General features: G+C 37.1%; 3 protein-coding genes across 3 annotated transcripts; 2 read left to right on the top strand and 1 right to left on the bottom strand.

Moving 5' to 3' along the window:
• The first annotated feature begins 11290 nt into the window (after positions 1-11290).
• Positions 11291-13077, top strand: LOC113295797. Its single transcript, XM_026544123.1, has 3 exons — positions 11291-11473; positions 11581-11665; positions 11717-13077. The coding sequence occupies exons 1-3, from the start codon at positions 11291-11293 to the stop codon at positions 13075-13077; spliced, it is 1629 nt and encodes a 542-aa protein (XP_026399908.1).
• Positions 13078-13878: 801 nt separating this feature from the next.
• LOC113295798 lies at positions 13879-16483 on the top strand. Its single transcript, XM_026544125.1, has 3 exons — positions 13879-13979; positions 14108-15682; positions 15871-16483. The coding sequence occupies exons 1-3, from the start codon at positions 13879-13881 to the stop codon at positions 16481-16483; spliced, it is 2289 nt and encodes a 762-aa protein (XP_026399910.1).
• A 20977-nt stretch (positions 16484-37460) lies between these two features.
• On the bottom strand, positions 37461-42317 carry LOC113299364 (coatomer subunit beta-1). Its single transcript, XM_026548382.1, has 5 exons — positions 42120-42317; positions 39747-41795; positions 38658-39167; positions 38200-38285; positions 37461-38041 (listed from the first exon to the last, which is right to left on the bottom strand). The coding sequence occupies exons 2-5, from the start codon at positions 41793-41795 to the stop codon at positions 37834-37836; spliced, it is 2853 nt and encodes a 950-aa protein (XP_026404167.1). The 5' UTR covers positions 42120-42317; the 3' UTR covers positions 37461-37833.
• Positions 42318-72089: the final 29772 nt, after the last annotated feature.

Consider the following 72089-nt stretch of genomic DNA (forward strand, 5'->3'; position numbering starts at 1 on the left):
ATTAAGTTGAGAGAACAACCTGTGGCTGAATCTGGAGTTGAGTTAGAAGGAGTGGAACATAATGATCAAGAATAGGTCGGAGTCGAAACTAACCGTGAAGGCAACGAAAATGAAATTGTGGAGGAAGAAACTAATAATGATGAAGATGAAGAAGAATCTAAAGAAACCGATGATGATGGAGGGGAGGAAGAGGAAGCAAATGATGAAGAGGAGGAAGATGAAGAAAATGATGAAGAGGAGGCCGATGAAGAAAATGATGAAGAAAAGGAAGATGAAGAAAATAAAAAGGAAGAAAATGATGAAGAGGTAGAAAATGATGAAGAGGTAGAAAATAGCAAGGGAAAAGAGGTAGTTGTAGCTGCACCTCCAAGGCAAAAGAAAGAAAAGAAGCTGAGAAAGGAGCTCGCACTATTTGTTGTTGCCACTGAAGAAGAATAAAATACCTTGGGGCGAGGCCCCAGATAAGTCTTCAATCTTATTTGGTTATACCGGTTCCTGGTCCGCAAAAGTTTGTCAGACAAGGGTATGTATTTTGTTAATTTTCTTAAAACATTCATTATTTTGATACATTTTGTTTATTTATTTCAGTTCACCATAATATGCTTATATTTTTGTATATTTGTTTTCTTAGGACCACGCAAGATGCGATAAATTGCTCAAGCGTCAAAGGGGTAAATATTGGCCATTAAGTAAAGAATGTGCTTCGGTTCGCAATCTAGTGGTTAGTACAGGACTAGGGTTTGGAATTCTTCATTTGCAATCGGAGTATGATAGTGTTGTGGTCTCTGCCTTCAGGGAACGATATTGGATTGAAACCGATATGTTTCATCTTCCATTTGGAGAGATGACAATAACACCGGACGATGTGAAGCAAATTACTGACCTTGAAGTTGAAGGACAATCTGTGTTTGAAGGTTTCGACAACAACATGTCTTGGACTGACCTTTGTATCCTTGTTCAAGAAACACTTGGGTGGGGGAAATATGAAACTGAGATGGAGTTTCAGTTGGCTGGTGGTTATGACCTTGTTGAACCACATAAACCCAAAATCTTCAAAAAGATATTGTTGAAGAATCTGAGGACCAAGTTTGAAGGAACAACAGCAAAGGAAAGGGCAGGTCAGGTGATGGATGAAACAACAGTTAGGCGTACAGCCACAGCGTATTTGTTGTATTTTCTTGGGACCGTATTCTTTCCCGATAACTCGGGAAATAGGGTCAATATTCATTATCTACAATTGTTGAAGAATTTGGACAACATCAAAAACTATTCGTGGGCCACTGCAATCCTTGCATATTTACTTGACAGCCTAAGAAAAGCCTCTAGGGTTGGAGCTACTGAAATTGCCGGGAATGTTGTATTCTAATGGTAAGTTTGGTTACATTTTTCTTCGTTTGTTATATTTTTAGTCATGTGTAAATTGTTTATACTTAATTTATTTTTTAGGCATGGGTTTATGACCACTTTCCGAGCCTGAGACCTCCTACTGAGTGGGAAGAACATGATTATGGCCATACAGGAAAGAAGTTCAAGTTCACTGGCAGACAACTAAGAAACTGTTTAGACCATATAATTATAAAATGGGATTGATAGGATCTGCAGCCCATTAGACTGAAGCAGGAATATTGGATCATGGGCAGGAGCCTAGATCCATTAGGGTTCAAAAACCCAATCTGATAACCTTATTAAAGGTGACTATATTCATTGAACCTAAAAAGGTGGATGAATTTGTTAAGGGTAAGACCATGCATTAATTCAAACCAAGAAGTTAGAATTAATCTGGACTTGTATTTAGTCCAAGTACATTAATTGACCTGGTCATCCTAAAAGAAAGGAATGAATAAAGGTTAGCTATTGGACCAGGTTCATTTTCAAATGTCTAGATACATAATTCTGATTCTAGTAGTGATGAACCTGGACGACATTTGGTCCAGGTACATCATCACAATGAATGCGGACAGGTAATTGACTGGATACATACCCTCTATTACCTATAAATAGAGGAGGGATTTCAACAGTAGATGTACACAATTCTAATCATTTTCTCTCCACTAAAACCTGTTTAGAGCTCCTTACTCATTGAGGCATCGGAGTGTCCTTGCAGGTACCCCACTCTTTTCTTCAAGAATATTAAGAAGCCAAGAGCATTGAAGAGCTGAGCAGGAATTCTTTCATCAACAAGCACGAATCACGAGGAAATCTATGGATCATCTCAACGGTCTACAAAACATCCATCAAGTATTAATCTTACGCCATCCAACGGATAAGACTACATCATTTCCGTACAAATCTCGAGGATTGTTGTAGGAACATTTTTGTTACAACATCTTTTGGCGCCCACAGAGGGGCAGAGAAGGATTTATTCAAAAAAAAACATCAAGATCCATGGCAGCATCACAAGCAAATCAAAATGATGGGAATGACAACATCGACGCCAGAGTCCAAGGGAATCACGGCGACGTCGATCATCCATTTCAAGAAGGAGTTGAAACGTCACCAGCAACAATAACATCAAGGTGTCCTTCTGCAAGAACTTATCCCCAGGGGATAAGTAGAGGAAATCTATGGGTACGTATCCCAACTACACCTTTAAGTGATACTGTCAATATTAATGTATCTCTAAGAGGTGGTAACCAACCACAAACAAATATGCTAAAAGCACGTCCGAACTCCCTTGCCAATAGGGGGCGTCGTCTGGCCTCGTGTATTTTTCAAGTGGATAGGACAGAGGCAACACAAGTGGACTTGACTCTGCGAGAAAGATTGCAAAAGTTAGAAAAGGAAAACCGACTACTGAAAGCGTCTCTAGAAAAGAGACCGCAAACTGGTAGTACCTGATGGGTTTTATAAACAACCTACAAATTGACCTGCAAGTATACAGGGTCAATTGTAGCTAGAATGGGAAGAAAGGGAAAGTCCACAGGGACAAGGGGGAGCAAATGTTGTTTTCTAGCTTCTCTAGCTGCTTCCTAAGATAACATGGAGCTGAATGGACTGATGTATGAGAGCTGAATGGGGGCAGTAAACAGTAAGTGAAACAAGTAAAGATTGTGGTGCTAAGACACCACTGTGAGCATGAGGGGAAGACAAACAGTGAGCAATGAAGGTAAAAAAAATGAAAGAAAACAGAAAACAAGCAAAACAGTTGAAGATGGAAGTGTATGAAGATGGATGAGAATTCTCCTTCACCTAGCTAGTTCACCTTGGTTACATCACTGTCATGTGGCTAGTTAACTACCTAAAGTCCTTGGATAACCCCTAGCATTGCCTATCTGATTAAAGCATAGGCAATCACAGGTCATTTAGGGTTTAGGTCTCTAACTAATATGGCTTTGTGAATCCCTTAGATTATCACTAACTCCTAGCATTAATGGTCTGTTTAAAGCACCACTAATCACAAGCCGGTGAACCTTTGGAATGTTACTAACCTAAATGTTTTGAGCTCAACAGGGTCTAACCCAAATGGCTAACCAACAAAGTTCAGTTGTCTTCTCACCCTAGTGGTGAATTAGAACATAACAAACATGGTGATTTACATGAACATTAACATACACAAGAACATGAACATAACATCATAACAGAGTTTAACAGTGAAGAACAAGTACTGACAGTATAATTGAAATTGAAATTTAACATGAAATTGAAATTGAAATTAAACATGAAATTGAAATTAAAATTAACCCAATTAGGGGGTATCTCGGCTAACCCAAGAACACTTTAAACATTCTACATCAGTTTCTATTTATAGCTTACATCAAATCCCTAATTTCTAAACCCTAAAATTTGGGGATTTTCAATTTCTCTCACCCATTTGCGAATTCAGCTCGACCCATGCTTTATCTTCTCTTCCTCCTGCTCCTGCTACGTTTCTAGCTTGATTTGTGTCATCAACTGCACACTCTAGGGTTCAGAGAGGAAGAGTGTGATATTGATGGAACAACTCGGCTAGGAGGATAGGGGCTAGGTGGTAATGATGGTTTGGGGTATGGTGAGATAGGATGGTTGTGGCAGAGCAGTTGGGAGAGCAGGTGGAGGAGCAGGTGGTGGAGATGGTGGTGGTATGGCGTCTGTAGAGGAATGGAGAAGATGGAGTCGATGGTTTTGGGAAGAAAGGTGCGTTTGGTTGGGTTAATAGATTTGGGTTCTTGAGTGTTGAGCGGGTTTAGCAATTGTTGATGCACAGCGAGGATGAGACGTTGGATGCGAAGATGATGGATCGATCTAACGGCGAGATGGAAGGAAGCGGGGAGCGACCGTTGGATGCCCGATACAACGAAACTGACGGCTCAAGATGGAGTTAGGTGCTGTAGTGTTAGACAGAAGCTTCAGACTTTGATGTACTGGCGATGCTGCGACCATAGGATGCTGAGATGATCCAATCTGACGGCTAGAAAGGGAAACGGGTATGGATATAGGAAATGGATTTGGATGAGGGTTTTGGGACTTGGGTATGCCAAGCCCATATCTTCTTTAAGAACAATTCTTCCTCTTCAAGCCCACTTCTAGCCTTTTGGTCTTGTGCACAACATTCTTCGCGGCTTCCTTGTGTGATTCCTCTTGGCTTCCACCACTTTTCTGCTCTTTTTGCTCCGTAATTCATCCAAGCTTTATTTAGTACCTAAAAATACAAAATTAATTAATAAAAATATTTATTCTTGAAAACAATGAAAATACAGAATATGGGATAAAATGTAGAATTAATGCACAAAAGATGAGTTAAATGCCAAGAAAAATATATAGAAATATGCACTTTTTAGCACTCATCAAATACCCCCAAACCTGAATTTTACTTGTCCTCAAGTAAAACAAAACTAAGGAAATCCTACATATACCACTGTCGCTGGTTTCTCGAATTCATTTAGCGTATGCACTAAGCCTTTTAAACCACTAAGTGTCCCTAGTGGACGAGTAAAGTCTCGTGAAGGTTTGCTTAGAACGTACCTACAAAGTTCTAGGTCAAAATATAAGCTCAGATTCCATCAAATGTGACATGTGCAAGCCAGTTTAAGCTCACAGCAAAATGGAGATGTCAATCTAGCTATCAAAGGCACAATCCTAGCACTGATAACAAATAAAGACATGTGATAAGAGTGTAAAGTGTATCTACACATGTGTAAAGAAAGATCGGATGTTATGACTACTAATAACCAAGAGATAGTTTCTCAGGCTAAGAACCAAGGTCGAAATCTAGCTAGCTGTCCGGACTTTACGAGAATTGTGAATGAGTTGGAGGTATTTCACAATTACTCGCGTTGTACATCAATGGGATACACCCTCCTTGCTTATTACAATGAAACAACAAAATGACTCTTTACATGACTCTTATTTACATTGACTACTCTCTTTTATTTTTGGAACAAGAGAGGATGGAATTGATAAATACTTGATTTTTTTGTATTTTTCTGATATTTTTTCTGAATATATACATCGTTTTTTTTTGTTTTTAACACTTTTGATACATAAGGAAAAAGAAACAAAAAACTACATGACACTTTGCAAGAGGTAGCCCTTTTTGATGCACCCAGTTAAATTCGATGGTTGTTTTTCTTAATGTAACCTCCACCTTCTATCCCAACCAACCAAAGAACAAGCTAGTCAAGTTTCGTTCAGTATTCTAAAGTGATTGGCAACTAAAACTTCCGATAGAACACCTCAAGGATGAGGCTATACATGTATTGGTAGATCGTGCGCGTGCAAGTTTCTTATCACTATGTGAATTGTGCTAGAATCAGGGTGCCTAAATATCTAGACTAAGACTCCTAATAAAAATACATATTTGCACAAGAGTCAACATTTCAAGGTAAATGAGCTCCATTTTTATGATTTTTTTTAATTTTTTTTTTTGGAATTTTTAAATTTTTTCAAAAAGAAGGAGTTCTGCTTTTTTTTTTTTTTTTTTCAATTATGGCATATTATCAAAGTATCTACTTTTCACCCCCAAACCTAAACTAAACATTGTCCTCAATGTTTCAAAATATGAACAATATTATAATACAACATATGAAGAGGATCATGCTGAGTAGAGAAAAAGGAAAGAGAATACCCGATTTCGGCGAAAGCAAGATTAGAACTCCGTTATTCAAGGCAAGAATCCAACATATGTCAGCCGAGATCATATTGGATTAGCAAAATATATACAAAAGGAACAAAAGGTTTTTTTTTTTTTTTTTTTTCTTTTAAAAAAAAATTATCTACTGGATTATGTACAAAAAATTCACCATACACCAATAATCTAAAGAGTTGAGGATCAACCCAAAAGACAAAGTGTAGAGGTTTCAACAGCTTCACACAAATATAACAGGAAAAAAACTCAAGTGAAACTGTGAAACAAAATGAGCTACCCCCAAACCTGGATTTTTCAACGGACAAAATTTTGGAAACAAAATCTCGCAGTTTTGGGGGTTCATCATGCACAAGGTCTAGCTCGAAATGAACTGTGCTAGGGATGGGCAAACATGCTAATTCCAACTGTGGCTCCTCAAAGATATTATACTTAGATGCAAAATAGTCCAAAAGGACTTGGGAAGCACACAGTTCCAAACCTAGGTTGGGCATTCTCAGAAAAATTGGTTTGACAATATGGGTAAAAACCAAATCTAGGTTGGGTGGAAGGCCATCAGATTGTGACTTATGTAGGACGATAGGCACATCATTACTAATCACATCAACATCTCCTAAGTCTTCTACACGTGTCACAACATTCTCACAATCATCAAACAAATTGGCAAGATCACAATCAGAGTCATCAACATCATCAACAGATTTATTCTCATGCATCGGCAAATCAGGAGAAATATCACAATGTGACCTAGGTAGAGAATCAGACACATCAAATATATTTTCATGCATATTAACATTAGTGTCTACAGAAGATTCAACTATTCCTATGTCATGCTCATCTTCACAGAATAATTGTACGAATCCCATGTCAATATCAAAATCATATGAATTACAATGAGTATTAGAAAGAACAACATTCATGAAGGTCGAGGGCGAGAAGCCATATGTTTTTGAACCAACAGGTTCCACAATATTTTCATGTTCTTCTAACATATCATCATAATCATCATCATGGTAGCATGCATATTGGTCCTCATTAACAGTGGTGGTGTCATTAGTCGATTCATGTTCCTCTAAATTAGGTTCATATTCAATATCATTTACAAGAATGGGACTAGACACTTCATTAGGGACAACATACATTTCCTCATGAATTTCCTCCTTTTGTAGGTGAAGCAAAATCTGATCTAAACATGCCTGAATTCGTGATGTAGATCTATCAAAGTTTTGCTCACTGAGTCTGAAAGCTTCTGTGGTGGAGTCTAAATTCATGGGAGTACAAAATTTTTCATGTTCAAATTGTGGTGAATGGTACATGTGTGCATGGTCATTAGGGTTTACAAAATATTGATCGCAACCCTCAAAGGATTGATTATGGTCCCAATGACTACCATTCTCACAATTTATGGGCATTTCATACCTTGGATTTTCTCTAGATTGCCTAAAATTATGCAAAATATGACAATTCTCAACAGGGTGGTCTAAACTACCACATGCGGGACATGCATAGATTTCAGGTTGCCTAAGAAAATTAGATGTGACAGATTCCTCATGTGATTGCATTTCTAAAGCTGCGATTCGAGCTTCTAATTGATCGATCAGTGATGATTGTGTGAGTGAGGCACTAGCAAAATGTTCATTTTCACGTTGTGATGAATGATGCATGTATGAATAGTTATTAGGGTTCATGGATTGAGGCTCGGGACTTTGAAAATGTCCATAATAATTCCTATAACTATTGACATCATGGTCTATGGGAGGTTCATAACGTGGAGTATGTCCATACGCAAGTTCTCTAAGGGATTTGTTGTATTCCCCAACTGTATACCAAGATCTAGACATGATTTGGCTCAAAAGCTAAGTAACTATGTTACGAAGCCCAAAATTTGGTTTTTAATGGGTTTGGATTTTTGGGAAAAATTTGGTTTTTTTAATTGGGAGAAAAAATTTTGGTTTTAGTATTGGGAGCAAGCCCACATTGGTGGGAGAAATTGCTTTGCCAAGGGAAGGTGAACAAGCCCACAATGTGTATGCAAACTGAAGCCCAATGTAGCTTTTGAGATAGCCCAATTGTTGCTTGTTTGGTCTGCGGCCCAGTTGGGCTTTTAAAAGTTCAGTTTTTCTAATTTAAAACTACAGGCCCAAATCAATCTAACACCACAATCCCACAAGCAATTAAACAAACAAGCCCACAAGAAATTAATTACAAACCCAACAGAAAAATGGAAAAAATTGTTACAAGCCCACAAATTAAAAATGGAAGCCCACAGGTTGGGTTCTCTTAATGGGTTTAGGCTTACCTGTGAAGCACAGCCCAGCTGTTCAGTTTGGTTGCAAAAGCCCAGTTGGGCTTTGGATCATCCTAAGATTTTGTCTTTGTTGAGGCCCAGTTGGGCTTGGCTCAACTTGTTAAGCTTGGCAGCAACTTCAGCAGGCCCAGTTGGGCTTGTGATTTTCTCCTCAGCAGCACAGTCCTGTTGGGCTTGGTCTTCAGCAGGCTCACCAGCTCAGGGCTTTGCAGCAGGAGCAGATCAACAGCAACAGGTGCAGAAGGCAGCAGCAGGCATCAACAGGGAGAGCAACAGCCTCAGTTCCACCAGTTCACCAGCAACATCAGAGGCAGTGCAAATGGGCTAAGCAGTTCACAGCAGTGCACTAATGCAACAGGCAAGAAGATGCTCTGATGTTGTGCAAGAACAGCAAGCCAACAACTAGATGAAGATATAAACAGCAAGAATGCCCTGTAAACAGCAAATGATGCAAGTGCAGCTGCAAGTTAAGAGCAGCAGCAAGCAAATGAGCAAGGAAAGAAAAACAACATATGCGCCGCAACCGAGTCCCCGGCAGCGGCGCCAAAAACTTGATGGGTTTTATAAACAACCTATAAATTGACCTGCAAGTATACAGGGTCAATTGTAGCTAGAATGGGAAGAAAGGGAAAGTCCACAGGGACAAGGGGGAGCAAATGTTGTTTTCTAGCTTCTCTAGCTGCTTCCTAAGCTAACATGGAGCTGAATGGACTGATGTATGAGAGCTGAATGGGGGCAGTAAACAGTGAGTGAAACAAGTAAAGATTGTGGTGCTAAGACACCACTGTGAGCATGAGGGGAAGACAAACAGTGAGCAATGAAGGTAAAAAAATGAAAGAAAACAGAAAACAAGCAAAACAGTTGAAGATGGAAGTGTATGAAGATGGATGAGAATTCTCCTTCACCTAGCTAGTTCACCTTGGTTACATCCCTGTCATGTGGCTAGTTAACTACCTAAAGTCCTTGGATAACCCCTAGCATTTCCTATCTGATTAAAGCATAGGCAATCACAGTTCATTTAGGGTCTAGGTCTCTAACTAATATGGCTTTGTGAATCCCTTAGATTATCACTAACTCCTAGCATTAATGGTCTGTTTAAAGCACCACTAATCACAAGCCAGTGAACCTTTGGAATGTTACTAACCTAAATGTTTTGAGCTCAACAGGGTCTAACCCAAATGGCTAACCAACAAAGTTCAGTTGTCTTCTCACCCTAGTGGTGAATTAGAACATAACAAACATGGTGATTTACATGAACATTAACATACACAAGAACATGAACATAACATCATAACAGAGTTTAACAGTGAAGAACAAGTACTGACAGTATAATTGAAATTGAAATTTAACATGAAATTGAAATTGAAATTAAACATGAAATTGAAATTAAAATTAACCCAATTAGGGGGTATCTCGGCTAACCCAAGAACATTTTAAACATTCTACATCAGTTTCTATTTATAGCTTACATCAAATCCCTAATTTCTAAACCCTAAAATTTGGGGATTTTCAATTTCTCTCACCCATTTGCGAATTCAGCTCGACCCATGCTTTATCTTCTCTTCCTCCTGCTCCTGCTACGTTTCTAGCTTGATTTGTGTCATCAAATGCACACTCTAGGGTTCAGAGAGGAAGAGTGTGAGATTGATGGAACAACTCGGCTAGGAGGATAGGGGCTAGGTGGTAATGATGGTTTGGGGTATGGTGAGATAGGATGGTTGTGGCAGAGCAGTTGGGAGAGCAGGTGGAGGAGCAGGTGGTGGAGATGGTGGTGGTATGGCGTCTGTAGAGGAATGGAGAAGATGGAGTCGATGGTTTTGGGAAGAAAGGTGCGTTTGGTTGGGTTAATAGATTTGGGTTCTTGGGTGTTGAGCGGGTTTATCAATTGTTGATGCACAGCGAGGATGAGACGTTGGATGCGAAGATGATGGATCGATCTAACGGCGAGATGGAAAGAAGCGGGGAGCGACCGTTGGATGCCCGATACAACGAAACTGACGGCTCAAGATGGAGTTAGGTGCTGTAGTGTTAGACAGAAGCTTCAGACTTTGATGTACTGGCGATGCTGCGACCGTAGGATGCTGAGATGATCCAATCTTACGGCTAGAAAGGGAAACGGGTATGGATATAGGAAATAGATTTGGATGAGGCTTTTGGGACTTGGGTATGCCAAGCCCATATCTTCTTTAAGAACAATTCTTCCTCTTCAAGCCCACTTCTAGCCTTTTGGTCTTGTGCACAACATTCTTCGCGGCTTCCTTGTGTGGTTCCTCTTGGCTTCCACCACTTTTCTGCTCTTTTTGCTCCGTAATTCATCCAAGCTTTATTTAGTACCTAAAAATACAAAATTAATTAATAAAAATATTTATTCTTGAAAACAATGAAAATACAGAATATGGATAAAATGTAGAATTAATGCACAAAAGATGAGTTAAATGCCAAGAAAAATATATAGAAATATGCACTTTTTAGCACTCATCAGTACCCAGCATTCGGAAAGTGTCACTCCGCACCGACATGCAGGACCTTCATACGAGGGTTGGCGAGCACGTCAGGGGCGGAATGATCGTGACGTGAGACATAGATCACCCGAAAGACAAGCTACTAAGGACCGTGATCCGAATCACCGCTACGAAAGTAATCGCTTCATCGAAGAAGCCGAGCGATAATCTGGACCAAGCAATTGGCAGAACAACAGGCGCGAAAGGGAGCAGTACCTCAACGATCGAAGAAGAAAGGGGTATCTCGACGGGCGAAAAAGAAAAGAGAATTATGACGAAAACCGCCGCTCGACGAAACATAGACATGAGAAAATAAAATCAAGGCGGAACAAGGAGTTAGTCAGAAATGAACGAATCCGTCGAGAAACTGAAGGACATCCATCACAAATTGAGGAACTCAACAAAAGAAAGCTAAGCGAAATGATCGAGCAGGTGCTAGCTCAGAAACAATCCAGAGAAGAAAGGCTACAAGTTTTAGCGATGAAAAGGTCAATGGACTCACCTTTCGTCGAAGAAATAAGGCAGTTCCGCCCACCAGCAAACTTTGTGCAGCCCCAGTTCAAGGAATTATTCGACGGAAAAAGCGACGATCCAGTAGAACATGTACAACATTTCCAAGCTTCAATGAGTCTGTGGGGATATAGCGATGAGTTGTTGTGCAGAACTTTCCTGTGACACTGACAGGTAAAGCGTTAACTTGGTTCTCACAGTTGGAATCAAATTCAATTTCGAACTTTGGGATGCTTTCAGACGCGTTTTTCGAGCAGGATAAGATCAATCTGGGAAGCAAAAAAGGTAGCAGTCATTTATTTGGATAACGTCAAGAAACGAATGAAAGTCTGGTAGCTTTCAACCAACGGTTTCGCCAAGAGGTTGGAGAAGTCGGCGTGGTTGATGCTGGGATCATCATTGAAGCGTACAAGAATGCCTTTCCTTATGATGAGTTCAGGATATTCAATTCCTTAATCGTGCAACCGGTGGGAAACCTCAAAGAACTATATGCAAGGGAAGATAGCTACGCAAGGGCAGAAAAAGAGAAAAGAGAAAAACTATCACAGACGAAAGGGGCAGCAGAAATGCCATCCAAAGTGAGATGCCACCCAGAGGAAGACTCCAAGAAGAAGAATCGTGAAAGCTCGAAAATCCGAAATGAAGAAACAAGCGAGTCTAAAATAGGGCAAAGGAAAGATGGAGTGAAGTTTCCAAGCCTTAACATTGGGCTAGGAGAACTCCACAAGAAGATCAGAGATTCGCTCCCTATCCCAATACCGCTATTCGAAGATACTAAAGGCAAAAGAGATAAAAGCAAATTTTGTGCTTATCATAACGACCATGGGCATACCACAGACACTTGCCGAACGCTAGCGTCTGAGGTCCAGAAACTGGTCGACGAAGGAAAACTCCAACAGTACGTGAAGAAAGACCCATCACGTATCAATGCACTAAATTTGCAAGAAATATTCGTGAGCCATGCAAAAATCGATTCTGCTTCAAGAAAAGCTCATGAAAATGCGACGCGCCTGAAGATACGGCAAATACAGGATTGGAGAATTTTGAACAAGGTGGATTATGTCAATCTGATAGGCACCGAAACTCTGGAAGAAGGGAAGACAGAGATATCATTTATAAATGCCGATTTTGACGGAGTTTATCGTCCACATAATGATACGATTGTTATTCTAACCCTCATCGGAATGTACAAGGTACGACGTGTCTTGATTGATACTGGGAGCTCGATAAGCGTCATCTTTTCTGGAGCATACTCCTCAATGAATCTCAACGAAGGACAGGTTGAAGCAGACGACAATCCGATTGTCGGGTTCAGTGGCGAAACGGTGAGTGCAGTTGGGAGAGTCAATTTACCTACCACTGTAGGAGGAAATACAGTCATGCAATATTTCTCACTACTTGATTGTCGTGCACCTTACAATGCTATACTCGGTCTTGATTGGATCAATTCCATGGAGGTAATAACTTCTACAGTCCATCAGTGTCTAAAATTTGTCACACCAACAGGGGTAGTGAAAGTCAGAAGCGATCAAGTGGAATCACACAAATGTCATGAAAGCGCAATGGAGGAATACCGAAAGTCAGAAGTGAAGGCCGTGAGATACTCCAAGTTGAGAAGAAGTTATATCAACCACAGTATTTCCCTCTCACCTATTATGAGAAAGGGAAATAAGGGCCACCGTCGATCGAAAGGTTGATATAGGTACAAATTGGAGATCAAGAAAAACACACTACCTACATCGAAGCAGAGTTGCCGGAAGAGGAACGTGAAAGTATGATTTCCCTTTTAAAAGAGAACAAAGATGTACGCTTGGAGCTTGAAAGACATGCCAAGAATCGACCCAATGATTGCCTGTCATCGACTAGATATCCGAGAGAATTACAAACCAGTGAGGCAAAAACCACGCAAGATGGCTCCGGAACGCAAAGCGAAGGTGGCGGAGGAGATAGAAAGGATGCGAGAAGCAGGCATCATCATACCAGTGCGGTACCCGAAATGGCTGGAAAATATTGTTTCTGTACCAAAGAAGAACGGTAAAATAAGAGTGTGTATTGATTTCATGAATTTGAATAAAGTATGCCCAAGTGATCCTTATCCGTTGCCCAGAATCCCAGATTTGGTCGATGCCACATCTGGATATGAACGGTTGTCTTTTATGGATAGGTATTCTGGTTATAATCAAATACCATTACATAAGGATGATCAAGAACACACTGCATTCATTACAGATAAAGGAGTTTATTGCTATGTTGTCGTGCCGTTTGGTCTAAAGAACGCCGGAGAAACCTATCAGCGTCTGGTGAACGAAATGTTCAAAGATATGATAGGCAAGACTATAGAAGTATACATCGATGATATGGTGGTAAAGTCTGAACAAAAGTTGTCTCATCTCATAGACCTCAAGAAAACATTCGAACGTTTGAGGCAATATGGAATGAAGTTGAACCCAACTAAGTGATCATTTGGGCTCACATCTGGGAAGTTTCTTGGTTACATGATGACGCAGAGAGCAATTGAAGCAAACCCAACGCATATCAGGGCAATACTCGATATGCCATCACCAAAAAACAAGAAAGAAGTGCAAAATCTTACCGGAAGGTTGGCTGCTCCAATCGATTCATATCCCAAGCTTCATATAAGTTCAAGCCATTTTTCCAGATCTTAAAGAAGGCGAAAAGTTTCGGATGGAAAGAAGATTGTGAGCGCGCTTTTAATGAAATCAAAAGGTATTTAACTTCACCTCCAGTCCTTTCAAGTCCAAGAACGGGTCAAACCATTTATATATATCTTGTTGCAAGCGATTACGCAGTAAGTGCAGTTTTATTCGTACGAGAACCTTATGAGAAACCTGTCTACTTCGTTAGTAAATCCCTAACGGAGGCGGAGACAAGGTACTCAAAGATTGAGAAGATAGCACTAGCACTGGTGCACGCGGCAAAGCGACTGAAACCCTATTTCGGAGGACGACATATTGTGGTATACACAGAATACACACTAAGAAAAGTGCTCGCTGAAGCAGATGATTCAAGCAGGCTTGCTACGTGGGAAACCTATCTCAGCGCTTACGGGATTACCTACGAGCCAAGAACATCCGAGAAAGGACATGCACTGGCATCATTGATGGAAGATTTTCCTGTATATGATATTCCATTATCAGAATCAATCATCGATGATGAAATCCTACAAGAATTAGAAGGAAATCTGATTCCTCTACCATGGGAGTATTCTAAAACAGTCAAAACATTCTCGAGCGAGAGAGATGTACCGACTAATTTCGTGAATCCATCGGAGTTACCAGAAGATGGAGAAATATTATGGAAGTTATACACCGACGGGTCCGCAAACACTAATGGAGCTGGCGTTGGATGTTTATTGGTCTCTCCAGACGGGTTTCATATGGAAAAGTCTATCCGGCTAGGATTCCCAGCCTCCAACAATCAAGCCGAGTACGAAGCAGCAATATCCGGCCTAAAAACTGCATTACACCTGGGGGCGCGGAGAGTGAAACTGACAACCGTCTCAATGATAGTGGCACATCAATTTACTGGGTCATATAAGGCGAAGAATGAAAAATTAGCATCTTATCTCGAATGTATAACTGAATTTGCAAAGAAGTTCGACGTTTTCAGCATCGAGAAAAAACCGAGGGTGGAGAATAGACATGCAGATTCACTTGCATACCTGTCATCAGCTGTGGAGTCTGATACCCCAAGGTATATCGTCGTCGAATTCCAAGAATTCTCAAGCATTCAGAAGGATTCTTTTGAAACAAATCTTATATGCAACAATGAAGTTGGTGAATCTATGCAAGATAATTCACCGGAAGAAGAAGAGAATGATCCCATGGATATCGAAGATTGGAGATTACCATATATTCGTTACCTACAAGCTCAAGAACTTCCGGAAGATAAATATCAAGCTGGAAAAATATCAAAAAATGCATGGAGGTACGTATTGATCGAAGGCGAACTCTACAAAAAACCAATTGCAATGGAGCCATATTTGCGTTGTGTGACTCCAGATATAGGGAAACAATTAATGGTAGAAGCACATGAGGGATGTTGCGGAAATCATTCAAGTGGAAGGAGATTAGCACACAAACTCTTATCTCAGGGATATTTTTGGCCTTACATGCAAAGAGACGCAAAGGAATACGCCAAGAAATGCGTGTCATGTCAATTACACGGACCCCTTCTAAAAAGGCCAGCAAATGAGTTGCACCCTGTTATGAGCCCTTGGCCCTTCAGTATGTGGGGATTGGACATCGTAGGTCCATTTCCTACTGCACCTGGGGGCGTCAAGTATTTACTAGTAGCAAATGAACATTTTACCAAATAGGTAGAAGCGGTAGCCTTGGTACGAACTGAAGCAGTTCATATCCGAAAATTTATTTGGGAGAACATAGTATGCAGGTTCGGCGTACCATCTACTATCATATCTGACAACAGAAAGCAGTTTGACTCACAAACGATCAAGTCCCTCTGTGAAGGATTACACATCAAGCACAATTTTTCCACCCCTATTATGTACAGAGTAACGGGCAAGCTGAAGCAACCAATCGAGTGATCCTGGACAACCTTAAAAGAACTCTCGACAAAGCTAAAGGAAGATGGACGGAGTTCTTACTCGGAGTCTTATGGGCATACAGAACAACACCAAGGAGGTCAACAGGGTTTGCACCATTTACATTAGATTACGGAGTAGAAGCTGTAGCTCCAGTAGAATTGCTTGTCCCAACAACAAAAACACTAGCCGAACGTTCAGGCCAAAACTCAGAGATCCTAGCAAGGGATAAAGAACTCCTAGAAGATGTTCGAGAAGAAGCATCTAGAAGGTTGGTCATTTATCAACAGTCCATGAAGTTTCAATACAACAAGAAAGTTCGGGAACGAGTATTTCAACCAGGAGAGCAGGTGTTGCGCAAGACCAGGCCTAGCACACTTGATCCCAACAGTGGAAAGTTGAATGCTAATTGGGAGGGTCCTTACTTCATTGATAGGCCTGCTGGCAGCGGAGCATACTGGCTAAAGAAATTCAATGGCCACGTAGAGCCAAAACCATGGAATTCTTTCAATTTGAAAAAAATTCTATCATTAATGTAATAATCATTTCCCTATAATAAATGATTTTTATCTACGCTTAAAAGATCAAACTAATATGGATGGATACCCATGACGAGAAGGTCAGAGTACGACAATGACAATACGGTATTCATATTCTCTAATTAGGAGAGGCATATCTCATGAGGTAAACCTAAACGATTGCTTAATTTATTTTCAATATTCATAAACAAATGTATGATACACACTTCGGTACTAGCCAGAGTCGTTTAGTAATAACACTCGTATAGCTAAGATCGGACATAAACTTCGGACATACTAGCCAGATCTGTTAGACAATAACTCTCGCGCAGCTAGCACCGATCCCAACTTGGCTTTGATTAGAGGAAATATATTCCTTGCGCGGTCTTAGTCAATACTTGCACAAATTTGCGAGCAAGCTAAACCGGTTTAGCGCAGGCTCAAGAATAGCAAGGACCTTGTTCCATGGGCAATGGAACCCTATCTCAGGGCAGTGAGAACTAAACAAATTGTCTTTGATTAGAGGGAATATATATATATATATATAACCTTCGCACAATCTTAGTCAATCTTGCGTGAATTTATAAACAAGCTAACTAATATTAGAGCAGGCTTAAAATGAGCAAGGACCTCGTTTCATGGGTAATGGAACCCCATTCCAGGATAAGGAAAATTCAAAATTGGAGAGGTTGCAAAACCAAGCACACACAAAAAATAAAATAATAAAATGATGATTTTATTTCAATAAAGATTCCAAAGGAACACACAAAAAATAAAATAAATACTAATGTCTTGGAAATGAAATAAAGATATTTATGCTTTTCCTAGCGATATTCCTCTAAGTCATCATTGAGATCTTTAATCTCCATATCCTTAAAAGCTATCTCGGAACGGAGGCGTTTGATTTACTGGTCTCTGTTAGCAAGGACGGGTTGAATCACGTAATCCCGCTCAGCTGTAGAAGATTTCAATATTTGATTCGCACGATCAATCGAAGATAAGAGGCGATGCATGTTCATGTTACAGATGCCAAATATTTCAGCCAGATCGGTGATTTGGGCATAAGCCTGTCGATCTTTGGGTAGAAGGCAGCCATTTGCCAAGCCTTTGGCAACAGTGGGATCAAAAATGGCAGAGTCCTCTTCGGTGATTCGAACACCATTCGTCTTGACAGGGACTGCAAAAAAATCTGTAGTAATATCAGCGGGATCTGTTTCATCAAATAATTCATTTAAGGACTTCTTGTAGGGTGACGTCGGAGTGTATGTCGGGGAAGCCTGATTCATTATAGAAGAAGACTCAATCGTGTCAGTAGAAATATTAATGACTTTATCCGGGGATGGAAAAAGTCTCAGCCGCACATCCTTCACCTTCATCCTGGGAGTTCTCGTTAGAACCAGCTTCCTGTTGGCTTTGGGAGCATCTTCATAAACCAGAACACCTTTTTTCTTTTGTCATCTACAAAAGATTTGGAGAGGAATGATTAATTCATTTCTTTAAAAAAAATATATATATATCAGCTGATGTGATCGTGCAAAAGTAATACAGTATGCAAGATGAACAGTCAAAGACATACTCAATCAATTGCGAAGAACAGGTTGGAAAATATGTATTCATACGGATACTACATTTAACAGTAAAGGAAAAAGATTCCCTCTGTGTTGGTGTCATCAGGCTACAAAGTTATGACTAACTTTTTAGTAAAAACAAAGAAGAGATATAGAGAGAAGGTTCAAGTGGGGCAATAATACTTCTTTCAGTGGTATTTATAAAAAAAAAAAAGTCTTAAGTTGCAAATACGGAGTCAGAGACTCAGAAGGGAATTTGTTGGAGATTTTTCGAAGGCCGCGTAAGTCATTTTTGAAAATGTTCAACAGATATTATTCAGGGCGCTGTTGAAATACGTCATTATCCACGTGCAAAGAAAGAAGCAGTCAATTCACTACTTTATAGTATGCTGAAAAGACCCATTCGTATACAGTTGGAGCAGTAAGGAAGTACGTCACCCTGCTATACCTGCAGTTGGAACCGACGTACAAATTAAAACAAGGGCTTTTTAATAAAGTGATCACCTTTTTGAATTATATTTAAGAAAGTGGCCGTTATTTTGATTTTTTATATAAAGGCCGATATTGACTTTTTTCATCTCGTTTTTTTCAAAAAACGGGTAACGGCAGTTATTGCCTATGTGTCAGTCATCCAGCCCATTCAAAAGACACTTAAGTCCCTCAAATCGTATCACTTGGTCGAGTTATCAAGTTCATCTTCTTCCCGTCTGATTCAGTTCCTAAGATTACAGTGATTCATTAACAAATTTATATGAAAACAAGTATATATTCATGATGATACACAAGCACTGAAACCACCACATTAAGAAACTGAAATTTCATAAGCTCTGTGGTATCTTCTTCATCGCTGTAATTTCATATTTCGTCGACAACCGACAAAATTGATGATACACAAACATTGAAACCACCACATTAAGAAACTGAAACAATCCTTTGTTAATTGACGTAATGTACTCAGCTCTGCAACCCATTCAGCCTATTCACTGCAGCAATTACACCCTTACCTGCATATTTCAGCTGCAATAACAACTCATCTTATTACCTCTTCTCATTTTCACGACATTTAAGCCTAATTCCTTCCTCTGCATCGATAGCAACAAACACAAACTCATAGGTCATTCAGTATTCAACCTTCTCCATACTCAGCAACACTAGTGTACCTGCAACATCACCTCTTCAATAGCAGCTGCAATAAGTCCTCACCTCCAATATCTTCATAAACCGTAGATACCATACCCCATGTTGACATCAAATGCTCATCTGTAGCTGAACCCATACAACTGAGTCTCTTCATCTCTTCCTTGTTTAGTTCAACAGACCTATCTGATATCAGTTGCTCATCTAACCATCAAACTAACAATTGCAAAATGATCTAACAACTGCAGTCACTTCTCATTTTCTCCCTGTAACAACCACCAATTACAATTGCACCTGCAATTTCATTTCAGCTGCAAAATGATCTAACAACAACACCATTTGAGCCATCATCTCAGATCAAAATCACCTATAACTTTAGCTCAAGTCAAGCAACTTATCATAGACTGGTTATTTCTTGGTTAGCAACTATCCATTTTATATCCTTGCCAGTGACTACCAACACCTTCTCATCATTATCTAAAGCTACAACAACAACATTACAGTATCCGCTAGCAACTTCACCACCAGAACCTTAACCATTATACAGCTGCACACACCTGAAATCCAACTCCAACATTTAATTCCTCACCAACTCCATTCCTGCAACTTAAGATTGTCTCCTCCAACATAGCACGTCCATTGAACCTAACAATTACATATATGCATCATAAGAAGAATTCAACTTCATCTATACTATGAACCCTAATTCCCTGTGAAATCAAAATTTAACCTCATGCAACCATTTTCACTCCAATCAGAACCAAACCCAATCATTAATTGTGATTCAATTAGCTCAATTTCATATAAAACAACAAATCAATTACAAAACCCCGAATTTAACTTACCTAGTTTTATGAGTTGAATCAATACTCGAATAAATACCATCACCAATTTCCTTTTCTAATTCTATTCAGAATTCTTTAGGAAACCCTAACTTTTGTTTTCCTCTGAATTAAACCCGCTTTGTACCTCATCTCCACAAAATCAAAACCCCTCTCTAAAACCCTAATATTCACTAGATATCTTCTTTAACATATATGTATTGAATCAGTCCAGTTTCATCATCTTCTTTAATATTCAGCTGCAATCAATTTTCAGCAGAAAAGAAGGATGAAGGAGAAGAACGGAGAAAAAAATCGAGAGAGAAAAAGAGACAGGAAGAAATGGGAGAAGATAACACCAACCTGTCTCTTATTTGGGTAAGGCTATGGTGGTAATTTTATAGGGCGAGTTGGACTTTTTCAAAACCTTTGACTAAATTGGTGGGTCCAAGTGTTATACTTAACAGAAATGTCAGTTTATAAAAGATTTAATTTGTGTGGCCGGTTTATTAAATATATGGTTTGAAGCAGGACACTTTATTAATTTGCCCTTAAAACAAAAATTTGAAAAAAGCTAACGAAACGGCGAAGTTGGGCCTTGGCAATATTACTCAAGTTAGAAATGGAAGCATTCAAGCATCTTATTTCACGGTAAAAAAAAAAATGAAATGAAATAAATTAGCAGCAGGGACCAACGGCGCAAGACTCATTTTCAAATGTCAAGCTTTACTCCAGCTACAAATAATCGGGCGCATAGTTTCGACACTAGCATGGGGGCGACAAAAGTACGACTGCGAAACAACCGGTCCATGACACTTTTCTTAATCCACCGATAAATTGAGAATTAAAAGGAGGCGATGTTTGGACCATATAATTATAAAATGGGCTTGATAGGATCTGCATCCCATTAGACTTAAGCAGAAATATTGGGTCATGGACATAAGCCTAGATCCATTAGGGTTCAAAAACCCAATCTGATAACCTTATTAAAGGTGACTATAATCATTGAACCTAAAAAGGTGGATGAATTTGTTAAGCTTAAGATCAAACATTAATTCAAACCAGGAAGTTAGAATTAATCTGGATTTGTATTTAGTCCAAGCACATTAATTGACCTGGTCATCCTAAAAGAAGGGAATGAATAAAGGTTAGCTATTGGACCAGGTTCATTTTCAAATGTCTAGATACATAATTCTGATTCTAGCAGTGATGAACCTGGACGACATTTGGTCCAAGTACATCATCACAATGAATGCAGACAGGTAAGTGACTGGATACATACCCTCTATTACCTATAAATAAAGGAGGAATTTCAACAGCAGAGGTACACAATTCTAATCATTTTCTCTCCACTAAAACATGTTTAGAGCTCCTTACTCATTGAGGCATCGGAGTGTCCTTGCAGGTACCCCCCTCTTTTCTTCAAGAATATTAAGAAGCCAAGAGCATTGAAGAGCTGAGCAGGAATTCTTTCATCAACAAGCACGAATCACGAGGAAATCTGTGGATCATCTCAACGGTCTACAAAACATCCATCAAGTATTAATCTTACGCCATCCAACGGATAAGATTACATCATTTCCGTACGAATCTCGAGGATTGTTATAGGAACATTTTTGTTACAACAGGAACAAAGAGGAGAAGCTCATTCAAATGAGGGAGAAAATAGATGCTTTCACTGTTGAAGATGTTATCTTTGACCCTTATTTGAGGATTGAAATGAAGTTGATGTTCGAAGGTTCACAGAGACCGCAGGTTACAATGGACCATTGTATCATCCCATAGGTTACGTTATGACCAATCCTCGTCGAACTCTATGCCAAATTGCTCATATTCAACAAAGGGTTGTAAAGGAAAACTTCAAATTATCCAAGGAAGGATCCGAGACAAAAGGCCCCACCATTGTGATCAACTACAGGCCAACTCCAACGGTTGATGCTTGGAACAACCGCCATGAAGAAAGATACCAACTCGCAGCGGGAGAGGCAATTCCTTGTAACAACACGAAAGAAGCCACTGCTGATTACATGGGTTGGTATTCTCATTTTGGTCATCCATATGTGATCACTAATGATCCGGAGGCCCAGCCATATATTCAAGAGGCTATGGCTCAAAGGAAGGCGGTCGACGAGACTAAAGATAAAAAAGGTCTATTTGGTTTGACTTGGAAGAAGCTATATTTCATGTCGGTACGTAATTTTGTTATCCTCATGACTTTGTATTTTAAGATTAATGATTATTATAAAATAATCTCTTACCACTCTTTTTGATATGTGAATAGAAAGAGAGAGGACAAGCTTTGCCAAATAGCATGACTTCATGCATCCGTCGTAATGGTGTGCTTAAAGCTCGTGAACAAAAGATCTTTCAAGACCAAATAAGGAACATGCATAATCCAAACATGGCAGAAATGTATGAGGGGGTGGTCACGGACGAAAGAGGCTTAAAGAGGGGTAGAAACTCTCTTGGAGGTGAGGGTAGTAGCCGTCATCAACCTTCATCTAGCAGCGAAGAGACAAATGATGAAGAGGTGGTGCACGGTGTGGGAACTATCCAAAGAGGTGGTCGTGGTCGCGGTAGTCGCGGTGGTCGTCGTGATGGTCCTAAAACTCGTGGTGGTGGTCCTAAAACTCGTGGTGGTGGTAGTACCAACAAAAGGGGTCGTGGTGGCCGCCATGCTTAGGTATGGATTTATGTTAGTTGTGTGTGGTTAGTTATGAATTTCGACTTATGGATATTATGACAAACTAATAGTTGTGTGTTAATTATGGATTTTAGCTTATGTAATTTAGCATATGGATGTTAACTATGAATTTGAAGTTATTTGTGTTAGTTATGAATTTAAACTTATGGATATTATCTATGAATTTGAAGTTATTTGTGTTAGTTATGGATTTAAACTTATGTATGCTTGTTTGTGACAGTTTTGGTCTGAAATTTTGAGTTACAGAGTCAATTACGGTTGGTAACTATTTTTTGTTATGAACCGTTGCACAGACTGGAACAAGCATTTTTTACTAACTTAAGTTACGGTTCGTAAAAATTTATCGAAACGAACCGTAGAGAAATTTACGGTTGGTAACTCTTTCACCCTAACCAACCGTAAAACATCATGTAACCTATAACTTTGATTACGGTTCATTTTGAGTCACAGTTACCAACCGTAACTCTGTATATTTTGATTTTGACGGGTTTACGGTTGGTAATGTTTCCGGCTAAGAAATCGTAACTCTGGGATTCGGTTTTCTCCAGAGTTACGGTTTATCATCTCTAAATAATTACGAACCGTAACTTTCGAATTCAAAATTTTACGGAGTTACGGTTCGTGAGGTGCTTACAGTTACCAACCGTAACTAAACTTTTGGCAGAAAAAAAATAATTGTTTGCACTGACATGTCCTTGTGCAATTTGAAAATATAGCCGTTGAGACCTTCAACAACTTCATTTTCAAAAAATAGATCCGTTATTGAAATGTCCTTGCACTAACAACTTCATTTTTTTTTTGTTATAAATATATACTTATCCTCCTTGCTAGAAGTTACACTTCCACATGAATCATCTCTTACCTTAAACTAGATTATGGCTCTAAACCCTGAACTCACTTTGGAAGAAGATTTATGTATTTGCCGCAACTTTGTTCTATGATATCCAAAAAGAGGGGAAGAACGACGTCGATGTGGTTTTGTGAGTACAAGTTATTTGAGAACAATTTTTGAAAACTTTTGTTCCGAAACAGGTAACCCTAATCACCGCGATGGAATTATGTTGTATGTTCGATATGGAACTATTAGGGATAACGTTAAAGAATTTATGGCATTAGTTCGTATTATGAGTGAAATACGATTAAGGGGTGAAACTGACGCTGAAGTTTTAGAGAGCTCTATTCAAGAATGGAGAAGTTGGAAAAGGTCGAATTTTCAATACTTACCTTATTTCAACATCCTTAAAGACTTTTATCGCACTCGTAGACCCGGATATTAGTATCCTTTTAGGTCGCATGAATGAATGAGTTGTAATGTCATTTATATTTGTAATGGTTTGATGGTTGTAGTGTTGGTTTAGTAATGAACATGGTTTAATGGTTTTAAATTACTTATAATTGCTTTGTATTTGGTGTCAGGGTCAGTTACGGTTAGTAACTAGATTATCGATACCAACCGTAAGTGCAAATGTCAGTTAAAATTTGTTTCTAAAGCTAGTTACGGTTGGTAACTGTATTATAGGGACCAACCTTAAATGCAAATGGCAGATAAAATTTGTTTCTGGAGCTGCTTACGGTTGGTGATTGAATCTAGTTACCAACCGTACCTCACTAGTTACCAACCGTAACTTACTTTGAAACCTTGCCTCTTATTGATATTAGCTCAACATACTTGGATTTGATATACATTCATTGAACAAAATACTTCATTCATAACGTGAATCAAATAGATATGATATTGTCACTCTTAATCATATCACATTTAGTCAAAATACCAAATATAAAATGTATTTCACCAAGACTTGTAAACATTTAAGCATCCTCTTCATCATCGATCATAACTATGAATTGCTTCGGCATAGACAACATTATGACCTTCCATAATTCAATCCTTTTCTTAAATTGATTGTACCAAGTCTTGGGGAGTTCACCGTCACAACCAAATTCCCTCCACAATGAAGGTAATGGGATTCCTTCATGCAGTCGGAGGCCGATGTAATGATTTCCTTCCACATGCCCCATGAAAACATTTTTTGTTGTTGACAAATCTTCGACAAACGGGTTTCTTGTTGGTGCAAATGTATGGCTCATGGTGTTGGAGATTAAATGAATGACGCAATTGAATGCGTTGGCGAGTAGTTGGCCATATATAGGCATGTGCATCCAATATTCGCTTGTCAAACATATATTGTCGGTTAACCGCCTTTCCATTTTTGCGAAGCTCTCATTTAACACCTCATCAGTTTCGTCTCTTTCAACTCTCATCATCGACTTATGAAAGTCGCGGTAACCACGTAGTTCCATTAAGCATTTTTTCCTTACGTAAGTAACTTGGTCACAACCCTACCCTATCGCGTCTTCAAAGAGTCCAAGTTGCTCCACGAATACGTGGTAACCACAATTCCCATCACCATGAACATCCTTCGTGGCCTTGATATGATCACGAATAAAGTCGGGGAAAAAACGAAGGTAATATTCATAGCGAATGTGATAGTTCCGGCTATATCGTCCATTCTCATCTCTAGGTGCTGGTTCAGGCACTCCTTTATATATACCGTCTCCTTCTCCTTCTCACCACTTGATGGAATTTTTTCAACCATCGGACTCTTTTCATTGTTCCTTGCTAATTTTTTAACACCAACTTTACCAACAAGTCTTTTATTGAACTATCTTGGGAGGAAACCTCTGGACCGGCATAGGAACCTTTACCTTTAACTCCATCATTTTTTCCCACTTTCTTTGCAACCATTTCCTTTAACAACCACTTCCTTTGAAACCTCGGGACCGACATAGGAACCTTTACCTTTAACTCCATCATTTATTTTCCAACTTTCTTTGCAACCATTTCCTTTAACAACATTTTGCTTCTTTCTTGTTGTTTAGAGCGAAATACCGGACCTTTTCCTTTAACATCAATTTTGCTTGTTGCACTTTCTTGAGTAGAAAGCTCGATACATTTTTGTTGTACATTTCGACGGCTTGGTTCTCCTTTATCCGCTTGACCTCTTTTTCGTTTGTTTCTACCTTGAACATCATCTTCTTCCATCTCATCCTCCGCTTCATATTCCTTTATCAACCATTCATAACCCGAAGGATTCTTTTCTTTGATTCTTTCGCCAATTCCCTTGCTTTTTTATTTCCTACGTACCTCTTTTTTTTTCGTAGGAGGCATCCCCTTACTCTTCCCCTTTGGTGGTTCCTTGATATCATACCTAAATTGTGGATATACGAAATCTCTCAAGTTACTCAACCATATTTTCCTTTGGCCTTGGCTTAGTGTAGCATATTTCTAGGCTAGAGCTTGACCAATCTCGGTATCGGCAAACGTTCCTCCAAATTGTTGATAAAAAATTGTTTCACGGAATGATAACTGTTTCCAAAAGGGATCAACATATTGAGTCGGGATCACTTTGTCTTGGTATGTGGCTATAACATGCCGACATGGGAGTCCCAAACTTGTCATGTTTGGACAAACACACTCTTCTTCATAATCCCCCAATTCATAATGTTGTACTTCATACATTATCTTATCAATAGCGCGGTGCGAAACTTGATGTGTAATTCCCCTTAGCCACTCATTGTCTAACCATTTGGTGTGTTGTTTACTTTGGATTTTTTCAAAAGACTCTGTAACTCTATCGTGATCACGGCGGAAATACGAATCCATGGCTTCGAATAGCGTAACTAACCCACCATTACAACTATGAAGTTTCTTCTTCAACCGGTTGTGAGATGACTCCACCGTACTTGTAGCTTGGTTGTCATAGTGCCTATATTGGTTAGTGAACGCCGATACGAACTTCTCTTTGTGAGGATCCAACCAATTATCCAACAAATACTTCACAACACTTGGATAACCTCTTTTCCAATGAGCCACTAACATACGAGCTCTATCCTCGTATTCATCCACGGTGATAGAATAGGTCAAGGCTCACCACTCCGTTTTGAAACTTTCCCATTTTAGTTCCGCCAACTTGTCATCCTTCTTAAATTTCTCTTTGGCATCATTTTGTTGATGTAACGGTAGTTTCTTTATTCTATCCATTTCGCTTTTTTTGGTTGGATGGACAAGGCGCATGCACTTAGTTTCAATACTTTTCTACAAGTGGAACGTGCAAAAAAGGTTATGAGCTTCCGGGAAAACCCTCCTTATTGCATTCAACAAAGCTTGTTCCTTGTCGGTAATAATCACCTTTGGAGTATCCCTCTACGGAGAATAACTTCACTTGGTTTAATGCCCACACATAGTTCTCTTCGAGCTCATCTTTCAAGAAGCAAAAACCAACACTAAAAGGAGCATTGGTATAAGTTTGTCCGACAAAGTTCAATATCAGCATCTCAAACTTGTTGGTTTTGTATGTGCAATCCATTAGAAGGATTTGATGAGAGCACCGTGCCAACATCACAAACTCAGGATTAGCCAACAAAAGATGTCTTATTCGTCCTTTCTCATCATCATCGTGGAAAACCGAGTAATTATTCGCCTCCCCCAAATGCCTTAATTGTTGCATTTCGTTCCTTTGTTCCCATTTCTTAGCCTTCAATTTTGTTCTTGCGTTGTAGATGTTAGCCAAAGTAGAAGCATTTTGTGGGTTTCTTTCCTTTAAGTGAGCGAGGATATCAACGGTCTTCATACGAATTTGTGTCAGTGACTCTACGATCTTCTCTTCTTCTTTGGTAAGGCGTCCAGCATACGAATGTGATAGCAAACTCTCCGGTATAGGGTGGTTATGACTACCGCATACAACTTTCTCCAAAAACCACCTTTTTGCCGCGTTCCTTTTAAATTGAAGCTTGAAGGGGCATCAAGTCTTCTTAGTGAAAGTAGTTTTCTTGCTCTTTGCCTTTGCTACTTGCACGGTACCCTTTTTTGCGTGACTTCTATATTGTCCACTACACTCGCAAACCATTTGAAAGGCACTTTCACTAGTGGTACCATTACAAACTATTGTACACATAATCAACTTGCCTCGTTCTCTAGCTCAATGCTTTGCATCATATTTTTCCTCCCATGTCTCCTCGGTTAAATAGTGAGAGCTAGAATCTTCGATGAGAAGTTGATTTGCTAAAGGTTGTTCATCCATTAGGGGAGGTACATCCACGATCTGGACAACAATATACCCACATTAGTCTAAACAAGGCAATAAAACGAAAACATATATAAAGCTACGGTTGAACACGACACAGGAAACACCAACCGTAACTGAGATACGGTTGGTAACTACAATCATTTAGAAACCGTAACTTAACTACGGTTGATAATGGTCCTCCAGTAACAAACCGTAAATAGGGTGAAATGAAAATGAAAAAATACAAAGAAATATACGGTTGGTAAAAAACACAGATAACAAACCGTAACCAAGTTACGGTTGGTTTCGATTTACACATTACCAACCGTAAAGAGTGCAGTAAATACTGCCATGCACATGATGAGTTACGGTTGGTAACTACTAAAGGACATATCCAACCGTACTGGACTTACGGTTCGTCTCGAAAATTTTCTACCAACCGTAACTGGTATTATGATTGGGTTTTTCCCCAAATTAAACCAGTTACGGTTGGTATTGGATACTTGACGAACCGTAACATACAGTTACAGTTGGTAACTAGCTAATTACCAACCGTAAGTTCTTCTGAAATTTTTAAAAATTTTATTTTTTTTACGTACTTTAGAGAATTTTAAGCAACAAAAAGCTATTGGGAACTAGTTTAGAAGTATACCTGGTGATTTTCAGTGCTGGGTTCTTCACTTTGTTGGATAATTTCTTCAATTGGTTGTGATTGACCTTCATCTTGGGTTAAAACATCTCTACCATCTAACAAATACTCCATATCAGGATATTCATCAAGAGGTATGTAGTATTTGTTTTCTTTATCGTATAGAGATTCACCCATCTCAAATTTGCCACCAGAATCACTAATTTTGGTTGAGTGAATCAAAATCTAGGATTTCACAAATATCACATAAGTTTTCTTTTTCTTCTCCTCTAAACTTTTTTTTATAACTCTAAAAATCTGATTTTAGAGTTATTATAAGTGAAAATTAATTATCAACACTAATCTTGATTATCATCACTAATCTTAATTATTAATAATAAGGGTTAATTGGTTATTTCCATTTTTTTTTGATAAGGGGCACTTGAATTACCACCTAATGACCCTTTTTGTCTTATTAGGTTTGCCTCCCCTCCAATGAAACCACCCGCCCCTTTAACAGGATTGTTGATAAATTGGTATTGGTTTCTGTGAGTACTGATGTTTCACATACATTCTAGATGATGCTAGTGAATTTTTATTTCTATTCCTAGTTTCCTGGCTTTACACTTTGTTTTGTTTTTTGGTGTCCTTATCCAGAGTACGGCAGTCCTATAGGTGAGCTAGATATCAAATTTTATGTGGTCTGGACTCTAGGGGCACATTCTCAGTGCAGTTAGATGTGCAGCATATATGCACAAGGCCACACATCAATAGGGCTGCACACTAACCGCACCGTAACCGCAAACCGAACCGTAACCGCATCGAACCGTTAATACAACGGTCGGTCACGGTTTTCATTTTACTAACCGTTAGATCTACGGTTCGGTCAACGGTTTTATCCATAACTGCACATTAACCGCACCGAAAAACCGAAAATCTATAACCATCAATTTATAACCATTTTAATCCTACCCTACATTCATTGCATATAATCAACTAACCCTAAAATCAACACTAGCTCACTTTTCCAACTCTCTTATCTTCTTCTTATCTTCTTACAGAGAACTTCGACCTTTTCTCCTTTATTTTTTTCTTTCACCTCCTTCTTTTATTGCAGAGAACACTTGATCTTCACCACAATCACCAACTCCTCTCATTCTTCTTATTTGATTAATTCTTTTTCTTCTTCTTGTTCCCAACCATCTGCAGCAACACCAGCGCCTGCACCACCACCTGCAACATCATCAGCGCCACCGCCTGCTACACCACCAGCACCACCGACTTTTTATTGGGGAAATAAGAGATTGATTGTTTGAAGATTATAATTTTAGGGTTCATAGAAAATTGATTTTCTTCCGTGTTAGGTTTCTCTGAGGAGATGATATTGATCTCCTCTGTGTTGATTTAGGATTTTTAAGAAAATCGTATTTTTATTTTTAATTTTATATTGTTTTCTAATTAGATCTGTGTGTTGGGTTGTTTGAGGAATTAAAAATTGAGATGTAAAATGGACTGATGAATCTCTGTTCAATTTGTTTGAGAAAGTTAGATGTAAAAATTTCTATCAATTTTAACTCTACCAAAAACCGATCAAAAACCGTAACCGACCGACTCAACACGGATCGGTTTTATAACCGAACCGATTGTAACTCGGTTTGGTGACAGTTTGAGAAACAACAACCGTGATATAATCAGTTAGGTCAACGGTTTTGGCCATAACCGCACCGAACCGCACCGTGTACAGCCTTACACATCAATGGCATAAGCATCCTTGAACCATGAAATACTGGTAAAGAAGAAGAATATCTTCCTCTATTTTTTTCACAAAATTGGTTAAAAAGACCAAAATCAACAATTCCTGAGTGAAAAGGACATTTAGATTTTGATACTGTTTAAATGGACAAAAATTTAAAAATAGTCAGGATGTAAACAGTTTTATCCTACCCATTTTCAAATACTTTTTCTTATTTTTAATTTACATCAGGATGCATCCAGTTTCATCCTTACTATTTTTTAAGTTTAAGTCAGGATAAATCCAGTTTCATCCTTGCTATTTTTTTGGTGTTCATTTCACCCATACAAGTTTTTACTCGTCCATTTGAACCATGTTTTAAATATATTTGGAAAAATGACCGATTTTTCGTTTTTCTTTTTTTTTTGTTGATTCTGTTTTGAAATTGTGATAGAGGATTAAGAGGAAAATGAAACCAGTATTAAAGAAAGAGGAGAAATACTAGCAGGCATGGTGTAGACTGCGACCCCTTTTCTGATCCTTTGATTGAAACACCCAACCATCATTCCATCATGCCCTCCCCAAAGTTCATATCCCTTAAACGAGAAAGCATGACAAATAAACAGGACAGGAACCGATGCTTATAATAGGTTCCGTTTTAGGAGGTTGCTATAAATATCTCCTTCTATAAATATGCGTGATAGTTAGCAGGGAAAAATACGGTTTGGTCCAAAAATCAATCCAAAGGTATAGTTTAGTCCAGTCCGAGTCAACTAGGTACAAATTAGTCCAAAAATATGAAAAGTACACTAATAACCCTCATTATTTACTATTTAGTCCAAATATTTGTTTAGTCCAAACTGACTCATGATGATGTCAGCACTTTTGAATAATATAAAAAATAATTAAAAACAATTTATCTTTTGAACCGCTCGTCCAAAATCGACAAACTTTATATATTTGGAAAGCATTTTCCGAGAGCTAAAAAAAGAGTATCCATATGACTATATGATTTTCATTTTTTAAGTTTTTTAATTTACATAGGTGTGTACAATTATGTACATCGCCCGCAAAGATCCAAAAAATCCAGAATCCATGATAGCCAAACTGCCACCTAATCCGCACAGACTGGAAAAAAAATACCAACCATGCCAAGCTCCAGTTGGATAACATCAAAATTTGCAAAGTTAAGTTATAACCTTCATCGAGGAAAAAGAATGAACATAAGAAATCGCAGCTTGACAATAAAGTGATTATCCTTTCACCAACATCCACATAAGAAAACAAAGCAAGAAAACAATTAAAATAAAAATTTACTCAGTTCATGGTCAGAGACACAATCCACATGGGCATTATTACAGAAACTTAATATGGTTTCCAAACATCCCAGTACAATGATTCATTGCACTTTACCAAAAAGAATATTACTAATGCACAACAGATCAATCATACTCACAGCCAGACTTACTTTTTAAATAGAAGTATATTGGTGCATCAATACATTCATCCGTGTGAAACATTCCTAAAACCGATCCTTCATAGCCACAAACAAACCTACTTTTTCATTGAAAATACGATGGTGCACCAATGTGTACACCCCTGCAAAACATGTATAAAATCGATCATTCATATTCACCCTTGGGCACACTTTTTCATGGGAATTATACAAGTACATCAATGTGTCACCCCTGCAAAACATGCAGAAAAACGATCATTCATAACCACACACAAACCTACTTTTACATGGGAATTACAGAGGTGCACCGATACGTACACCGCTTAAAACATGCATAAATCTAATCATTCACAATGGTACACAAACTTATTTTTTCATGGGAGTTACTTCCCACAGGTACAGTACACCGTTTTAAAACAAGTGAAGCGTACTTTTTCATAAGATTTACACAGGTGCACCACTATGCACACCCCTGTAAAACATGCACAATACCAATCATTCATATTAACAATAAACAAGTGTAAAACTATATACACATTAGCTATCTACATGTGTATAATTATGTACACTTTAAGAATCAATATGTTATTTCATTAAACGAAGGTTGTACTTATCAAATTCAACTAAGAAAGGCTAAAGCACACAATCATGTTATCAGTTAGGACCAATATTAAGGTAGGAATCATCAAGGGAACCAAAGTATATACAACTAGAACAAGTACCTTGCACAGTGTTGCATTATCTTGGGCTGCAAGCATAACAACATAAGTTGGGAACTCATCCTTATCATCTTTGACCTTCATTACACCTGCAGTTGGGATAAAAAAAAATGTTGAGAACTTGAGATACTAACAGTGGTATGATTTTTGTTATTTGTTCCACGGAAAAATACACTGATGCATCAGTATTTACATGCATGAAATGGTCATTCATATCGACTTTGTGACCTGCTTTTTCATGGGAATTACATTGGTGCACCTATATGTACACTCCTAAAAAATTGGTGTCAAAGGTGCAGGGTATTATACAGTTATGTATCACTTATAATCAACATGTGTACAACTATGTACACAATAACAATCAACGGGTGTATAACTGTGTATACATGAATAATCAACAAGTGTACAACTATGTACACATGAACAATCTACATGTGTCCAACAATGTGTACAGGTGGTTAAATTATTCAACTCATACTAATAAAATATTCATTAGGAGTTTAGGAACCTTGCACTTGTCAACCAAGTATACAAAATGAAATATAATAAACATAGACAACTATCTCTAAATGAGCTAAAACAAAGAAGCAAGAAAATCAAAAAGAGGTGTACAACTATGTACACGTTAATAATAAACAGGCGTATAATTATGTATAAATTAAGATTTGACGGGCGTAGAACTATGTACACATTAAGAATCAACATGTGCACAACTATGTGCACATTAGTATTCAAGATATTTTCATCCACAAATACTATTCAGTTGATGAAATATAGATACAAAGATCATGTGGTCCTATAAGACAACATCTATGCATATGCTTGTGAACTAGCCTGGTTTTTGTTCCCGTTAAACTTATACAATTAATCAATCTTATGTTTTCATCTTTATAAAAAAAAACAAAAAGTAGCTTAGAGGTTTCATTTCTAGTTGGCAAGTCTTACAACGAATATAGTTAACAAAAGGTTTAACACCCATTCAGTCTAATTTTCATCAGAAACAACAAACCAAACCTATATATACAGCAAGTACATTACCTGACAGTCTGCAAGCGATTGTTCAAGTTCCCTAGGGAAGTAGGAAAAAACAGCTGCTCTTACCATACGGTGAACAAATGACGTGACCTACATAATGAATCATAATAACATGGTTGCAACACATACACCTCAATGCAGCACATAAGAATCATAGAGAATCTCCCAAATTAAGTATTTTCGAGAGATGCACCAACTAATGGCATCAACGTAGTTACACGACCAATAGTTCACAAAAAATTAAGCATCTGCGAGACTTGCCCCCACAATTCTAAGGCACAAATTTTTCCTCGTCAAGACAGTTCCAGTGAACTTTTTCTTGATGCCAAACTTCTCTTCGACACCAAAGGATGCGGATACATATTTGAAATTTAGATTCTCAAATGGTTGTACACATGAGGCGATCCTTGTATCACGACACTTTCAAACACTAAATTAAAATTTCCATTGGTTGCACCACTTGTCTTGATAGGCTATATTGATCCAAATTAACTAAGTTAAATAAAATATTAAAACTAGTTAATTGATCAATCCACTTAAATTATACTAATAAGAAGTTGGAAAAGATTCCCATTCAGAAACGACATCTAAATATATAGTCAGACATTTTGAAATTAATGCCCCCATCTTCAATCCTATCAGCATTTTGAAAGTTTCCGCTGAGAGATGCTCAAACAGTCCTGCTCTAGTAGTACTAGCCACAGTTTGCAAATACTACTAAAGTTGTCATGTTTAAACCAGGTGTATTATTAGTAGTTATCATCATATGCATTTAGACAGACAACACTAGAACTTCATTGGGATGAAAAGAAAAAACCAGTCCAACAATACCAAAGCATAAATCCAAGGAAGATCCCAAAATAACATTCCTAAATTCATATAAATACTTCATGTAACTGTGAAAGAGATAACAACTAGTATTCTTAATCAACCCAGAATCACCAAATGAAAAACCCCAAATTCAAGCTCCCCAATCCTCCAAATTATTGTGAAAGTAAAAGCAATCCCAAACAAATCAATTATAAGTTAATAAAAAAGATGATATGCCAAAAATTAGAGTGAAACAAGTCATCATCAATGGTTAACAAAAATATGCAATTAGTATTACTCAATTACTTGCAAATGTTAAACAAACTAGAAATAGAAATTAGCGTAGGTTCAAAATCAAAAACAAAATTACTTGAAATAAAAATTATGATTATTCTTGATTGAGATTCATTCCGACATCGATACTCAAGGAACAAGTCCATGCTGAATTGAAAGGGTATGTACAACACGAAATCAATGATTCTTACACAGTGTATAAAGCTCAAAATCAATTACTTACAGTCACCCACTTGAACTTTTGCAAACCTAAAACTAAGGTGACAATAAAATCTGGCTCTAAAATTGGAACCAGTTAAAAAGAAACATATCGACCACAAAATCATAAAATCTACCAAAATTTCCATGACTAATACATCAACAAAAATCCTAGTTTCACAATCAAAATAACTACTTGTCCACATGATTTACTTTCTTGGTATTTCCATCTAATATCGTAGTACTACATAGTAAATATTATACATAATAATCTATTACTCATATATATACAAATGAAATCCTAATTAAAACAATTCAAAACTAACTCAAGAACCCTAATGAAGAAGCACATATCTGTAACCCAATATTCCTGAATCGTTCCTCGGCAATGTTCATACTAAAAGCACGATGTCTCTTAGAATTAATCTGTCTCCTCTGAAATTTCTTAATACTGTTAACAAATGAGAAGCGTTTTCTAGTTCAACAATGAGATTAAAAAATGAATCCAGCATAGAGACTCATCGAAGGACTAAGGGTTTGCAGCTGAGAAGAACGACTAAATCCGACAAACCTCCTCCAAAATCTATCTCGGTCTCTCTCTATTGCTCTCGCTCTTTCTATGAATCTCTACCGAAATCAGAGATCTATAATTCAATTAAAAACTCCCATAACTCTAAAGGCTAATTTTGGTAGTGGAAAAATTCAGGAAATTATAAATCGGTGAGAGTTTGGATTAACTTGTACGAAATTTGGACTAAATTGTCTGGGGTGGGTGAATTTTCGATTAAAGAGTACTGTGCTCAAAGGGACAGGACTAGAATGCCCAAAGCCCAGGAAAAAAGGGATTAAACGTCAAATTCTACTAGTTAGCACCTATATAAATACGCCACTCTAATGGTGTGCCTATACAATTATTGAGACCTCTGCCGCACATCGAGTTTCTAGGTATGCATTCGCTCCCATAGTTTCGCTTTGTTCCATTCACTGTTGTTTAAATTTCAGCGACTCCATGGTAATTGTTATGGACTTATGACATATGCATCAATGATGGATATTATTGTTAATAAATTACATAGTTTTTGTTCTAACTTGAATCTAGCAAGATTCCAAGTTTCTGTCAGCGTTGGTCGCTTATGTTGATGAGTGCTTACAATTACAAAACACTTTTGATTGTTTTTTTGCTTGTGCTTTTGATCTGAAAACTTTTAATATATTTTGTGTAGGAGTCAATAACCAGAAAATATCAATGGAAGAATATATGGCTGAAGCTGAAGAATTACATACCAGTGAAGAGATGGACTGCAACGTCGAACCGAAGATAACTCTTAATGGTCATGTTTCACAAGTAGATGCTGAAATGCCGAAACCTATTCAGAAGGAGGAGATGATCACTCTAAACCCTGTTATTTCGCAACCACAACTAGGAAGCATTAATGATGTTGATGAAATGGCGAATGTCATTAGAAGAGTAGAGATGATAACTTTGAACCCTATATCCTCAAAACAACATCCAGGACTAGGAAGCAATGATACTGATATTAAAAAGTCTAAATTAAGGATAAGAGGTTTGGCAATTAAAAAATTAGACAGAATACGCAAGAAGCACACAAAATTGGAGCATGGCTTTAAATCGTTAACGAGAAGAGTTGATTCGTTAAAGAGAACTGCTATTCCAGCCAAGGATGATGTTGCAGAGATAAATGAAGCAAGCAAGAAACTTCTGCGGAAACTTGAATCCATAATGGAACTTGTAGAAGAACTAGCAAGAGACCTTGGAGAAAACTTGATTCCACGAAGGAACCTGTAGAAGAAGTAGCAAGACAAGTATAAAGTCGCCAAATAAAAAAAGGACGTCGAAGGCTAAAACAGCAACGAAGACGGTACAGTCAAATACTTGCACCCAAAAAAAAAAAATGTCTCCTAATAGGCTCACTAATTAAATTGGCAGAAGTAGTGATTTTTAAATTTGATGATTTGGTATATTCTAGATGATGCTAATGGATTTCGAGTTTGATGTTTCATTTCATATTCTTAGCTTTTCACTTAAGCTGTGTTTGATAACAGAGAAAGGAAGAATCAGTTTCCTGGAAAAGACTTTCCAGAATTAAAGTTAAAACATATTTTAGGTCACGTTTTTTTACAATTTCATGAAAATGGATTTTTGACCAAACGAAGGAATACAAGTTATTTCTATGGAAAGATGACTATTTCCATGAAATTAACTCCTACCAAACACAGCCTTAGTTTTGTTTCTTGAATCTCGTCTCCTTTGGGATGACAGCAAAATTGAAATTTATCAGAGTTGGTCTCCCAACGGGGATTTCAGCAAAATTTGTAATCCGGGATCCAGGGGCACTTTGTTAGTGCAGTTAGCTGTGCAGCATATAAGCACAAGGCACGTTAGCCCTAAGCAGATAAGTACTGGGTAGGGTACTTGTGCTAAAATTATTTGGGATACTGATAATTCTTCGGCTGCCTGCCAATTATCCACATAGTCATTGTTTATCAAAATCAATAATGATTTACCGATCAAAATAATTTTCCACCTGTAAATTACAATGGAAACAAGATTTTGATCCAAAGCGGATGACAAGCGTAGCGAAACTCTGCAACAGGGGCGTGAGTGGGCAAATGAGAGACGTGAAAAGTGTCCCGCGAGGCTGCCTGCCATGAAAAGAGATCTGGCTGGTGTACAGAGAGAACTCCCCCCTGCTGCCAATGGCTGAAAGGTCTTGCACCTCTTTAGGTAAGACAGATGGATTGACCTAAATTACCTAATAGAAATGAGGTAGACACGTTACCATTTAAGGCACTGTAGAGTGTCAATGTAGGAAATTAAGCAAGACTGTAACAAAGAAATTTGACAAAAAAAACATCAGAGATATTAGTCAAATGTAATCCCGATCCCAAAAAAGAAAGATACAAAAAAATAGCTGTCTCTCATTCACATATTTTTGTACTATAGAAATTGAGCACCAAAGGAGAACAACAGTTATTCCTGTTCCTAAGAAAACACTGCCTATTCGTACTAGATGTAAGAAAAGAAACACATGTGAAGGCCGCAGATTTTTCACTTCCGAACAAAAATACCCGTAATAATCGCAGATCATGGTGATGAAATGGCAAGGACGGAGGGATATAATTCAAGGAGAGATGGAGCAAGAATAAAATCCAATAAACCAGAGGTTGATGTCAGGTATCAATCAGACAGCTGCTCCTTTCTGTTTAAGAGTGATTTTATCCCCTAAACTGAGGGCAATCCCTTGAGTCTTGCTCCTTATCCTAATGTAACCGCTCAGCTTTCCGTCAATTTGCTTCTCAATGCTCACATTCACTAATGCATCCTCTCCAAACACACTCTTGGCGTATAAGTTCGCAGCTAGGAACCCACAGTCACCATCCAGCGCAGACCTACAACAACAAAAAAAAAAAGATAAAGATAAACCACAAAAACATGGAAGAAAATGAGAAAGGAGATGATGTACAAATGATTTTTTTCTCCTTTAATTCGTGTATAATGGGAGGTCAAGACAAAATAGAACTCACGAATTAAGAGAAATAAAACTTACGGAGCAGTGAGGCACTTCATGTTAGTGGACTTTATAATGTGGTTCAGGAACTCCTTTTCATCTTGAATGACTGTGTTGACAGCCACCTAAATTGCATATAAGTAGAAGTTAGCCCATTACAACTAAGCTCCAAGCTAAACACATTACAGTTATCAAGGACGCACAAGAGAAAATATTAAAATTTCAAAACTAAGATATGGGAAGAGAGAAACATGGAATGATGTCATGTACAAGAAATGTGGCTATCCTATTTATATACCCAAACTCTATGCGGATATTTTTAAGTTGGAACAATTGGGTGTCATTAATTATTTAATGGTCATAAGACCCAACTCAAAAGGAAGACTACTTCTTCAACAGAACCACGTAAACACCTAATTCCCAGTAATCAAGTGAAATGCCTTGTAAGAATCAAATATTCAATACCTACGAAAACTAAGAACAGACATAAGAATTACCTTGTTTTCCCATTCGAACTCAGCCCACATAGTTCTAAATGCAACATCAGCACATGTAGCAGGAGAGATGTAATCCATAATATCGATGTGTATATCATTAAGAACTACAACTGTTCGCTCCATCACATTTGAAGTCTCATACACAATGTTCCCGAATATAACCCCGGTTTCAGTTGAAGAGACCTTAATGTTGGCCCTGATCTGCTTGCTTGACTCTGGAGCTAGTGTATAGTTTTGGGGGCGCTCAACAAGTTTCAAGTCACCCATGGTAGCCAACTCCAAGCACAAATTCTGGAGGGTCTCCTTTGTACGGTTGATCACAGTGACATCAAGTACAATGTCGTAATGATGAACTGTAACATACGCTTCAGCATAAACAGGGTCACTGAATCCTGTTAGCTGAAGAATGCGGTTTAGCTTGTTGGCGTCATCTCCATCTTTGGTGAATTCTCCAGTAGCACGTTTAAGATCATCTTGGACCTCGTCTTCCAACTCAAGCTGGCTCATGCCCTGAAATTTTTCCAAAAGTCACGAAATGAGCATTTGATGAAAACTAAGAAGACTTACATGAACTATTTGAAAAGCAGGCAAATAAAAAAATGTATAATACCTAAACTTACTTAAAGTTGGGTTCAGAAAAATTACAAGGAAATAGTACTAAAATCTCTGAGCATGTCTGAAGCATAAAAAGACCCTAACAAACTATTTTTCATCCATGCAGCTTTGATGGCAAGAGTGGTGGAACAACAAAGCCCACATTAACTGTTAAACAAGATCAGCTTCTATGGTGTAAACAAACAACAGGAAGGTATCTCAACCATATGCGTAAGCATGCCATACAAAAATCTATTCTAGTACATCAGCATTCTAAATATGTGAACATATGTGCCTACAGCAGCATCCTAAGAATTGCTAATTAATGAGAGCATGTTATCATATCTTATCTTATACTCATAAGTACTTAAATAAGTACTTAAATGGTACATATGATATCATTAGCCACATAATCATGCAGTAACCTATATCTACACTTCCAGAATCCAGATACACTTTTACATACATAAGAGAATCAGAACTGTGTTGGTTTACCTTCCTACTCTTTAAATGGTAGAAGTCAATAAGATCATCTGGTTGTGCATGAGAAATCTGAGCCTTAGCTTTAATCTCTTCTGTTTCACGGAACTGCTTATCTGCAAGCATCTTGACAAAACTGTCACGGCATGACTGTAACCATATCTTTCGTATCTCGTCTCCGGTATTGCAGAGCAATCTTATGCAAAGAACAATTCTATCATATGAGTCATTGTCAATTGGGTGAGGAAGGAAGGAGGACTGTCCAAGTTGCAGCATAGAAACCATGATTAATAAAGCTTGAGAAGATGCTTTGTTCACTTCTGGTTTAGATGGTTGAACCTCTTCCAATCTCAATATAAGCTTTGTCAGTGTACAAGCCACGACTGCTCCAAGGAAAAAATCACCAGTAAGAATTAAAGACCTCAAATTGCCAGGAGAAGCCAAGGATCCTTGAACAAGAGTAGGAGGAGATATGGCAGTTTCCGAGGCAGCACTCTGAGTAGCATAGGTACCATCGGCAAGAATTGCAGGTCTCCTAGAAGATACAGTGATAGAATTTACTTGCTGGGATGGTTTTGAAGTATCTGTGCCATCTCCTTCTTCATTCACTGTGAAAAAAGGCAGGTCCCCAAGACATTGCTTGATGGTAGCAAGCCCACTCTCAACTTCAGAAAGTGAGAGACAGTACTCTCCAATGATCCAGAGAGCACAAGAACATACACGTGCTGCACGTATCTGGTAGAATGTGTCCAGGAGCCTAGTTATAATTGCAACCCTAAGTTTAGGGTTGGTTTCAATAATCTCACGTACAAAAACGACGACATCAATAGCTGAAGCTACATTGCTATCACCCAAGAAATCCATCAATAAATGAACCACAGTGCTGGCAACTTCAGGAAATTTGATGGCACAAGAATGAATGGCTTGAACAAGCATTTGACGGTATTCCCCATTCTTCTCAAGCTCAGTGCTTTGAGTCTTCACAACTTCCTTCTTCAGTGCTTGAACAACTTCATCAATATTTCGAGGAGTTATCAGTTCAAGAGCAATATCAATAGTCTTCCTGCGAATATCCAGATTAGGGCTTGCAAGTGCCCTGAGCACATCCATGATCATATCAACCATAATCTCTCTGTGAGAAGTCTTGAGCTCATTCAATCGATCGAGCACAATAAGCTTCACATTGTTATCGCTCTGAGATTGTAGAAGTTGGCAGTAGGTGTTGGCAGCAGCCCTGATAGCCGTTGGTGCAGATGAAAGTGAAACAAGGGTTCCAGCACATTCGTATATAACAGCATTAGAAGGTGCATTTAACAAGGAAATAATAATCTTAATGTATTTCCCCTTCTCTCCACGATTAGTTCTGCAAACCTTTCGGATCAATTCCAATACAACCATCTGAAGCAACTCTCCCCATTCAGGAATGCTATCAACATGGGTAAGAAGGTAATTAATCGCACGTTCTTGAGCACAAGTGAACAACATAAGAAATGCATTTCTCTTCGCAGATGGATCTTGCTCAGATGAAAGAGCTTTCTCGATCATCTCAGGAGCATCAACAAGAAGCTGTTCACCTTGAGGAAGTTTATAAATAGACATAACTGCCAAAATTGCGTTTCTTCTGATAAAAGGATGGCGATGTTCCAAATTTGACAGTATAGACGGGATCAAAGGCTCGATGATTTCAGTCTCATTCAAACGACAAAGAAATCTAAGTGTAACACCACGTATGTATTCATTTGGATGCTGAAGATTATTTCTTAAATTCTGACAAATCAAGATCATCTCAGGTAAAACTTTTCCTTTGGAATCAGTTTTATCAATAATTTCTAAATAAAGAAGTAACAGTTTCTGAATTGTATGATCTTCTGATGGCAAAACATAACGAACAATAGTTATGAAGAGTTGAGGAAGTGTTTCACCATTTAGTAATAACATCACTGCTTTTTTCATTGCTTCAACCTTTGCAACAACATCGCTTCCTTCTAATGATTCTTTGATTTCATTAGCAAGTGCTGGTGTTCCCTTGTCGAAATGAATCAACAAACTACAAGATTTCTCCATCTACAAAATCAAAACATAAAAATAAAATTCTCTATCAGATCTCAAACATAATGTTAAGGTACGACCCGATTCTTTAATCCTTAATTTCACAAAATCCATATGCAAACAATGTTAGCTTCCACTAAAAATCATCAAACCTAACAAAACACGAATCAACTTGTTACAAAAAAAATTCAATTTTTTTCTTAAAATCGGACAATCAGATCTGATCAAATCTACACTAAATTCACTGATACTTCTGAAAAAGCTCTGTAAACTTCAGTCTCAGGATTCAAAACCTAACAAAATGTGACCAAATTAAAATCAAAACCTATGAAAACGTACCTTGTAATTCGATTACCCTACAAAATTGAAATCCGTCGCGAATGTAAACCAGATCCACTGACTTGCATATGAAATGCGCTATTAAAATAGAGGGAAATCTCAGATCTGAGAATTTTGGGCAAGTGGAAGAGTATGGAGAGGTGAGGAAAAATGGGAGTGTTCGTCTCAGATCTGTGAATTTTGGTATCCAGGTTTGGTTTATATCTGCTTCGAAAGTTACACAAATAGAAACTTAAATACTTGTGACCTAAGAAAAAATTACCTTTACTTGGTAAATTCCATGTTTTTTATTTTCACACCCAATGCTTCTCTAATTAACACCAGCTTTTTTTCTTACACTCCGTTTACACTTCTAGCCCTTAGAGCATCTCCAGTGCAAGGGTAAAAGGTCTTAAAATTGAATGACAACTAGGATTTAAGACTTTTTGCACCAAATTTCCATCTCCAACACAAGGATCAAGGTCATAGAGATAGATGACATGACTAAGTGGGGGTAATGGAGAAAGGCTAGATAAGACTTTCTCTATGACCTTGGGTCTTAAAGCCACATCATCATTTTGTCTCTACATTCTAATAAAGTTTGTTAGATAATAACTTGGGGGTTGGAGATCAACTCAAGGTAAAAAAGTTTTATATTTATCTTTTTTTGTTATATAGTAATGACCCACACATAAAAATGTGTTAATAAGACCTCCACATAGGATAACCTTGATCCTTTACATTGAAGATGTTCTTAGTAACATTTTGTGAAGAGCGAGAAGAAATAAGAGGGAGCAAGCAAAAAGATGTTTTTTTTTTTTTTTGAAGCATCAAGCAAGAAGATGGGAGGGGGGGGAAACCTCATCGAGGCATGAAATATTCGGAGAAATTATTTTCTTTCTTATTTTAGATCGTATTTTTCTTCTAAGATATGTCAGCTCCTATCTTTTGTTATCTTGTCCAATATTTTTATTTTATTTTCAATATATTTTCATTTGGTTTTGCATTACCATTCTTTCAATTTTTGTAGCTTATTATCGGGATTACAGTGGAATAAAAGGTAGGGCTGAAAAAATGACGAAATAGGATCATGAAGCAGTAATCTCCGCACCTCCTTATCCAACAAATTCTAGTAGTGGCTAATATGTTTTTGATTTAATTAGTGTTAATGAATTTAATTAGCATCACTAATTAATACTGGTGTTTATTGATTTGATTTATATTTTATAAATCAAAATTATTATTCTTTATTTAGAAAAGGGAAAAGGAGAATCTTTTTGAACTTTTTTGAAATCTATAAAAAAATATGATGAAACATATCCTCAAAATGGTCAAGAAACTCATACTTAACTGTCGTTATAATTTTGTTTATTTTACTCTGTTAAAGTCCACGAAAAATTTATATTTTTCCAGTATATACGACTGGGAATAAAGAACGAATTCCAAGCCGAAAAAACTATATAATGCTGGAAAAACATTACATCTCAGTTGTAATAGACACTTTACGGCTGTGAAATAAAGAAATCTCAACCGAAGGTACTAGAAATTGCTGGGAAAACCTAGCCTTAACCCAACCTCTGTTGTTGTTTTTTATATGTGTGTGTGATTATGCGTTTTAAGTCTTATTGTTGGAATCAAGAAGCACTAGAAGTATCATTAGTGGGAAACTATATATGTTATTTACTTTTCAGTAGTTTTTCTTTTTTAATTGAACTAACACATATAGTTATCTTCCTGATAAGTTCTTGATTATGGTATAGTCTTTGTCTTCAAAAAAACAAAAAAACAAAAAAACACAAGACTTTGAAGATTTGACTATTGTAGATCTAAGTGATTATATATCTATTGCGATAGAACTATTGATTTGGCAATGATAACAAACTCCTTTTTGTGAGACAAATTATTAGTGGAATCAAGTGCAGATTGTTACTATTAAAGATTAAAAGGATTGGAGACTTGATTTTTATTTTATTTTTTTAGCGTGAATATCTGCTAGACTTGATTATTTAGGACAATAAGTTTTTTAATTTGGAATATATATATATATAATGCTTGTAGAAGATCAACAAGTTGTTTGTGTTCTATCATAAATGTAAGTCATTTGGTCGAGTAGATCATTTCGATAATCGTAATACTTGATCGATCTTATTGATCAAGGACTTTCAGATTTGATATATCTTATTGATCTTAGTATCGTAAACCTGAATGGAAGATCTTTGACTCCGAGTTAATCATATAATATCTTTTGGTATTATGACTAGACTATAAAGTGGTTAACAAACAATTATTGATTCTTTATTACTTGTAATACATACCAAAGAAATTGGAAGCAGGAAGCCTTTATAGGGGTAAATCAACACTTGGAAGTGGATTATGTTAGATGATACGCATGCGTTGCTAAATTGGTTGTAGGCGCAAGGATACCGAGGAAACTGAGTAAGTATAGGTAGTTTATTCGGTTCCATCTGTATGAAGTTGCGATATACAATTATGAGAGTATTCAAAACTGAGCTAGGTCATGCTGTTTTTCTTCTAGACAGCTTTCCTCGTTAACAAAATTTTGTTTTGTCGTGTGACTTACATTATCTTTTCGCATTATAATTGTTACGGTTATAATCAAAGTGAATTCATTTGTATATTAATAAATGTATATGATCGACTCCATGCTCTATACCATAAGTAGTTGAAAATTATATCCAAGATAACCTTGTTGAAGAAACTTTCACCTTTACGCATATGAAAAGATAATACAAGGTCTGTTTGACATAGGTTTTTGCAAAAATAATTGGTGTACCCTCATCTTCTCACCCCGATTGTAAAACTTGCAAGAAGTATCAATATGTCGTATTATTTTTTCAATCCTTGCATTAGTTGGGAGTATTATGTAAGCACACTTTCATATAAACATTTTAATATATAGAGAGGCTCCAAGATTACATATCTTGTTCGGGACACAGTTTGGATCATGGATCATATAATCATGGAGAGATTTAAAGGTGAACTCTCCACTTTTGGCAAGAGGGCAAGTGACAGAGTCGACACTATCAATACCTTGGATTTGAAGCCTAATTATTTTGTATTTTTATTTCCTTTGGGAATATGTCTCTTACTAAAAAGATGTTCCAGTTAGAACTATTTTTCATCTGGTCAATAACCTTAATGATATTATTAGAGCAGTTATATGGTTAATATTATCGATCTAGTAATTTTCCCAAATACTTATATCGCTTCATGATCTAATAGTCCAGAAACTAAGTTCTGAATATTGAAAATCCCTGACAGTGTATATGCCTTTATAAATCCATAAATTGGAATATTTAGGCTTACTCTCATTATGTCAATATTTATCAATGCACCTCGCTTCAAGAATTTATGCACATGTAAAATCGGTTTGTTCCATTTGTGATCAATCACACACAGAACGGAGTCTGTTAACGATGGATTATCATAAGATGTCTTTAGATCTACAAACAGTTCTAAATATCTCGTCGATACTTCGATCTAGTTTGAGTGAATCTTATATCAGAAGAGAATATTCTCAAGTATAAACAAACTAGGTGCAATCAAAGTTTCAACAACCGTTAGACAATCAAATCAATCGAAAACTAATACTACTACAATTATCTAGTTTCCCACCAATGGTACTCGTAGAGCTTCTTGATCCCACATAAGTCTTTAAACGAGCGGTCGTAAGAGATATCGCCTAATTAGGGTACTTTCCTCTCCGGATAGACGGCTCCACCAGAAACAACAAAAAGATGAAGTTTTCATGGCTCATAGGATAGTTTGATAGAAGTACAAACTTAGGTATTCATAGACCAAGGATGTTTGGACACCAAGGAATTTCCAAAATCGAAAATATTCTCAAGATATGCAATCAATAGCAAAATTCGGTTTTCCTAATTCCAATAAATGCTTGTCCAAAATTTCTGAAATCTCTCAATAGAAATTCTCCAATTGGTAAATGCACATTACTAGTTTTTATTCTCTAGAGATATGCATTTAATTGTTGGTAATTAAAGCATATAAATCCAAAAACCTTAATTAAAAGATTCTCAATTTATTTCGACACAGATCTCCTTGAGTACTAAGGAATATCTTTGAACAATAAATGATAAGAGTTACTGAACGTGCTCAAAGTATGTTGATATTTTTCCACTGTAAATCCTTATTCATATTTACATGGATTTACATTCTTGGAATCGGTTATACCACACTTCCAAAGAAGTTTAAAATTGGTTCACCTGTATTCCTAGATCACTATGTGATTGATCAAATATCAAAACACATACATGGGTTCAATCAGTTCTACCAATCACTAAGATCGGTTATACCTTAATATGGAAACACTTGTGATCGGTCACACAAGTTACCAGGACCAGTTACATCAGTTATCAGGATCAATTACATCAATTACCAGGACCGGTTACCACATACTCATGGTATTGCTTGTGATCGGTCATACCATTTACCAGTATCGGTTACACCAATTACCAGGATCGGTTACACCAATTACCAGGACTGGATACACCAATTACAAGGATTGATTACACAACACTCTGCGATCGGTCACACCAGTTACTAGGATCGGTCACACCAATTCCAAATATCTATCATACCATCTCATGGTGATTATTTAGGATTGGTTACACTAATTAATAAAAACTAGTCATACCAAATCATAAGTCAGACATTGTGATTAGTTATACCAAGATACAACCAAGTTACGATCGGTTCTACCATCTCACACATATTGGTAATCCAAAGATTTGCAATGAATAGTCGTACCAATGAGCCTAGTGATTTCCCTTTCAATTCATAAAACAAGTTCATGAATGTACTTCCTTTAAACAAATGTATAACATTGTTTCCTATGATGAAATATTCACCATAACCCATGCACATAATCATAACAGTATATACAAGATTATGTCGATGTCATATCTACGAAGTTCAAAAGATAAGCATTATACTTCGTAGTCTAATTCCCTAATACTATTATCATACAAATATGACCATGTCACATCACTAGAGTATCATACAATATGTACAGTATATACAGCTTCGCAATTATGTTTTCAATATAGCACGATTTGAAAGATACGTTAGGAAATGAAAGCAGTTCAAGTCAATATTACTAACCTCAAGAGGAAGGATGATGTTGTCGTTGTAGTTCGTTTTTCTTCACTTTCTTCAGGTCTTCGGAGTAATACTTGTATGTCTCAACATTTCTAGACTTTTTAGTCTAACCTAAACGAATTTGACTCTAGTATACAATCAAGAGACTTTATATGAGTTTTGAGTCACTAAAATTTGACATACCAACGCTTGGTGGGTTCAACCAAGCTATGCTATAACAATCTCCCCTTTTGTCAATTTTAGTGACAAAACTCTTATTACATATGGATAAACGAATTACAAGAATTCATTTTACATACGCTTGATTCCAAGTTTCAACAACACAATAACCTGCATATATTCAATCAATAAATGTCGTTGTTGACATTTGAATAACAAAGCTTATACTCCCCGTAAAGGCAAGATAGGTAGATATTCAATCCTAATATCTTTGTTCTTTTGTAGTCACAATTACTACACAGCATTATGATATGTTTCTCTCCCTTAGTCAATGCTTTACTCTTTCGTAAGATATAATGTTTAAGCACAATTGTCCTTTCATTAGTGATTGCAAATCACTTGTTTACTCCATATATTTCTCCCCCTTTTTGTCACAAAATGACAAAGGTTCGAGCAAATAAAGGACAAACCGAAAGGATCTTATAAATCTAAAAGACTTGTAAACAACCTATAAGAATTAAGCACGAAGGTTTCACATACCACTTTAGATAACCAATATTAAAACCGAAACTACAAGTAATTTAGTTTTAATATGTTATCAAGGAAACAATTGCCCGAAGTAATTTTCCCTAATAGTTTAACAAATCGACTAAGAAACTTAATTCCCTTGTTAAACCGATTGCAAACATACAATCGCTTACTTTGATAAGACCAAAATAAAGATCAGAATTAACTTTATTTCTCTCATCAGACTCTAATTATTCAGACAATAACTTAGACCTTTCTCTTTATACAAGACAAACACTAGGTTATTTAACTAGTTTTCTTGTCATGGCATTCGATTAGACTTGAATAACCGTATCCTCCAATTTGATAAGTCTAACTAAGATCAGAATTAACTTAGTTTCTCTTATTCAGAATCGATTTGAACTATACAAATGCTCTTGTATTTCGTTAATCCATAAAAAATACATACAAACCAAAATAAATTGACTTGCACAATTATTTTCTTAACCAGAAGCAATTGAAACAAACATAGACATTATAGCACCGTAATTGCACCGAACAATAAAGAAGATACCAAACAATAAGCCAAATAAATTGACACAATTTTTCTTAACCGGAAATAATTGAATCACAGATACATCCATACACAATAATGGAACATATCAATTGTACCGAAATTTTGCAAAGCAAAAGCAAAATATTTGCAATATAAACAGGAAAACGATTAACTAACAAATTCGTTACCTCAGATTTTGCAGCCTCTTCTCCCCAAAAAGATATATCATTAAGCGCAAGTTCAAGTAAGAACTCTCCCCCAGTGTGTTGTCATCCTCTCGCAAGAACAAAAGAACAACAACAAAAGCAACCTTTACCAGAGAAAGGGTGAAACGGTTTTAACTAATGTGTGCCAATAGCAAAAGTTGAAAACCCGAAACACACATGTTATGCTAAACACAACTCATGTAAACATAAATTGATTTAACATATTGTGACTTTTTACATATGAGTTTCAAATGGAACACCTTATGATCTTTTGATAAAGCCTACCAACATGGGTTAGAACTTAATCCCGCCAAATCAAAAAGCCACATAAAGCATAAGGGTTACATCATATGAGATCGAATAATAAGGTTATGAAAACCGAAATCAGACATCCCATAAACCGAATACACGTAGCAAAAATATAAACATTTATTCACATGCTAAGTAATCGGTAACTATCACAAGAAAAATTATAAAGAAATAATTTTATTCATTAATAATGATAGTTTTATTCAAAAATAGACCTTATACAATAATTGAAGCAAATCAAACATAGATGTATATTTTTCTGATAAGAATCTAATCTTATACTTTATTCCATGAGCAACTTAATCCTTCATATCACTAGAGGAAGGCAAGATATTACTTTCAGTCTTGAGCTTGTGAATTTCTTCAAGAAGATAACCTTATTGGACCAGAATTTTTTGCAGTTGAATTGTTTTCATGAAGGACTCTGCAAGAACATGTAGTTCTGTCTTTGATTGAACACAAAATTGTGTCAAAATCTCAATACACTGATCTTTCTTCAGCATATTCTCTCTTTCCTTCTTGCTAGGCCAATCTCTCTTTTTGATCTTACTCTTAGGCATCTTAGCATCAAGAGATGGTGCAGATTTATTCTTAAAGAAATCTTTCAGATCAAGCACCTTTGCAAGAGAAGACATCGGATCCTGACTCATGGTTCAGACAAGGAATGGCCAGAGAATGAGAAACATCATTTTATATTTTTTTCATGCTACCGAAAATATAAGATTTCTATAAATACGAAAAAATTTAAAAAATATATTTTCAATTACTAGATTTTATTCCCATAATCTACACATAATGTGCCTTTATTTTTGCTTCCTCACACACACAATCGGCACACAGGGTGAGGATGCAATTCTAATACCTATTAGGTGGTATTAGTATGATATTTTCTCTCATCATGGTATTTATAACAAACAAAGTGTTCTTGATCTAGAATCGTATGATTTAAAACTCTTCCCTTGTTACCTCGAATTAACGAAGTGTCTTGAGATTAGTTGGAGTGGCATATGCACTTCTTATCTCTTCTTGTTCTTCAGATAGTTTTACACTTTTTCTTAATTTTCCCTTTACCATTAGATGATTTTTCAACGTCGGAAGACATGTTCATTTTTAAAATGGTTAAATCACTAATGGAGGAAGAGGTAATCTAGTTGACAACTAGTGCAATATTAGTTGTTTCCTCTTCTTTAGAATCATATGAATCAGAGGTCTCGTCTAGATCTACAACCGATGCCTTGCTTCCGGTGTATTTCCTAAGATTAGGACAATTTTTAGCCATATGACCAAAACCTTTACACTTGAAGCACTGAGGCTGATATTCATCATCTTCTTCTTGATCATTTTTGTTCTTGACAGGAACTCGATCATGGGGTCGAGAAGATCGATGAACATCTTTTATAAATCTCTTATTTCTCTTCTTTAATAGATCTCGAAACTGTCTAGTGATTAATGATAATGACTGTTCAATATCATCATCAGAATCTTCTACAATCAGTTCATCAGAATCATCCGGCAATCTATTTTTATCCATAAGAGCTTTTGGAAATTTTTTAGCTTTAAAAGTGATTCCTTTATCTTGAATAGAGTGTGATTCATGATCAAAGATCTTTAACTTTCTGATGGATTTTCAAATGATGTTGTAGTTGTGGTGAAAACTGGGTTCTTTTCAGACTTGTGAAGGAAATAATTTCTTAGATTTAAATTTAAACAGGCAAATAAATTTTGTTTGAAAACTTTAGGGAAAAACACCAAGACTTGGATTCCACCATTAACCCATTATTTGATAAATTCTAATAATTAATATTCATGCAATTTTTCTTTTAGAGTGATTCTAATATTATGCCTTTTGTAGATTTTTGAAGTAATAAATGTAAACACCAAGCATGAAACATCAAGAGTCTTAAACTAAGCATGCTCCATCAAAATGAATCACAATTATTCAATAAAAATCAATTTTCCAATAAAACTTCCATGCAAATAATCATGTAATAATATTGCAAATAAATAATAAAGTTAGAATTATACCATAAATAAGGACCAATGGCTTCCTCCGTCGCCTTGGCTAAGGGGTTTAGCTCCTCATATCGAAAACTTGCTCAAAATTGCTTAATAGGTGTTTTTATTGATGAATATGGTGATAAAGAGAAGTTTGCAACGCTGTATAAACGTTACAGCGTCACTGTTACAAAGATGAGTACTGCCGTTTATAAACGATACATATATAACGCTGTTGAACTACGACACACGTTTCTGGTTTTAAGACTGTTGAAGAACGACTGCCTTAGCAGGTTTGTTCTTCCTCTTCTTCTTCCTCCTCGAACAGCAGCAGCACTGTAACTCTCTGTAATCGCTTCTCCTCGGCTCTCCTCGACTCTAAACTCTCTCCTAAGGGTTTACAACCCTTCTTATGACTCGAACCAACACTTATATAGCTATCAAACCCCCAAAAATATCGAGTGGATCCGACTTCTTCTTTTTTCTCCCTTCTCTGCGCTGTTGAGAAAATATCTCTCTTGTGATCTCCCTGTACGCGTTTGTTAGATATAAATTTGCCACCAAACTCTTATCAAGACTTGAACAGGACCAAGTATAGTTTACTTCAGCGCAAAACTCTCCCAGAATCTCTTGAAAATAGCTTTGAAAGTTAAACAGAGAGTACGTGTCCTGTTTGGACTTTGATCCATTCTCCCGGTCATTCCAGCCCAATTGGTTGGGTCCAATTGATCGTAACAGACTTGTTTACTCAATTATAGCCCATTAGTAGCAAATACAGCAATTGAATCTCCAAAAATCACGTCCAAAATTCGATCACCAAATCTGCCAGTGCTGTAACAAGTCTTCCCGGCAAAAATCCATTTTTGAATTTTGAGAAGGAATGCCCCCTATCCTCTGATGGGGTGCGAATAGCAAGTGGGGTTGAAATAAAATTCTTGGGGTGGAAATAACCAAATCTTGGGTGCCTTTAGTAATTTTTCTTGGATGTTTTCGGACTTTTTCGGGGTACTTCTGGGCTACTTCCGGTATACTGTCAACGGAGCTCCAAACGCCACATTTTTAACCAATTTTGCCGCAAAACCTTATTTTTCCAAAAACACCTACAAATAAATAAAACACCATAATAAGTACAAAAATGGGTACTAACACAATATACAATTGGGATATATTAGACACATAAATGCGTCTATCAAATACCCCCAAACTTATTATTTGCTAGTCCCGAGCAAATCAAAACTACAAAATAAAATCCTAACTCACTGTCGCAGGCATCGTCGATTGCATTTAGCGTATGCAATAAGCCTTTAAACCCCTAGGTGGCCCTAGTGGCCGAGTTATAGTCTCGGGAGGGCTTACCAGAGATATACCCACAAAACCTGTACTCCTAATTGGTCACAAGTATCCAAAGAGCTATGAGGACATACATATTCTCAACCTATCTCCAAGTAACTAGAATGCCAGAGAAATTAAAGGTGTCAGCTCTAAAGCTAACTGAAGAAAAGGGGAGACACATCCACACGACTGCTAGATAAAGAGATATCCGCTATACAGCTAGATAAACATTGTAAGATGCGTCCGCTGCTTTACAGCTGGATAAGATTAGGAGAGAGATAAAAATGAGAGGGACATCTGCTACAGCTGGACTAATTACGTGTGATGAGTTAAACCAGTGCTAGAAAGATCTTGTGTCAGATTGAAAGCAGACTAACAAAGCAACCAAAATGCATCTTTCTTCGACTCTCTCACAGTGCCCAGTAGAAACAACGCCTTCTTCGGTCTTCAACTGTTGATGATAAACTCTCGAACCTCATAGAACCTTGACAATTAACTTTCTCTTCGATTTCTTGCTTGACTTATAAATTTCTTCTTCCCTATGGCCTTATTGAACAAAAAGAACGTAATGATGTTTCATTTTTTTTTTTTCATTTTTTTTTTTTTTTTTTTTTTTTTTTTTTTTTAAAATAAATAAATTACAAGACAAAAATTTACATGGCCATGAGAGAAGGACTTTCAAAACTTGGATCTTCGCAACTTGTGATGTCTTGGTATCATGGATTCTAACAACTTATATCATTTGCTCTTATAACTTCAACTTTGATTTTTGAATTATTCTCTTCTATTGTTGCTTCTAAACCTAAAACGTCTTCACTTTCTTCATAGATTTTGATGTCGCTCCGCTTGTTGATGATGATAAGTTTCTACTGAGAGAGAGTCGCAATCCAGTAACTAAGACTACATTGTGAGGTTGCTTTGTCTTTCTGGCATTTCCTGACCTACTTGCCTTTCCATCATGTATGGTTAGGTCCATCACGGTTACCCTCTAAAAAGAACAAGTTCTCTCCTGAATTTCAAGGATCTCAATGTCTTTTTCTCTAATGTCTCAATAAGTTGTTATCTGTAGCATTCCAATTTCTATCTTTTCGGTGAGAAACAGTATGTAAACTTAGCTAACCGGATACCATGTGACGCTAGAAGTTTCAAAAGTGCAACTAAAAAGTTTCTCCCATACCCCCAAACTTAAATCTAACATTGTCCTCAATGTTTCGCATGAAAGAACAGTACCAAAAATATAAGTAACATGAGGAAATAGTAAAGAGAGAGTTCGGAAAGATAGTACCTGAGTGAAGTGAAACCAAAAACTGAATACAAAAATTATACAACATACAAATCGCCTCGATGGTCAATCAAGGGTAAACAGGGTCCTCCAGAGGGACCTCCTCAACATCATCTGTAGGAAAAGGCTCTAAAAAGGGCTTCAATCTCTGACCGTTAACCTTGAAGAACTAGTACCATGTGTCTCATCTCAATAGCGCCATGAGGAAAAACAGTACGGACCACAAAAGGACCTGTCCACCGAGAGCGCAGTTTCCCGGGGAATAGATGCAAACGAGTGTCATACAGAAGAACTTTTTGACCTGGAGAAAATGACTTCCGTAATATGTTTCTATCATGCACAAGTTTCATTTTTTCTTATACTCCTTCACTATCGTAAGCATCTATACGAATCTCGTCCAACTCATTGAGCTGGAGTTTCCTATGGGCTCCTGCCTTGTCAAGTGAAAAATTTAGCTGCTTAACAGCCCAATAAGCTCTGTGTTCTAACTCAACAGGTAAGTGACATGCCTTGCCATAAACAAGCCGATAAGGCGACATTCCAATGGGGGTCTTAAACGCAGTACGGTAAGCCCATAAGGCATCAGTAAGCCTAGACGACCAGTCTTTCCGATTAGGATTAACTGTTTTCTCTAATATACGTTTATCTCCCTATTGGAAACCTCTACCTGACCACTAGTCTGTGGATGATACGGGGTAGCTACCTTATGTGTAATACCATATTTCTTCATCAGAAGCCTAAAAGTCCCATTACAAAAGTGCGACCCTCCATCTAATTATAGCTCGCGGTGTACCAAAACGTGTAAGTATATTATTTTTCAAGAACTCAATCACAACCCTATGGTCATTGGTTTTACACGCAACCGCCTCAATCCACTTAGAGACATAGTCTACGGCGACAAGGATGTATAGGTTACCAAAAGAATTAGGAAACGGACCCATAAAGTCAATACCCCACACATCAAAGACCTCAACAATTAAAATAGGGTTCAAGGGCATCATGTTCCTACGGGAAATGGTTCCTAATTTCTGGCATCGTTCACAAGTAACGCAGTAACTGTGGGAGTCTTTAAACAACGAAGGCCAATAGAATCCACACTGCAATATTTAGCAGCAGTTTTCTTAGCACTAAAGTGACCCCCACAAGCATGATCATGACAAAAGGAAATAATACTGGACTGGTCACTCTCAGGTATACATCTCCTAATAATCTGGTCTGGGCAATACTTAAACAAATAAGGATCATCCCAAAAGAAGTGCTTAACCTCAGCTAAAAATCTAGAACGATCTTGTTTACCCCAATGTTGGGGCATTCGACCAGTAACAAGATAGTTCACTATATTGCATACCAAGGTAATTGGGTAACAAAGAACAATTGTTCATCAGGAAAGCTATCCCTTATAGGAAGGGAATCATCTGGGGAACTAACAACTAGCCTAGACAAGTGATCTGCTACAACATTTTCGGCACCCTTTTTGTCTCTAATGTCTGGAGAAAACTCTTGCAACAACAGAATCCACCTAATCAATCTAGGTTTAGTATCCTTCTTAGACAAAAGATATTTTAAAGCAGCATGATCAGTATATATGATGATCTTAGAACCTAAGAGATAGGGTCTAAACTTGTCTAAGGCAAACACAATGGCTAATAGTTCCTTCTCGGTAGTGGTATAGTTCAACTGGGCATCATTCAGAGTTTTGCTAGCATAGTAAATCACATGAAGTAACTTATTTTCTCGCTGACCTAGCACAACACCAATAGCATAATCTGAAGCATCACACATGATCTCAAAGGGTAGGTTCCAGTTGGGTGCCTGGACTATGGGGGCGGTAGTGAGTAATGACTTAAGCTTCTCAAAAGCCTCTAAACAAGCATCATCAAAACAAACTTAACATCTTTTGCAAGCAAATTGCAAAGAGGTCTAGACATCAAGCTAAAATCCTTAATGAAACGACGATAAAAACCAGCATGCCCTAAGAATGACCTAATATCTCTTACGGTTTTTGGGACCGGTAAAGTTTTAATAAGGTCAACTTTGGCTCTATCCACCTCTATACCCTTTGAAGATACAATATGCCCTAGAACAATTCCTGAACGAACCATAAAGTGACATTTCTCCCAATTAAGCACTAAATTTTTTCCTTACACCTAGTCAAAACTAATGACAAATGATGCAAGCACTCATCGAAAGACGAACCAAACACTGAAAAATCATCCATAAAGACCTCAAGAACCGTTCTACCATGTCAGAAAATATGCTCATCATGCAACGCTGAAAAGTCGCAGGGGCATTACATAGCCCGAAAGGCATGCGTCTATACGCAAAGGTACCAAAGGGACAGGTAAAAGTGGTTTTCTCCTGGTCTTCTGGGGCAATAACGATCTGATTATATCCAGAGTAGCCATAAAAAGCAATAGTGACTATGTCCAGCTAATCTCTCTAGCATCTGGTCGATGAAGGGAAGGGGAAAGTGGTCCTTCCTAGTGACCTTGTTCAATTTCCTATAGTCAATACAAACACGCCAACCCGTGGTCACTCGGTCGGGATTAACTCATTGTTATCATTCTGGACTACAGTAATACCAGATTTCTTGGGAACAACCTGAACGGGGCTGACCCACTTACTGTCTGAAATAGGGTAGATAATGCCTGCATCTAATAGCTTAAGAACCTCAGTTCGAACTACTTCTTTCATATTAGGGTTTAGTCGACGTTGCATCTCCCTAGAAGGTTTGGTGTCTTCCTCTAAATAGATCTGATGCATACAAACAGTAGGACTTATACCCTTAATGTCTGCTATGGTCCACCCTAAAGCTTCCTTGTTGTTTTGAAGGACGGTTACTAGCCTACTTTCCTGATCTCTATCCAAGTCGGAAGAAACAATCACAGGTAAAGTCTCAGACGGGCCTAAAAACACATACTTCAGGGTATCTGGCAATGGTTTTAGGTCCAACTTAGGAGGCTCTTCTAAAGAAGGAACTAGGGTAGACTTAGAAACTGGTAGTGGTTCGAACTTAGGTTTCCATCCATTACTAGTATCTAACAAAGGGGTTGAATCTAACAAAGCATTCACCTCATTAATTACATTATCATCATCAAAATCAATCCCAAAGTGAGCTAGGCATTTTTCTAATGGATCTTCTAACAAAGTGTTTGGTAATGACTCCTCGACTAATGTTCCTATCATGTTCACCTCTTCTATATTCGAGTCATCTAGTTCAGAGGGTAGCTTACTAATATTAAAAATGTTCAGCTCAATAGTCATATTACCAAAAGACAAATTCATAATACCATTTCGACAGTTAATGATCGCATTGGATGTAGCTAAAAACGGGCGACCTAAAATCACTGGTATTTGGTTCTCTGGGTCAGGGACAGGTTGGGTATCTAGGATAACAAAATCCACTGGATAAATAAACTTGTCAACCTCTATGAGAACATCCTCAATCACACTACGAGGAATTTTAACGGACCTATCAACTAACTGAAGTGTCATCTGGGTAGGTTTCATCTCACCAAGCCATAGCTTAAGGTACACATGATATGGAAGTAAATTCACACTGGCTCCTAAGTCAAGCAAATCTTTCTCAACACGGTACTTACCTATTGTACAAGCAATGGTAGGGGACCCTGGGTCTTTATACCTAGGAGTAGTGGTATTCTGAATAATAGAACTCACATGACTAGCTATGAAGGCTTTTTTCTGGACACTGAGCTTACGCTTTCGCGTACACAAGTCCTTAAGGAATTTGGCATAAGAGGGAATATGCCTAATTTCATCTAATAATGGAAGGTTGATATTAACCTGCTTAAAAACCTCCAATATATCATTAAAGTTGGACTCCCTCTTAGTCGGAACTAGCAGCTGGGGAAACGGGGTTCTGGGAACAAAGCCGGGCTCATCAGGATCCTTATTGGTCTCTTTGTAGACTCTATCAGTCTCCTCATTTTCTGGCTCAGACGGGTGAACTATAGCATGTTCACTATCAGGCATGGCAACCTTGTTATCAACTTTCTTTCCACTCCTAAGGGTTGTAACAGAGTTCACATGATTGTACGATTTATCTCCTCTAGGGTTAGGATCAGTATGACTAGGGAACCTTCCTTCTTCTCTCTCATTGATAAACTTAGCTATTTGGCCGACTTGAAGCTCTAATTTAGCAAAATACTGGGCACTATTCTTAAAATTCTGTTTGGTTTCCTCTTGAAAATTACCCTGGCTTTTTACTAACATTTCCTGGCTTTGTGATAGCATCTCCTGGCTCTTCCTTAATATACTAAGGGTTTCCTCTAAGCTAGCTATTCTATTCTCAGATGGGTTCTGGGTCTGACCTGAAGAGTTCTTAGTATAACCAAAACCTGGGGGAGGCTGAGAATTGCTAGACTGGCCTTGATTCTGGCCCTTAGACCAAGAGAAATTAGGATGGTTTCTCCAACCAGGGTTGTAGGTCCCCGGCAGCGGCGCCAAAAATTTGATGGATTTTCAAATGATGTTGTAGTTGTGGTAAAAACTGGGTTCTTTTCAGACTTGTGAAGGAAATAATTTCTTAGATTTAAATTTAAACAGGCAAATAAATTTTGTTTGAAAACTTTAGGGAAAACACCAAGACTTGGATTCCACCATTGACCCATTATTTGATAAATTCTAATAATTAATATTCATGCAATTTTTCTTTTAGAGTGATTCTAAAATTATGCCTTTTATAGATTTTTGAAGTAATAAATGTAAACACCAAGCATGAAACATCAAGAGTCTTAAACTAAGCATGCTCCATCAAAATGAATCACAATTATTCAATAAAAATCAATTTTCCAATAAAAATTCCATGCAAATAATCATGTAATAATATTGCAAATAAATAATAAAGTTAGAATTATACCATAAATAAGGACCAATGGCTTCCTCCGTCTCCTTGGCTAAGGGGTTTAGCTCCTCATATCAAAAACTTGCTCAAAATTGCTTAATAGGTGTTTTTATTGATGAATATGGTGATAAAGAGAAGTTTGCAACGCTGTATAAACGTTACAGCGTCACTGTTACAAAGATGAGTACTGCCGTTTATAAACGATACATATCTAACGTTGTTGAACTACGACACACGTTTCTGGTTTTAAGACTAAGAACGACTGCCTTAGCAGGTCTGTTCTTCCTCTTCTTCTTCCTCCTCGAACAGCAGCAGCAGCAGCACTGTAACTCTCTGTAATCGCTTCTCCTCGGCTCTCCTCGACTCTAAACTCTCTCCTAAGGGTTTCCAACCCTTCTTATGACTCAAACCAACACTTATATAGCTATCAAACCCCCAAAAATCTCGAGTGGATCCGACTTCTTCTTTTTTCTCCCTTCTCTGCGCTGTTGAGAAAATATCTCTCTTGTGATCTCCCTGTACGCGTTTGTTAGCTATAAATTTGCCACCAAACTCTTATCAAGACTTGAACAGGACCAAATATAGTTTACTTCAGCGCAAAACTCTCCCAGAATCTCTTGAAAATAGCTTTGAAAGTTAAACAGAGAGTACGTGTCCTGGTTGGACTTTGATCCATTCTCCCGGTCATTCCAGCCCAATTGGTTGGGTCCAATCGATCGTAACAGACTTGTTTACTCAATTATAGCCCATTAGTAACAAATACAACAATTGAATCTCCAAAAATCACGTCCAAAATTCGATCACCAAATCTGCCAGTGCTGTAACAAGTCTTCCCGGCAAAAATCCATTTTTGAATTTTGAGAAGGAATGCCCCCTATCCTCTGATGGGGTGCGAATAGCAAGTGGGGTTGAAATAAAATTCTTGGGGTGGAAATAACCAAATCTTGGGTGCCTTTAGTAATTTTTCTTGGATGTTTTCGGACTTTTTCGGGGTACTTCTGGGCTACTTCCGGTATACTGTCAACGGAGCTCCAAACGCCACATTTTTAACCAATTTTGCCGCAAAACCTTATTTTTCCAAAAACACCTACAAATAAATAAAACACCATAATAAGTACAAAAATGGGTACTAACACAATATACAATTGGGCTATATTAGACACATAAATGCGTCTATCACTTTCCAACAGGTGTGCTTCGTGAAAGAGTTGAAAGATCATTTGCTTCTATGATTGCATGCTTCTTAGATTCGTATCTAGATGGCAATGACCTGAGAATTTTGCACACTATATCCTTTTCAGAAATAGTCTTTCCAAGAGAGAAAGAAGCATTTACTATATTAGAGAGTTTAATATGAAAATCTTCAAAAGTATCATTGTCATCCATTCGAAGGTTTTCTCGATTAGATGTGAGAGTTTGAAGTATAGCTTCCTTTTCTGATGTGTTTCCTTCAAATACGATCTGAAGAATATTCCAAGCTTCATGTGAAGTTTGGCATGTAGATACATGATGTTGTAGATCACGGCTTACAACATGTATAATAGCATTCAAACCATCTGAATTATGCTTTGCAAAAGCCTTTTCTTTGCCTGAATAATCCACTAAGCGTTTAAACTCAGTTTCTGAACCTTCTATTTTCGGGTGATTATAACCATCAACGACTAATAGCCAAGTATTAAAGTCTCGTGATTGAAGAAAAGATCTCATAGCAGACTTCCACCATAGATAGTTTGTTCCGTCAAATCTTGGCGGTTCGTTAACTGAAATCGATTCATGTGAACTCGAATTCATTTCTTATAGGTTGGATCGCACCAAACACAGATTGTTAGATCTTTTCGTGTTTGCCTGCTCTGGTACCAAATGAAAAGTCGAGGGTACCCAAATACACCACAATATTTTATTTATCCACCTATAAGTCCTCTTACCGAAAGTGATCGTCTATGGACAAAGTCGAGACAATGCAACAAATCGGTATTCACACTTTGTGTGATTGTCTACGGATACGAGATCGAGACAATAAGACTACCAAAGTATGATACTTGAAAATAGGTTCGGACTTAACCAAACTCTATAGGATCACTATCAAGTATATCGGAGTTAACGTTTGTGTATTTTACTTTTAATTATGATAAACAATTATAATTGCGGAAATAGAAAAGCAAAAGACACAGCAAGAATTTGTTAACGAGGAAAACTGCAAATGCAGAAAAACCCCGGGACCTAGTCCAGAACTGAATATTATCAGAATTAAGCCGCTATACAAAATATAAACCAACTTCGTATAGTTGAGACCAAAAAACTACCCCTGGTTCACTTAGTTTCCTCAGTATCCCTGCGCTTCCGACTTCGATGAGTGCACGCACTGGAAAAATTCCTTTGAATCATATTCCAAACAGTAAAGGAACAACAAATCTTTTTGGTAACAACTATTTCGATTCTTTCAAGATAAAGATATCTCAAGTCATACGCAAAGGCTCTTTCGTTTAATCTAATAAACTCCTTTGCCTGGTTAGATCAATTTATCCAATAACTACCAAAGTAATCAAGTTTAGATTCGCAATCAATCGATATAGATTCCAACAATAAACTATAAATGGATGCCGATCTCACGCAACTAATCAATAGAAAAACTCTGATTCTAGTTGGATCCTAGCCGATCAAGATTTGTGCACACCAAAAAATATGAGAACCAAATAAGAAATCTTCTTTGTTTTCAAATCTTATTTAATCTTCAATAAACACCTGCACAACACCACTTGAATCTCTCGTAATCAATCACACACACAACGGAGTCTGTTAACAATGGATTATCACAAGATGTATTTAGATCTACAAACAGTTCTAAAGATCCCGTCGATGCTTCGATCTAGTTTGAGTGAATCTTATATCAGAAGAAAAGATTCTCAAGAATAAACAAACTAGGTGCCATCAAAGTTTCAACAACCGTTAGTCAATCAAATGAATCAAAAACTAATAACACTGCAATTATCTAGTTTCCCACCAACAGTACTCGTAGAGCTTCTTGATCCCACATAAGTCTTTAAACGAGCGGTCGTAGGAGATTTCGCCTAATTAGGGTACTTTCCTCTCCGGATAGACGACTCCACCAGAAACAACAAAAAGATGAAGTTTTCCCGGCTCTTAGGATAGTTTTCTAGAAATGCAAACTTAGGTATTCATAGACCAAGGATGTTTGGACACCAAGGAATTTCCAAAACCGAAAATATTCTCAAGATATGCAATGAATAGCAAAATTCGTTTTTCCTAATTCCAATAAATGCTTGTCCAAAACCAACAACCTTAATTAAAAGATTCTCAATTTATTCTCTAGAGATATGCATTTAATTGCTGGTACTTAAAGCATATAAAACCAAAAACCTTAATTAAAAGATTCTCAATTTATTTCGGCACAGGATCTCCTTGAGTACTAAGGAATATCTTTGAACAATAAATAATAAGAGTTACTGAACGTGTTCAAAGTATGTTAACATTTGTTCACTGTAAATCCTTATTCATATTTACATGGATTTACATTCTTGGAATCGGTTATACCACACTTCCAAACAAGTTTAGAATTGGTTCACCTGTATTCCAAGATCACTATGTGATTGATCAAATATCAAAACACATACATGGGTTTAATCGGTTCTACCAATCACTAGGATCGATTATACCTTAATATGGAAACACTTGTGATCAGTCACACAAGTTACCAGGACCGGTTACATCAGTTAACAGGATCGATTACATCAATTACCAGTACCGATTACCATATACTCATGGTATTGCTTATGATCGGTCATACCAGTTACCAGGATCTGTTACACCAACTACCAGGATAGGTTACACCAATTACCAGGACCGGTTACACTAATTACAAGGATTGATTACACAACAATCTGTGATCGGTCACACCAATTACTAGGATCCGCCACACAGATTACAAATATCGATCATACCATCTCATGGTGATTACTTAGGATAAATTACACTAATTAATAAAAACTAGTCATACCAAATCATAAGTCAGGCATTGTGATTAGTTATACCAAGATACATAACAAAGTTACGATTGGTTCTACCATCTCACACATATTGGTAATCCAAAGATTTGCAATGAATAGCCGTACCAATAAGCCTAGTGATTTCCCTTTCGATTCATAAAACAAGTTCATGAATGTACTTTCTTTAAACAAATGTAAAACATTGTTTCCTAGGATGAAATCTGCACCATAACCCATTTACATAATCATAACAGTATATACAAGATTATGTCGATGTCATATCTACGAAGTTCAAAAGATAAGCGTTATCATTCGTAGTCTAATTCCCTAATATTATAATCATACAAATATGACCATGTCACATCACTAGAGTATCATACAATATGTACAGTATATACAGCTCCGCAATTATGTTTTTAATATAGCATGACTTGAAAGATACATTAGGAATGAAAGCAGTTCAAGTCAATATTACTAACCTCAAGAGGAAGGATGATGTTGTCGTTGTAGTTCGCTTCTTTTTCACTTTCTTCATGTCTTCGGAGTAATACTTGTATGTCTCAACATTCATAGACTTTCTAGTCTAACCTAAACGAAGTTGACTCTAGTATACAATCAAGCGACTTTAGATGAGTTTTGAGTCACTAAAATATGACAACCAAACTTGACATACAAACGCTTGGTGAGTTCAACCGAGTTATGCTCTAACAAAGATAACTTTGATGATTTCTATCTATCTTGATTGATGCAGAAAGCTCTACAAACAATCAAGATCAAGATACTCGAGTTATCACAGAAACAAATTCCAATGAAGTATTTACAGTCGTTAAACCCTAAAAGGGTTAGGAGGAGGACTACTCTAGATACAACTAGGACACACCAAAAAGTAGTTTCGGGATTCTAATATCCCAGTTGCTTGAAGTTCCCCTTTTATAGACATTCAAAGCATAGGTTGCTTTAGGTTTAAACTAAGATAGCTTTGGAACCAAGCAAACAATATCCACCATTAGATGAATCTTTGAATTTGATTTACATAAGCAAGATATACGCTCTGGTTAGGTGAAACCATAACCGAACCGCGTACAAAAACTATGTTCAACATGGTTTTCCCAAACTAGCCGGTTTGAACTTAAAAGCTTAAACTTCATTTTCATGAACACATAAGATACTAATTCCGAGTCACAAAAACATGTGATCAATATAATTAATCAAATGCTAATTATCTCGAAGAAATAATTTAAACACACTTGAAAATATAATCGACATGGTTAATAGGTGTACAAGGTACAAATACTATTGTCGTTCGTAAGTCGGTTCAGTCACAATACACATACCGGTTTGAAAACTTATAACCAAAACCGAGTTCCGGAGTTCACAGAACTTTTTAGGTTTGCGTACCAGTTTGCAAACTTTCCACCAAAGAAAAGTTTCGGAGTTCATAGAACTTTTTAAGTTTGCGTACCGGTTTGGAAACTTAAAGACTGTCTCCGGTTTCGGAGTTCACAAAACTAAATCAGTTTGTGTACCGGTTTGGAAACGCTACCAAGTTCAGGAACACATAATTGTTTTATCTTGCGTACCGGTTTGGATACTCACCCCCGGTTCCTTAACCACAGTTCAGAATGGTTTGCATACGAGTATGCATACCGATCTGGTTCACGAGTCACACATATTTTCATATGATATACATAAGAATATGTGTATCACAAATATGTAAGTCGATATGTATATAACTACTCCACTACTTGTACGAATACATGTAATACGGGTTCAGATGTATAACAATTTTCGCAGTAAAACTGATACCACTGTCTTGTATCCGAATCAAAAGTAGTTCCATATTTATCTAAATCAATTTGAAACATTCCTGAATAACATCAATGACACATATCACTGTTCCAGGCTATTTCTGAATGATAAATTTGAATCATGATTTTGATTCTGAATAATAAATTGTCATTAACTGAAATTTATCGAGTATGAACAAATGTTCATTAAGCTTTTTCATTATATTTCGAGAAATTCGCTAAGTATAATTAGTTCTCGACTCGAAATTTTTGTCTATGCATACTAGTCTAATTAGTTATGCGACATCATCTCAAATGATAGAAACTGAATATAGCTTGATATATAGGTGGTTCATTCTTCACTTAGCTTTTTTTGACGAAGTTCTCCAAAAACTTCGGCTGATCTTCGTCTTCAAATGGTAGAACGCAATGATGACTGTTGTGATCCCCTGTTTCTCAACTATGTTTCTATCCTAGTCTGAGACTTAACTAATTGTAGACTAGAAATCAAGATATAGTTTTGAGAACTAAATTTGACAACAAGCTTGAGATAGCAACACTTATGAGTTCGACTGAGCAATGATCTAACAATCTCCCCCTTTGTCAATTTTAGTGACAAGACTATCAATACATATGGATAAAAAATAAATCTTCGACAACTTCTTGAATCCAACGTGTCTTGATTTCCTTGGCATCTTCAAATCCTTGAACTCTTCGTAATTTCAAGTTACAACGATTCTGAATGTGTTCAACTCAGTATCATTGTTGTTGAATAACCGATTCCATTAGCGATAACAACTTTAAAAACAAATGTTCCCAATCGTCGTTATACAGAAACATAATATTATTCTTTTCTCCAAAGTTCAATTGCATCTCAACTTTAAAGTAATACTACGGTGATATGTTTCTCCCTCTTAATCAATACTTACATTTTTTTGCATAATAGGTAAAACCTATAGATTATTGATTCACTCCCCCTCACATAATGATCCGTAAACCATATGTATGTAGTATGAAACTACTAAATAATTCCCCCCTTTTTGTAAATAAAATTAACAAAGGTACGAAAATCCCGGGATCATAATGAATACAATCAAAAGATGTGTCAAGTCTTAAGGAAGTTTTGAGATTCCACATTATAACATAGTTAAAATGCAACTCCTCACATCAACCTTTTAGATGATATCCATAGTAATAAATACTTAGCGCTCATCTAGGAGATTAGAAAGATACAAGCATCCCCTTTCAAATTCCACAACCATACTCCCCACAAAGATATTGCAATTAAGCACAAGTTCATTTAAGAATTCTCCCCTATTAGATGTCATTCCAAAGAGAACAACATGAGTGACCTTACTTTATTAAAAAAAAAAGGATTTTGTTGTACGTTAACAAATCACATGGATTTTTATCCGAAAATCGAATTAAAATAATCTCTACGCCAGTTACGAACAAAAAATAATAATTTTTGATCGATATGACTCAACATTAGAAAAATATTACGGAGCGTAAAGACATAATATTTCATATATGCTCAGAAAATTCTCAAAGTGTTTGTTTTACTCTTCGTTTATAAATAAACATAATAGATTTAGCTTCTGAGCATATATGAAATATTAGCTGATTCACGAAAACGTAAAGACACAAACATTTCATAAGACTTTTGCAATAAATAAACCAATAATGATTACATACTGCAAGTTCATCTTCAAAGAACTCTAGAATTTAAATAAATAAATCTAAAAACATGCAAGATGAAAAACGTTAGAAATAGCTTGTGTAATCACAATTTTTGTTATACCAAACCCTAGTTATCCTTCAAAAATAAGAATAAATTCTTACAAGAAGTTTCTTAGACAAATAAAAGAAACAAAATCATATATAGTCTGCGATTTGCGTTTTGAGAGAGCCAAGCTCATCAGAAGCTTTTCCCAGTTCCGAATTGAGAAGTTTCAGATCCTATTTGACAGAAAACAATTTCTTGAACACAACTTTAATGTCACTCATAATGTTTCCCACCTAGGGACATCTGAATCGGTCTTGACCATGTGTGTTCTTGAGCAAAATAACATGATATGGTGACAAGATTATCATAGAACTCGACAATACCCGTGGAGCCATCATCCTCCTTTTTATTATTATCTTCCTTTATGTTGTTTGAAAACTTAGAAGCATCCATGGTTCGTGAATGTTCGTGAGTTATTCTAGAACTTTTGTATATAAAACAAGGTGAGAGAACCTTATATATATCACAGTTTTCTAGGTTTAGAAACCTGAAGGAAGAGAGATTCTTTCTAGAATCTTCTGAAGAATTTTTGTCTCAAGGGTTCGAGCCGGTTTCAGAACATAACGTATATGGTTCCGCGAGTACAAGAGTTGTGTCCGAACTCATTTAAATAGACAATTATAATCAACCTTGTTCTTAGCTCAACAGATAGAAATCTAGAGCACAAGAGATAGTTGAGATGACATAATCAAAGATGAAATACTACTAGTGAATTCAAAACAACATATACGGTACATAATACCAAACTCATCATGTGTCAAGAAACATATCATTCTTGAAAATTATGCAATTTTTTTTATGATCCAAGAGGAGACACGATTTACCATAATAAAATTATGTTATGGTAGGCATCCGTCAAATGCCCATCATGAACAACACGATTATTTGGTAAACTTCCATGATTTGTATTTGTTTCAGTAAATAAACCGTTTTTATTATTGAAGGAAGAGGATGTATAACTCTTACCTGTATTCGGCATTCTCCTTACCTTCCTGAAGTCCTTGAATTTGCTGATCTGTTTTCTGAGCTCATAAATTATATGTTCAACCTTTGTACGAAGGTGATGGATGATGTAAGTGCAATCAAATTAATAATCTTATTTTCACACAATTAACTGGTAATATAATGGAAGCAAGGATCGTTCCCACGAAGAGCAGTGAGTTCTAGTTGTCGAAGTGTCACAAAGGGGGGTTTTGTTTTAGATTTTAAACAAAATAAATAATCAAAGCAAATAAAGTTGAATTGTAATCAATAAAAAGAAATATGATCGAGGAATCCTTCTTCGTTAATAAACCGTCAATGAGTTATTATAATTTCTTACTCGTCGTTAATCATAGATTACGAACAACCGTGGAATAGCAGCTAGATCAGTGTTGTTCCCTAAATTCCTTTTATCACTGAGTACAAAAGCTCTCCAGTACCAGATTATATTCGTCTAAACCACCTAGTAGTAGCTCACTCAAGGTGTAATTTGGTCGACCGCTTTATCTTTTGTGAATTTATAGGTTGATCCTAGTAGTTAGACTCTTAGATCAAGGTCCACTTTCCAGTGTTGTTTATACACAGAATCGCTCCAGAGAATCCCTCTGTAAGGTTCTGTGTTCTCTACTTGTGTACAAGTTATTCGACGATTACTTATCTCCTAACTCAATACTAGCAATAAATTAAATCAACAAATCAATTTAGTTGGCCACCTAAACAATCTATCAATCAATCATAAATATTCATTATAGTATAAACAAACGATAATCATATGAAAAACTTCAAAGTAGATTAATATAATAACCCAAATCTTGTTTACAACTTAGAATTCAACCTCAATCAATAGGTGTTTAGCTACTCATGGATGTAGAAGCATCCACGATATACATATCAGAAAAGTTATGAGATATCGTTACGATTGAAGAATCGCTACGAAACTCTAGCTTTCACTCTGTGTGTAGCTTCTTCTCTCCAAGACTTACAATTTCGTGATCCCTTGATGATGTTTTATTCATGACCTACTACCTCTTTTTGTAGGTTTACATTGCTTGGCCTTTAAGTATCTAGTTCGATTCAAGAACCCAACCCGACAATATGAAATAAAGACCCTAACCGTGAGTTTTGGCCTTCACCAGTATGCATACCCGTTTTCATACTTAAATTTCAGTTAAAATCCAGGGGAATAAGTATGCATACCCGTTTGAATACTTGCTTGTCTTCGGTATTCGATAAAAAGCTTGTTTTTCCCACAACTTCTTCATCCGAACTCGGAATGACCTCATTCTTTTTGCATTATTTTCCTCTTTCAATTATCTTCAAAATGGTGATGAGAAATACTGAATTTGAATGAATTAATCTTGGTCTTTAGCCCGTCTCTTGATTTTTGAGCGTTTTGCTCCTTTTCGTCGCAATTCTTCCACTTCTCTTGGACTTGAGCACTTGGATACTTGGGATACTTATCTTTTTAGATATTTTTAGAACTTTGTAGATTCTTTTTGGATGATTCACCTAATAGAGGCAATAAGAGAAAACAAGAGTAACAATACGAAAATATGCAAGAATAATAGCTTAAACAAGTATGGAATGGACGCTAAAATCATATGAATTATGCACTTATCAAATTCCCCCACACTTAGATTTTGCTAGTCCTCGAGCAAACTAGATAAAACTAATCCTAAATACAACAACTCCCTTTCGTTGAGAAAACAGTTACACTTAGCCAATGCAACATGCCTTTCAACCCCCAGGTGTCCCTAGTGGACGAGTTATAGTCTCGTGAGGGTTTAAAACCCACAAAACCTACTCCAATTTCTCTCCTTGGAATAACCACTAAGGAAAGACATAAAGTAGAAAGCCAAATAATTAGCTTGCATATGTTCTTTAGCTGCAAACATCCCATGTACATTCCAATCATCACACGTAAGCAATTATTTACGTGAGACATTCAACCTGGTTGCAAAAATCTACTAAGATTGTCATCGTACTTGTTGCAACGTTTGCCACAAAATTGGCATACTGAAATCACATGGATAGATAAGAGAATGGAAATAGAAAAGTAAAGTGTGCAAATGTTGACTAAAGTGAAAGATGTCACCCACAATACTTTTATGAATGTCGTCAAATGATTCTTATTTATAGCGCAATAGTTAAGAGAATCACCCATTTAACTCAACCACATGATTAGATACTCTAAGCGCATGTTTTTTCGAGCAAGTATGTGATAGTTTCCTTGGATCCTGCGTTCCATGCTTGTTTAAGCGACGGAGACAGGGACAACGTTTCACACATACTGCTATCCAAGTGTCGAGAACCTCATCAATAGTCTTTTTGACTTGCTATATAATGATGATAGGTTTCACTCATTTCATCGGCTACATGATTAATTCCCATGGATCATGCATTCCACGCTTGTTTAGGCAACAGAGACAGGGAGAATCCTATCTTTGTATTATTAATAATGTCGGTATATGAAGAGGAGCCTAATATATATATTTTTGATTTTTGATTTTTGTCTCACACTTTATGAGTGTAAGACGATTGTCTATAGGGATTTTATATAAACTCAACCGATGATTACCTTGCTACAACATCCATGGCAGTATCAGGATCCCACCGAATCACTTTAGAGAAACGTATAACTGCAAAAATAAAAAGAAAGTGATTCAGTAATGATAAATTTCAAGGATGAATCTTTCAACGACTACTATGCCATTTCTAGCATCTGAGTTTCGCATTCAATTTGAATGTATATATTTAAGGATTTTAGAACGATAAAGTGGAACTCAATCTATAGACATAAGAACTGTTTCAACCTAAAAAAGGTTTAGAGTGTCATCCTAAATAGCTCATAATTAACTCCAAAAGATGAAGTATCAAGAATGCAAGAAATCAAGGGGTATTATTTTTTACGTGTATATGCATATAGTATGATACTAAATGCTCCCCCACACTTAAACTCAACATTGTCCTCAATGTTCAAAACCGAAAATTCTGATTCCTGACATAACAGCCCTGAAAAACTCGAAAACTGTACCAATGGGTAGGGAACTAGGAAAACATCCTAAACAAAAGTTTTTCACCTACGTATTTTATATAAGGTGTCAAAAGGGTGCAATGTTTCGATAAACGGTCTGACTTTTATGACCTCCGGACTGATATACATGCAATCTGAAAAAGTTCTGGAAAAATACCGAAACTCAAATGTCCAAGCCTATCGCTCCAATTTAGCAGACTCCAAATTCAGATTTTATTTTTGTAAAAAGAAATGTGAGTCTGTCGTATTTAAAAGTTGGGGTCAACCACTCAAACCGTACTCCGTATGAAGTCTCGAGAGTTGTTTTCTTGACAAGTGCACAGTCAGAATTTTCTGACGAGAATTCATCAAAACTTTAATTATAGATATAGGAGTTTATAAAATCTAAGATGGAAATGCAGGATATGATATGAAAAACTAAAGAAAATTAAAAGGGATAGAGATACAAAACCGATGGGTTGCCTCCCATGTAGCGCTTTGTTTAACTTCCTCAGCCCGACTTGGCATTCCAATTATGCTACTCCTCCAGAGGGAGTAAATCACGAAGCTCAATTTCATCCATTTTCACATAAGCAACGTTTTCATAATATGGTTTCAATCTATAGCCATTCACTTTTGAAGTTATCGCATCTCTAAGACTAGAAATTTCAACTGCACCATAAGAGAAAATATTAGTAACAACAAACGGTCCAATCCATCCGGACCTTAGCTTCCCAAGAAATAATTTAAGACGAGAATTAAATAAAAGAACTTTTTGGCCCATAACAAAATTCTTTCGAGAAATCATCTTGTCGTGGAATGTTGGTCTTCTCCTTGTATATATGAGAACTCTCGTAAGCATCATTACATATCTCCTCTAGCTCGTTAAGTTGTAACTTCCTTTGTTTCCCCGCATTGTCATAATCTATGTTGCACATCTTTATCGCCCAATAAGCCTTGTGTTCAAGTTCAACCGGAAGATAACAAGCTTTTCCATAAACCAACCGATATGGAGACATACCAATCGGTTTTTTGTACGCCGTTCTATGTGCCCATAATCCATCATTAAGCCTTGTTGATAGTGGTTTTTTAGTTCAAGGCTAAAATTATAAAACCTTGTGTTTAATGCGCTATCACCCTGCAAGGGGTAAAGCCATTTAAGAAGCGACGAGTGCAAAAAAACCTCCTCGTTCATTGAGCAATTCAATATATATATATATATGAAATTCACTCAGAATGGTGCGTGTAGCAGCAATCCCAAATATTCTGAGAATTCTATCTTTCACCAGTATTATTCACTAATACACTATGCGCCTAGTATTCTCCTGTGCTATGTTCCGTAGCCGAACTCCCAATATTGACATGACATGACGATAATGTTCACTCTCAGCAGAGTAGCATGAATCTCCCGAAGTGCCAGTATTGAGGTCTGCACAAAGAATACTCACACAGGCTGCATCGTTCTCTGACAAAGAGATTTTCGTGTCGACGCACTTTCAATTGAAAGATAGCACGATCAAACGCGTTTAAGTTCCTTAAGAAAAATATGGACTGTTCATATCAGTCTCAAAAAACAATCACGACCATACGATTTGGCCGCGCGATTTAACAAGCTTAGACTACCCCTAGCAGAGCTAGGAAATCATCATAGTGACCACCGGCGGGTCCCTAGTACCCTAGTCGATCGAGCCCTATTTTGCTCGTTCACAAACGCTTCAAACGTAGACCCAAACATGGGTATTTGCGACGTATAAAACAAGCTCAAACGAACTAAGACCGACAAAAGCGGTCTCAAAAACCCATCGCATCCGTCCAACTTAGCCAGCCTAGTTGGACGACTTAGATCGCCTCTCAAGCGATCAAAGAGGTGTCAACGTGTTCGCCATCGGCCCAACTTCTCCCTTGGTCGATCGACCTGTCCACTGCAAGACCATAGAGCATCAAATCGTTTACCCAAACTCGAGCAAACATGCTATTTCAAACTCTAAATTTTGGGTTGTGGCAGTATACTACTGTCACAAATCGATCACATCCGTCCAAATTATCCAGCCTAGTTGGACGGCTTAGATCG

The sequence above is a fragment of the Papaver somniferum genome, chromosome 7, assembly GCF_003573695.1.
Source record: "Papaver somniferum cultivar HN1 chromosome 7, ASM357369v1, whole genome shotgun sequence".
Taxonomy (NCBI): domain Eukaryota; kingdom Viridiplantae; phylum Streptophyta; class Magnoliopsida; order Ranunculales; family Papaveraceae; genus Papaver; species Papaver somniferum.

Excerpts from the sequence above, each read along its gene's own strand:
- LOC113299364 (XM_026548382.1), bottom strand. The coding sequence starts at position 41,795 with ATGGAGAAATCTTGTAGTTTGTTGATTCATTTCGACAAGGGAACACCA. Across the intron at positions 39,168-39,746 it reads ACCATTTAAAGAGTAGGAAG|GGCATGAGCCAGCTTGAGTT; the intron begins GTAAACCAACAC and ends GAAAAATTTCAG. Across the intron at positions 38,042-38,199 it reads ATGAAGTGCCTCACTGCTCC|GTCTGCGCTGGATGGTGACT; the intron begins GTAAGTTTTATT and ends TTGTTGTTGTAG.
- LOC113295798 (XM_026544125.1), top strand. The coding sequence starts at position 13,879 with ATGACGCAGAGAGCAATTGAAGCAAACCCAACGCATATCAGGGCAATA. Across the intron at positions 13,980-14,107 it reads GTGCAAAATCTTACCGGAAG|GTATTTAACTTCACCTCCAG; the intron begins GTTGGCTGCTCC and ends TGAAATCAAAAG. Across the intron at positions 15,683-15,870 it reads ACTGCACCTGGGGGCGTCAA|GATTACACATCAAGCACAAT; the intron begins GTATTTACTAGT and ends CCCTCTGTGAAG.
- LOC113295797 (XM_026544123.1), top strand. The coding sequence starts at position 11,291 with ATGATCGAGCAGGTGCTAGCTCAGAAACAATCCAGAGAAGAAAGGCTA. Across the intron at positions 11,474-11,580 it reads GCGACGATCCAGTAGAACAT|TTGGAATCAAATTCAATTTC; the intron begins GTACAACATTTC and ends TGGTTCTCACAG. Across the intron at positions 11,666-11,716 it reads CAATCTGGGAAGCAAAAAAG|CTTTCAACCAACGGTTTCGC; the intron begins GTAGCAGTCATT and ends AAAGTCTGGTAG.